General features: G+C 56.1%; 3 protein-coding genes across 3 annotated transcripts; all 3 read right to left on the bottom strand.

Annotated features, from left to right (window-relative positions):
• Positions 1-21,665: 21,665 nt before the first annotated feature.
• SOCS1 (suppressor of cytokine signaling 1) lies at positions 21,666-23,480 on the bottom strand. Its single transcript, XM_045993108.1, has 2 exons — positions 23,304-23,480; positions 21,666-22,793 (listed from the first exon to the last, which is right to left on the bottom strand). The coding sequence occupies exon 2, from the start codon at positions 22,741-22,743 to the stop codon at positions 22,087-22,089; it is 657 nt and encodes a 218-aa protein (XP_045849064.1). The 5' UTR covers positions 22,744-22,793; positions 23,304-23,480; the 3' UTR covers positions 21,666-22,086.
• Positions 23,481-32,948: 9,468 nt separating this feature from the next.
• On the bottom strand, positions 32,949-34,343 carry TNP2 (transition protein 2). The gene is made up of 2 exons (XM_045993111.1): positions 33,963-34,343; positions 32,949-33,076 (listed from the first exon to the last, which is right to left on the bottom strand). The coding sequence occupies exons 1-2, from the start codon at positions 34,321-34,323 to the stop codon at positions 33,060-33,062; spliced, it is 378 nt and encodes a 125-aa protein (XP_045849067.1). The 5' UTR covers positions 34,324-34,343; the 3' UTR covers positions 32,949-33,059.
• Positions 34,344-37,146: 2,803 nt separating this feature from the next.
• On the bottom strand, positions 37,147-37,431 carry PRM3 (protamine 3). The gene has a single exon (XM_045993113.1). The coding sequence runs from the start codon at positions 37,429-37,431 to the stop codon at positions 37,147-37,149; it is 285 nt and encodes a 94-aa protein (XP_045849069.1).
• Between the last annotated feature and the right edge of the window lie 15,933 nt (positions 37,432-53,364).

Here is a 53,364-nt window from a genome sequence, read left to right as displayed (position 1 = left end):
AGGTGCCAGTGCTGTCCGTGGGGACTGCAGCCAAGCACCCACATCAGATGTGAGGATGCTGGGGGGGAGGGGTCGGCTTGGCAGCCACGGCCCTTTACGGACCCCCTGCCTTTCAGCTGGGTGTCCCGGACAAGGCTCTGCTTTTTTTTTTTTTTAAAGATTTTATTTATTTATTTGACAGAGATCACAAGCAGGCAGAGAGAGAGAGAGAGGAGGAAGCAGGCTCCCTGCTGAGCAGAGAGCCCGACGCGGGGCTCGATCCCAGAACCCTGGGATCATGACCTGAGCCGAAGGCAGAGGCTTTACCCCACGGAGCCAGCCAGGCGCCCCAAGGCTCTGCTTTCTGAAGCCTGCCTGTGCGCGCGTGTGCATGCGGTGCTTGTGCATGCGCGAGTGCATATATGTCTGAGCATCTCCGGTGTATGGAGATGTGTGTTGGGGTGAGTGGGGTGCTGCCAGGTGAGGGTCTGGTGCTCCATCCTCCAGAAATCAAGCTTGATGAGCCTTTCACGATACCCCCAAACCCTGGCCCCCTGGGTCCTCACCTCAGGGCAGGGTAGGGAGGCCCCAGGCTTGGAGGCGTGGGTGCGGGGGACTGGGGCTCCTCTCCTTGAGACCAAGCTGCCTCTTGCTGGCTCTGCGACCTCTGCAGCCCACAGACCCTCTTCTGTGCCTCAGTTTCCCCCTCCGTAAGATGGGAATAAGAACCAGAACTCACAGGACGGTGGTCAGGACTCCGGGGATTAGCGCTGAGAAATTGCTCGGCCCAGGGCCTGGGCTGTGGGAACCGCTCTAAGGTGTCATCGGCTCCTACCATCAGGTTTAAAGCTGAAATCAAGAGTCAGATGCTTAATGCACTGCATCCCCCCTAGGTGCCCCCCAATTCACCGTTTTACAGTGAGCTGGTTAGTGGAACATAGCACATTCACAGAGCCCTGCGATCCTCACCTCTACTAGTTCTAGAACATTTTTATCTCCTCCAAATAAAATCCCGGGCCCATTAGCAGTCAGCCCCCGTTCTCCGCACCCCCCGGCTCTCTGTCTCTATGACTTTGCCCCTTCTGGACGCTGCCGACGGATGGAATCGTACAGTCTTCCGTCTCCGACGTCTTTCCCTTAGCAGGACCATTTCCACATCCCTCCGTGTTGTAGCATGAGAATTTCGTTCCTGTGAGTCCCACAATCAATCCGCTAATACTTTTAGAAAATGAGGGGTGCCTGAGTAGCTCAGTGGGTTAAAGCCTCTGCCTTCGGCTCGGGTCGTGATTCCCAGGGTCTTGGGATTGAACCCCGCATTGGGCTCTCTGCTCAGCGGGGAGCCTGCTTCCCTTCCTCTCTCTCTGCCTGCCTCTCTGCCTACTTCTGATCTCTCTCTGTCAAATAAATAAATAAATCTTTAAAAAAAAAAGAAAGAAAGAAAGAAAATGATTTTTACAAGTATCAAGGGCAGTGGGAGCACCTGGGTGGCTCCGTCAGTTGAGTGACCGACTCTTGGTTTCGGCCCAGGTCAGGGTCTCGGGGTCACAGGATCGAGCCCTGCGTCAGGCTCCCATGCTCAGTGTGGGAGTCAGCTGGTGCTTCCCCTTCCCCCCATCCCTCCCCCCTCAAATACATAAATAGATCTTTAGAAAAATAAGATGGTGAATTTTATGTTATGTGTCTTTACTACAGCATTTTAAGAAGGTAATTGACCGTATAACGATCCTGCCCGTGGCCCTGTTTTCTTCATTTTGCAGGTGAGAAAGCTGAGGGCCAGAGAGGTGAGCAGCCCGTCCGAGGCCACGCAGCCCTCCTAGACCTTGGCTGTGAGCCACAGCCCGCCACCGTTGCAGGAAGCGTTCCTGGAAAGCAAGCCGACCCTGGGTTCCTTGTAGAGATCAGAGGAGCCACAAGAGCCCCAGGCCAGGGCAGAGGTCCCCACCCTGGACGCTGGTGACACTTCCCCTGGGAGGGCGGGGCTGGGACGTGACGATCTCAGCCCTGAACACCGAGTTCTCCTGCTACAGGGTTCTCAGTAGACTGGGGACAGCCTGTCCTGACTGGCTTCCTGTCACCTCCCCCACCCTCCCCACCATCTCCTGGCCTGTCTCTGGGGCTCCCAGCGGGGGAGAGGGGATCTTGGGGCACTCCTGAGCTAAAAGGCCGGCATAGCTTACAAGACACTGCCCCTCTTGGCTCCTCATGGAAAGACTTGTTTTTTCCCCCAATTAATCCAAGTGATGCAGGGCAATGTGATAGAACATCAAATCTGGGGGCGACTCGGGGGGCACAGTCGGTTGAGCGTCGGACTCTTAATTTCTGCTCAGGTCATGGTCTCAGGGTCCTGGGATGGAGCCCCGCATCGGGCTCCACGCTCACTGGGGAGTCTGCTTGAGGAATCTCTCTCCCTCTCCAGCTGCCCCTCTCCCCACGCTCTCTCTCTCTCTCATATAAATAAATCTTTTTAAAGAGGCATAAAATACAGAGAAACAGAGTGAATATCCCATGCCTGGAAATATATAGGTAACACTTCCTCTCCCCTCCCTCCCTCCCACTCTTTCTTCCTTCCTTCTTTCCGTCCTTCCTTCCCACCCGCCCTCCTTTCCTCCTTCCTTCCTTCTTCCCACCAACATTTATTGAGCACCAGCTGGATGCCAGGCGTTGGAAACATCAGGGAACAAAACCAAGTCTCTGTGGTTGCTCCGCTGTTGTCGCGGGACTTCCCACGCGTGTGAGGCTGTTGATGTCCCTGAGGCAGAAGGCAAGCAAGGGTGTTTGTCCAACACTGTCTCCGCGCTGTTCCCTATGCTCTCCATATGCTCACTCAGCTCAGCCTCAGCACAGCCCCCTGAAGTGTTTACGACACAAAGGCCCAGAGAGGGACGGTGACTCGCCCAAGGTCACACAGCAGCCAGGGGCAGAGGCGGGAGTGAGTCCTGCTCCCTCTCCAGGGACATGGCAGCCCATGACGAGGGCGGTAGGACACAGGTTTCTCTCCGTGGCCCGAGCCCTTGTTTCACAGGCAGCCGCGCCGGGCTGCATCAGCAGCAGACCCTCTAAGCCCCCCGGAGCAGAAGTCCGCAAAGCCCGCGGTGAAGTTCTCACCTCCCGCAGACCGCCCCTTCACTCCACCTCCATTCCTGGGCATCCACCCGGGCCCGCCCAGCCAGGTAAGACACCCACCCCGCCCCCGGCTCCCTGGGCCCAGGGTCACCTCCCCAGGGAGTGGATGCCACTCCCAGCCCGAGACCCTGCCTGGTTTCTCTTTCTGGCGGCATCTGCCGTCCCCGCTTCTGTCACCCACAGCTATTCTGGGCCTCTGGCCCCTTTCACTTTCTGCTCTGCCTCTTCCTGCCTCGGTGGTTCCCCGACACCCCGTGCTCCCCCTTACCCGCCCCAGCTTTCTCTCCATACCCCTGTCTCCCCAGGGCTCAGCCCCGACGCCATAGAGGCCAGAGGCAAGGCGTATGCAGGTCCGGGCGTGAGTCCTCGCTCTGTGTTTCCCTGGCTAGGCGACCGTGGCCAGCCTCTTCCCTCTGCACCCGTCGTCTCCATCTGGAAAGTGGGATGCTACTCGTGCTTGCCTTGCAGCGCCCCTGGCGGACCGCAGCTCCTAGGAGAACCTCCCAGCAACCTCATCCCAGCGGGGGATCCCCACAGAGTGGGAGCACAGGTCTCCTTCCGCACCAGCCCCCCATCACCCCCGGCTGGGCCGCCAAGGTTCCATCGCCCGCAGGCTGGGTGCTGAGAATGCGGCAGGGGTGAGGGAGCAGCCAAGGCAGCCCTGGGTTGAGCTCCAGCTCTGCTCTGCTGTGGCCAAGTCCCTGCCCCTTTGTGGACCTCAGTTTCCCCGTCTGTGAAGTGAGGCGTCCGGACACAGGCAGAGTGCTGGACGCAGAGGTGGAGGAGCCCACGGGATGGCGGGAGCCCCAAGCCTCTCGACTTGGGCGGAAAGCAGTTCTAGGAAGGCTCTTGGAGAGGAGATCCATGAGCAGAGTTTCTAAGGACAATGGTATTCATAAGTCCTGGAAGGTGGGCCCAAGTCCAGAGGGAGAAATTGGCAGGTGCAAAGGCCCAGGGGCAAGGGGTCTGGAGGAGGGAGAAGGAACGAGGCTAGTCTTCTGGAGCAGATCTCACAGCCCGCTACCCCTTGGTCAGACCCTGCCTACCCAGGGCGTGGGAAGCAACCGGAGGGCTGTGAGCTCCAGTCCGGAGGCAGAAACCAAACCTTATCCATCTGTGATTTTCTTGCATCCAGCCCATGGCATCGTGGGCAGGAAGATGGAGTCAATGAACAGATGACCTTTCCTGGTCCTCTAAAAGGCCTCCTGTCTGACGAGCAGGCACCCACTGAAGCTGTCCGTCCCCTGTGTCACTGGCTGTTGCTGCATAAACCAGCCCCCCGGAACGAGTGATGGCAAACGGAACACACTACCACTCACCAGTCTGTGGCTGGGCTGGGTGAGGCTTCTGGTCCGGGCAGGGCTGGGCCGATCTGGGCTGGCGCACCCAGCGGGGGCTGGTCTGGGCTGCTAGGACGGTCCCTCTCTGCTCCGTGTGACCTCTCGTCATCCAGCAGGAATGTTGGCCCAGGGATGCTCTGTCACCTTGGTTGCTTCCTGTGGGCTAAAGCAGCCTGGGTTCTGAGGATGGGGGTGTAGACTTGGTGAGGAGAGGCACAGCCAAGGCACGGACACATGGAAGGATGGAGAATTGGGGCTATTTCGTTCCATCGATGGGACACACCTTCCAAGGCTTCCTGCTGCTTGGACCACAGCACCGTCCACAACTCTCCGGGACCTCTTGGTCTCTGTGAACATGAACCTGCCTGAACGGGCCAGGTCAGAGCTCTGGGGCTCAGGCTTTCTTCTCTTCAGTGATGCTCGAGGCTCCTGCACGCAGCCCCCAAGCTTCTGCCTTCCGTGTCATGCCGGGGCCGCTGCCTGCCCGCAGCAGGCAAGACTCAGCCCCCGTGGTTGAACCAACAGCCATCCTTCCGGGCCCAGAAGCCCTGGGTTCTGGCGAGCTGGGCGCTGCCCTTTCCTCCCTGTGCAGCACCAGGAGAGTCTCCTAACCTCTCTGAACCTGAGGTTCCAGAAAATGAAGAAATGAAACCTACCTTCTGCATGGCTCACACTTAACGAGAGAAGTTGGAGATGTTGTAAAAGCTCCATCAAGCACTGAAAATTTGCATCCTTGCTTCCTAGTACCAAAACAATAATAATGACAATGGTCATAGAAAGATCCAGCAGTCACACAGCCCCCATGATGGGCCATTTTACTGAGCATTTTACACGCACCTCATTTGATTGTCCCAGGAGCTCCTCTGCTCAGAATCCTCCCGTGCTCCCATCTCACTCTGAGTAAAAGCCAAATTCCCTCCACAAGTCCCTATGTGATCTAATACCCCCTAACCTCTGGCCTCACCTCTTCTTCACTCCCTTACACTGCACCAGACACCCTTGCCTCTTTCCTTGAACATGCTGCCTCAGGGCCTTTGCACCCGCTCTTGCTTCTGCCTGGAATGCTCTTACCATATACAGATAGATAGCTCATTCACCCCTTTTAGCTCTCTGCTTCTCAGAAAGGCTTCCCCCTGACCATCCAAGTAATATAGCAACCCACACCTGGCACTTTCTAGCCCCCCTGCCAGTGTTATGTTATTCCACAACACTCAGCCACATCTGACGTCCTCCTTAACATCGTTAATAATTGTGGCCTGTGTCTCCTCCTGCTAGACTGTGAGATCCTGAAGGGGAGGAGAGACTTGATCTGGTTTTGTCACTGCTAAGACTTTGGAGCCAGGAAGAATGCATGGCATGTAGTAGGGGCTCGACCCATGTTTGTTGAGAATGAAGGCATCCAGGCCCCTATGAGGTAAATGCCAGAGTAGCTCCCGTTTCCCAGCTGAGATCTCTGAGCTCAGGGACAGAAACTTGCTCCTGGCCATACACCAGGAGCCCTGATGGGACTCTAACTCAAAGTTCACGGATTCCTGGCTTTGAACTTCAGGACCACGACTCATGTCCCAGCCCTGGCCTCAGAGTGTCCTGGTCCTCTAGCCCGTCTCTGCTCCTGAATCTGCCAGATGGGGCAGACTCAGGGTGGGCTTCTTCCTGGCGTCTCCGCTGGTGGCCCATGACCGGGAGAACCTCAGAGACCTGGAGTGGAGCCACAGGACACCTGGGGTCCCCCAAGTGGACAAAGGTCTTTCTGAGCAGCAAGCCAATGGCGACAGGGAGCCCAAGGGACCGGACCATCCCCAGGAGGATGGCATTCCTCACACCCTCCAGGGTCAGACCCTTCCACCTGGATTCAGGCTCCAGACCCCCCCCCCCGACCCCCTGCTCTGGGCCCCTCTTATTCGAGCCTAGGGTCCCAGGGGTGATTTGGATGTGGCTATGTGGGTGGGAGCTGGGGGACAAGAAAAGATTCTTCACCCTGTTCAAGGGTGCCGTTTGCATTCCGATTCCTTCCTATCTTGTTGGTGGGAGAAGGTGTTTCTCCATTTCTGCTCCCAAGCTCGTTCTGGATTTTGGCGAAATTCAGTCCCCATGGGGACGGAAGTCCCCATTTCCTTGCAGAATATCAGCGGGGGGGGGGGGGGGGCGGGCTGCTCTAAGCTCTAGAGGGGACCTCCACACGTCGACTCTTCGTCAGACGGCAAACCTCCGATCTCCTGTCTTTTGGCAGCAGATTAAGTCAGGCCGTTCTATAGTCCTCCCTTTGATAGAGTCAGCTGTGCCTTACAGCATAGCCTAATCACAGGAGCTGAATCTGTCCCACGGGTGTCCTGGGGTCCTCGGGATGGGGCAGGTCGTGGGAAATGACAGCGCTGTCTTGGGATTCTTCCTGTCGTCATGCAAGGGGTTCGGATGCTTTGCTCTGCGGAAGTAAAACACGGATGCCTTGGTCGCAGAGTTATTCCGACTCGGAAGCTCGTGTCCTTCTGTTTTAAGAACTTCCTTCCCTCCATGTTCTCTGTTCCCACTCCGAGGAGCTGGATGTGACCGCTTGTGGAATAATCCTCTGGTTTTGTCTCCTCTCCCGTATTTTCAATCTCTTCGCCTTTCTGGGAGATTTCCGGAAACTTCTGCTCCGGCGCTCATGTCCGAACGTTCCTTTTTAAAGCCCCGTGTTCTTTTCTTAGACACATGCAACGTCTTGTATTTCTCTGAGGGTCGCTTGCCGTCTTGACTGTCCCAACCCCTAGCACTGCGTGTTACCTAGGGAATTCTCTTCCTCTGCCAAGTTGGGTCTCTTTTCGTTTCACAGGCCTGCCTTGCATGTCCAGTGATCCTTGGTGATGAGTTCCTATTACAGCACAGAAAGCTGAGAACAGGTTATGGAAGCCACGTGCCCGGGGGCAGGGCGTGTGGGCCGGTGAGTCTCACCCGGGAGACGGGGCAGGGGCTGGATCCCAGAGTCGGCGAACAAACTGTCTTCTCCGGTTTCTCTGAAGGGGACTCCCAGCCTCCTGCAGGGGGTGGGGTGGGGAGCAGGGCTGCCGGCTTCCAAGGACCAAACAGGGGCACGGGGAAGGGGGTGCCTTGCTGTTAAGCATGTGGCCTTTCCCTTTGCCCGCTGTGTCAGGCCTGACCCCGCCCTCAATTCAACATGTCGTCCTCAAGTTCAAGTCTTCGGCAGAGTTTTTATTTAGATGGTATGTTTATTAAGGGTGTGGGGTGAGAGGCTGCTAGAGACTGGAGGGCTAAGGGCTCCCCAGGTTATCCCTTGGCATCTCCATGATGCCAGGTGCTGGGGTATAAAAATGAACCAGACAGGCTCTGCTGCCAAGGTTGAAGACCCGCAAATTTCTCAGGACCTTTTGCGCGCTGGGTCTAGAATCTGGATCAGGGTTCTGTCCCTCAGGGAACAGCTGGCCGCATCTGGAGACTTCTTTGGTGTCACAGTGGGGTCGGGGGGGCGGTCGTTGTGGGTAGTACTGGTGTCTAGTGCGGACAGGTCTGCTACGACACACACGACCGCCCCCCGAGCAAAGGGTGACCCAGCCCCGAATACCAGCAGTGCTGAAGTGGCGTCTCTGCTCGGCCATGATCAAAGACACCTTCTTGCCTTCAAGGGCAGGGAGGGGAGAATTTCTAGATTCCTCCTCAACACCTGCTGTGTGCTCTCACGGCAACCCTATGGCTTAGAGAGCCTCAGCCCATTTGCTGGATGGAGAATCAAAGGCTGAACCAGCCACAGGAGGATGTTGGGGGGGGTGGGGAGGGGGAGGGGGAGGAGACCAGCCAGGGGTCGGGGGTATGGAGTAATACCCCTGCTCTCGGCCTGGGTCAGGTGCGTGTGTTGTGGGGGGCCATGGTGCCTGCCTTCCTGCCCAGCCCCCGTCCCGCTCCCTCAGCCTCTGGGGCAGTGCAGAGGATTGGCGGCAGCAGCTGCCAGCGTGCGAGCCAGCCCAGACCCGCGGCCCTGCCTGACGTTGGTCCCCACCAAGCCATGTGACGCGACCAGGCCACAAGAAAGAGGTTTCAACAAGCGTTATCGGTTCCTGGAACTCCGACCCGGCGGCTTCCCCGAAGAAGACCGGCTGTGTGCGAAGGTCCCTGCTGCCCCTTTCCTCCTCCGCTGTCCCCGCAACCGCCCCCCCCCCCCGCCTGTCTCAGTCTGACTACCTGGAAACACCCCCACCCCGCGCCCCACTCGGGTCCGCACCCCTCTGGCCGGCCCGCCGCTCAGCGACATCCCCAGGAGCCCCAGGTGCGGCCCCTCTGGAGCACGGCTCCGACAGCCCCTGGGAAGCTCGGGCTGGGCTGGACAAGCCTGCGACCCCCCGGGATCCAGAAACCCACCCCTCCTCCCTGCCCCGGCCCCTCTGACTCCAGCTCCTGGCAGCAAGGCTGGGCACAGATCCGCCTCAGTGTTCCTGGCAGTAAATGGACACAAACCTCCCTCCTTCCCATTTCCTCTGCCCACCGGACAGTGGCCCCTCAGCAGGCAGGCACCCATTGCAGGTTTTTTTTTTTTTTTGTTTTTCTGGCTTTGGAGATGGGGGGGACAATCCCATTCTGGCAGGGGCAAGGGGGCCAGTCAGAAACCCCAGGGGTCATGGAGGCCGTTATCTCTGGGTGGCTGTGATGACTCTCGCGTAAGTCACTTCCTCAGTTCACAGAAACCCCCCGCTGTAAATATAGACCCTGCCGCAATGGGGCGGGGTGGTGGGGGCCAGAATGACAAGGTGGGGGAGGGGGCGGGGCTAAGGACAGAATCCGAATCCTCTGAACTTGGGCAGGAGCCTCCAGGCCCTGCAGGGAGGGGCTGATTTAACAGCAAAATGATGCTATGAGTTTGAACCGGATGAAATGGCCAGGACTCTAGTCTCTTGGCATGCAAAAACGGCGATTTCACGTGATTCAGCCTAACGGGCACCACCCGGGAGATTGTTTTAAGAATTGGGCGAGATACCGTGAAATGCTTAGCACAGTGCCTGCATGGGAGGGGCTCTGTGGGTCAGGCATCCGACTCTTGATTTCGGCTCAGGTCGTGATCTCAGGGTCGCGAGATCAAGCCCCTCAACGGGATGTGCAGTGGGCATGGAGCCTGCTTGGGATTTTCTCCTCTCTCTCTACCCCTCCCCCGCTTCTCTCTGTTAAAAAAAAAAAAAGAAGAAGAAATAAAAAGAAAAAAAGGAAATGCTCAGTAAAGAAGAGCCCTTAGCTTATACTACCGTACCCACTTGATGTCTCCTAGCTGAAAACATACGGCCAGGGCTGTGAACATACAGGGCAACAATGTTTTGCTCCCATTCTCCCCCTCAAACCCAGTAGCAACGTCTGTGTCTCGAGCATGCGGTGTGCGCCCAGGGTGGGCGTCCCCGTTCTGCATTGTCACCCATGCTCAGTGCCCCCCACGATTCCCGGGTAAGTGCCGTGTGAGGGCAGGGGGAGAGGGCGAAGCGTCCGTGCGCACTCTAGGCAGGCTGCACTGTGCTCACGGTTCATCTCCAGCTTGGACTCATCTGGGGCAACTGGTTCTTTCCACCCCATCGCAGGACTTCCCGTGAATATCTTCCTTCTCACCTTCTCACCTCCTTCACATCTTCACCCAGGACGTGCTGAGGATCCCGACTGTTGCCGGATGGGCTCACCGTCTTTGCAATAAGCAGGCTGTTTGGAATTCTAGGAAGGAATCCAGGGAGATGGAAAGAAGGACCTCTGCGACTCACCACTCAGCAAGACCAGTCAGCCAGTTGGCATGTGTATGCGCACGTGTGTGTGTGTGTGTGTGTGTTGTGTGCAGTTAACAGTTTACAAAGTCACTGACCCAGCCTGGACGTGGATGCTTTGGTCTGGACTCAGTCGGAACTCACTAATATCAAATTTTGGTTTTGCCGCAGGTTAGCTGTGTGACCCTGGGCAAGTCATTTCGCTCTCCCAGGGCCTCAGCTCCCTCACCTGAGAAAGGGGGATAAGAGCAGCCCTGCCCCCTAGGGCGGCGAGAAGGAGGAACTAAGAGGGCATGGGTGCAGCTGCCAGCAGCCCCTGGCCTGCCGCAGGCCCTTAGCATGCGCTCGGGTGTGAGCCTGAGCCGGAGTCCCAGAGCGTTTCTGCCTCAGTGGGATCCTGGGAGGTTTGGCAGCATGGTGCCCCCAGGAGCAGCAGGGAGACTGAGGCAGAGGTGAGACGAGCCTGTCCCTTGGGAACTGGAGCACCCCTTTCACCTCTGCAACTCCTGAGAGGAGGGCCAACCTCCCCACCTGTCACAACAAAGCTCCCAGAGTCTTGGAGGTGCCTACATTCACGGCTGTGGACCAGCGGCCCCTCCTGACCCTGCCCAGGACTTCCCCCCGCCCCGCCGGAGTCACGTTCCCTCTCTGAACAGCAGCGTGCCCAGCCATGAACATGGAACACAACCTCAGCTGAGAGCAGCCGATAAAATGGGCTTAACGAGGTCCATACTGGGCCCCTTAGCCAATCCCTGCTGCCTCAGTGTCCAGGTGGGACACCTCAGTGTCCAGGTGGGTACCAGGTGGGTACATCCCTCCCTTGTCAGCCTGTGAGCTGGAAGGTTCCTCCTGAAATGCTAAAGTGGAAACAGTGGTTTACAATATGGGTCACAAAGAATGCATTCCTTTTCTTAAGAAAAAAAAAAATGTAATCTGTAAAATCAGGGGAAAAAATATATATATAATGTACTTAATACCAATATGTTATTGGTAGATTCTTTTACTAAATTTAGAAACATGTGGAAGTTAAGAAAGAATGTGGACTGGTGTGGGATGTTGCACTGGGACAGGCTTGGAGGGGGGGCAGGGGGTATATGGAAACTCTGTGCTTTCCACTCAATTTCTATGTGAACCTCAACCTGCTCTAAAAATAGTCTGTTCAAAAAAAAAAAATGGGAAGGAAATTTTTTTTTTAATGTGGGATTTTTTTTTTTCTCCGAAGTGAAAAAAAGGTGAGTTTTTCCCAGCAACTGTGGACCGGGAGGTGTGGAAGGGTCTGCAGCCCACCTTTCCTGGAGGGCAGACGCCAGTGAGGGGGCAGGGATCACTCCGGGCCCCAGATCCTGGCAAAACTAGTCTTGGCTCTAATAGACAAGAACATTGTCCGGTCTCTTCTTAGGATTCCGGGCTCCATTTCACCTGCTTTCTTTTCACGCCAGCCAGACCCGATCCCGGACTCTGGCTAATCTTCTGATCACACAGGACTCTTTGGGTGGCAAGTGCCAGAAACCTAAGTCAGACAAGAATAGGCCAAAATGGAAACTTGTGGTTTGTGACGCAGGTAAGCCCAGAGGTGGAGCTCAGGTACGGCTGGAGGCAGGACTCACACGGTACATCAGCACTCCGTCTCCTCTCCTTCTCTTCATCTCTGTTGACTTAATGGGCACAGTGGCTGCCAGGGGGTGCCAGGTTAGAGGAAAGAATTCCTGTTTGTTCCGGCAGAAGAGTCCCAGAAGGATCTCAGATTGGTCCGGCCTGGGTCCGGTGCTTACTAACTGAGGCATGGGGAGCTCTGATGGGCCAGGTCTGGTCCCATCCACCTGTGGCCAGTGCCGTGACTGACAGCCCCTTCAGGACCCCAGAGAACCAGCAGGGCGGTTCCCGGAGCAAAGCTCGGGCTCACAGTGCACCACAGGCGGACCCTATGTTCCAGCCTCCGAGACTATTACTTGCTGTCCCTTCCACCTCCTGATGCCTCACAGAGAAGAAGGAGGAGGCACTGTGAAGCCCCACAAACCTGGCCTTGAACCCTAACTCTGACCCAGCAGTCAGGCTGTGTGACCTAGGCGGGCCACTTCCCCTCCATGGGCCTCAGTTTCCCTCCCACAGAGTGTGTCGAAGATTTCCATGAAGTGTGTGGGAGCCAGGGGGCCTGGGACAGAGGGAGGGTTCCAGGGGGAGACGGGCAGGGCGAGGACCTGGGTACCTCTGGAGTCCCACTCAGGAGAGGCTGGGCACATGGGCTGCATTTGGACCTCCACTCTAGCCGGGCCGATAAATCGCTACACTTCTTCGGGTCTTAGTTCCTGCACCTGCCGAAGATGGAGACATCTGCGTACTTTGGGGGCCGTTCTGTGAGTTGTGGGAAGTCACATAGGTCAGTCTGTGTATTCTGTTCCCTCTGCTTCAGATGACTTTCCCCACCGAGGCCCCCCAGGTGAACCCCTTCCCACTCAGGCTTGAAGACTCTGATGGCACCGCCTCCAGGAAGCCTCCCCTGTGTGTCTCCCATCCTCCTTCCCATGATTGCTGGGCCCCAGGCGCAGCTGTTCTCTGAGGGTCCTCTCCCTGCCCTGCAGCCTCCTTTCTGTTAGGGCCTGAATCAGGAGACACTGAAACCCTCCCTAAGTCCTCCTCCTAAGTCCAGACCCCTTGCGCTCAGGAGGCGTGAATTAAACGTTTGTGGGGTGAATGCCTGACCCCCACACTTCCTGGGGGTCCCCCCGCTCTGGCACAGGCGTCCAGCCCTGTCTCCGAGGTAGCGCAGCACCCACGAGGGTGAAGGAGCTCTTCGGGGAGGGATGAAGTCCAGGAGGCAGCTGGACGCCCAGGCAGCTGATTTCTAAGAAACCAGCAGAGGAACAGGAAGGCTGGGGCAAAGCTCGGGAGGCTTTTACTTTCAGTTTTCAGGGCTGGAGTGCAGAAGGTGCCCGAGGTTCTTGGTTGGGAGGGGAGGGTGTGGCAGGCTGGGCTTCCCAGGGCCAAAGGTCAAAGACAGCCACCGCTTGGCAGCCTGGAGACGTCCCGTGAAGGGACCGCTGCCACCTTGCAGGGTCACCAACGCCTTCCCTTCACTTGTTCGCCCTCTGTGTAGTACATGCCTTGAATTAGTGATTTCTTTACCCACTCATGCACTCATTCACCCATCCATCGGAGGGTCCTGCCTTTGATTCTTAGGCGCTTTCTGTTTTCTTTCCTTCTTCCTTTTTTCCCTTTCCCCTCTCCCTTCCTTTCTCTCCCTTCCCTTTGTGGCTCTCTCATTCTCTGGGCCTGTCTCTCCATCCCATTCCTCCTCTTTCTAGCCCCGCCCCCAGATTCTAGCCCCGCCCCATCTCCCTGGCCCCTCCCCGTCTCTGTCTCTCTCATTTCCTTTTTTTTGTCTCGAATTCCCCAAACTCCACCGTTCACCTAAGACAATGCTCACCACATTTTCTAAACAAACGCCCCATCACCAGACTTCTTAAAAATCTAAATACCTACTTTAGTGTTGTGTCGGGTGAAAACAGTCATCACATCTCATGTTTGATGTGATACATTTTTCTCCCCTAATGCCCATTGAAATAGACAGGTAAGAGAATTTTTGCCAGTCTTGTGCCCAACATATCCCGTGGGGGACCAGGGGCGCCAGGGCGGGCCCCCCCCAACCACCTGGAGCAACCTTCACCTGCATACCCTGATGCACGCTTCTCTCTCCATTGCTCCTCAGTTTAACCTGCCACAGGTATGCACCATGGGACTGTTAGTACGTTTCTAGAGAACTTCGTTTCTACTAGGCATGCTCCTAAACACTTTACAGATATTAATGCATTTATTCCCCTAACAGTCCTGAGAGATAGCCATGATGATGATGGGGAAACCAAGGCACAGAGAAGCTAAGCAACTTGCTTGTATCACACAGCTAACCAGTACCCACCTTCCTGGCCTCACAGTCTAGAAGACAGATCATATGTCTGGGCACTCTGATGTGGGCTTTAATGGAGGCAGGAATAAAAGCCATGATGGCCCAGCAGAATCAAGGAGGAATTGCGGGAGGAGGTGAGGACTGAGCTGGGCTTTGAAGGTTGAATAGGAGTTTCCCAAGTGAAAAGGAAGCAAGGGAAACATCAGAACCTTCTCAGGTGGCTCAAACGGCCTAAGAAATGCTGGGAAATTGGGGAGGATGAAGCAGATGGGGGATGTGAAGGGCACCATGTGGGACGAGAAATGTACTTTGGGGCCAGGTGGTGAGGGACCTCAAATCCCCTGGGAAAGGGGTCCTGTTTTAAGATCTAGCAGTTGGGAGCCAGTGGGGTTCTGTGAAATCATGTTACTTGGTTCACTTCCTGCCTGTATCACTTTGACCATCTGGCAGGTTGTGGACAAGGAGATTAACCTCTTCTGGCCTCAGTTGCCTTGTCTGGTAAATGAGACAGTAATGGCACCTGCTAGTTACGGGAGAGCTCAGAGGAACACTCACGGGCACTGGGAGCTCAGGGAGCTTGTGACCAAGGGTGGAAGGTGATCCCATCCGCTGTGTGGGCAATCACGGCCACCTCCCTCCTGCAGAGGGAGCTGGTGCCCACATCTGTGGCCTCAGTTTCCCCATCTCGAATCCAAGACAGGGGAAGCCCGCTTGAAGGCTCAAGTATGCCTTCCTCCCCCTGCCCCCACACCCCTGCCCACCTGGCTGGACCCAAGGGAGGGAGTTTCACTCTGACTCACCTTCCAGGAACTGCGGCCCTTCCTGTCACCGGGCTAGCCCAGAGGACAGAGATGAGACAGATGGCACCGAGGAGCCGGAGCTGGGCAGGCCGGGGTTTCACTTTCAGTGTCCTCTGACATGGGGCCATCCTGCCCGGCCAGCTCCCACTCTTACTGATCTCGAGCTCTGTGCCCAATCATTTATGGCCATGGCTTTCATGCCTCTGGACCCTTTGAGGTCCCAACGTTTACCCCATTTCACTAAGACGCAGAGTTAGGGAAAGCACTGCTTACCCTGGACCACACACCGGCAGCCACGCAGGGCCCTGTTTCCCCGGTGCGGGATGCGGGTCCCCGAGGCTCTCCGGGAATGATGATCTCCCGTGGGATGCAGGGACATTTTTATATAACTTGGAACCTTTCCCCACCCTGCCATGAAAACAGTGAGTTCCTCTTTGCATCCTCTCAGGGATCTTTCCGCTAAAGTCCAGAGCGTCTGAGACAGGTGCTCGTGTGCGAAAAGCACCCCTCTGAACCTCTCTGATGCTTGTCGCTCCCCGTCCTCCTTCACCTCCTCCCTTCCAACCCAACACAAAGGCAGAGTGAGGCCCCAATATACACCAGGAGCATAAACGTTGCTGGGATTGCACTACTTTTTTCCGGGGTAACCGCTTGCTGGCTTTCCTCTTGTGGTAATGATATACATCTCCTTAAACTAAAGCTCACTTAAGGCAACCAAGTGACTCGACTTGAAGGAGATACTAATGGAATCACAGAACAGCTGGCACCTGGTTAGGTCTGGCCAAGATCCCAGCACTCCGGTGTTGAACAGCTTGGCCACCTCCGCCTGGAGCCTCAGATGAGGAAACGGTTGTAAACTTTGGCTGCCCGTGCTCGGTCACCCTGGCCTCCACTACCTGCCTGCTGTGGGACCCTGGGCTCTCCGTGGGACCCTGGGCTCTCCGTGTAACCTCTCTGCGCTCAACTGCCACATCCGCAAAATGGGGATGCTAATAATTGCACCTGTTTCCAAGCGTCCTTGCAAGGGTTGCATGAGGTACTGTGCATGGATTACATGCAACGGGGCCCTAGCCCCCAGCGTGCAGTGAGCACCGATGTGAGTGCCCTGGGAGCCACTGCCGTTCTTCCTGAAAGGCAAGCTGAGAATAAAAGCAGATTTGCCTGACTTAATGCCTAGGCTGATTCAAATATGCCCGGGCAGCCTCTGTGATCCAAAACAATAAGAAATTCTTGCGATTCTTCTATGTGTGTGGTGATGCATTTTGTTTCCATTTATACTGAGTCATGGACCCTCAAGACCCTGTGAAGCAGGGCGGAGGGGCTCTTAGGCCAATTTTCCTTGTATCGGTGAGGCTGCTCCAGTCACACAGTTGGCAGAGACATGGATCGAGCCCAGCTCCTGGGGCCTGACCCTCCCGGTCCCTCCAAGCTGCCTCCCAGAGCAAAATGTGGGTGGGGAGGGGCCCTCCAAGACTGACTGACACAGGCCATGAGCCCTCCTCTGCCTCATCATACTTCTTGGCTGGGCTTGCCGGAGGCACCGAGGGGTGGTAGGGAGTACACGTCTCACCATGCGGATCCCTGCAGGCCCCCAGGTGGGGCCAGCTCTGAGGGTCACCTTCCCAGCCCTGCTCTTGCGAAGGATCCGGCTATCTGGGTCATAGCATCCCTGACCTTGCTCATCCTGGTTTGCATCCACGGCCCCCCACCAGGTGCCAGGGCTGCCCCGGAGCTGCTTGCCAGGGTCGCCAACGACCAGGTGGTCCTGGCCATTCTCCGAGGCTGAATCCTGATACAGCCTTGCACGGACGGATGTTAACCGCCCACCTCCTGTCTTGCCTCCCCAGCCCGTGCTGCGGGGAAGGGGCAGGCCAGTGCGATGCTCCGATCCTCGCTGCTTCCTCCAGGGTGGTCCTCAGCGGCAGAAACGAGGCACAGACATATGGAACTGTTGAGCATTGCAGTGCGTAAGATCATGGGCTTGGGCGTCAAGGACCTGTAGTCAGACTGCCTGGACTATTTGCACACCCACGGGGGCAATCCCTTCGACTTTCTGAGCCTGTGTCTTTGCAAGGCAGCCTGGGTGAAGTATTAATACCCACGAGGTGCTTAGTAAATGGCATTATTTGAAAACGGTAGAAATCCAAGAATCAAGAAGCAGAGAGAGCCAGTCCTAATTAGTGGATACTATCGTGTGTTAAGCCCTTTATAGGTACCCCTTTACTTAATTTCACTCGCGGGGTGGATACAGGTAGTCCTATATTTCCAAGTGAGAAAGATAGGGTTCCCAGCCTAAGGGCTGGGTGACTTGGGGCGGTCAAGGGTCGGTGTGGACTGGGATCGGGTGGAAAGCGCTTTCTCCTCCCCCAGTTCCCTAGGACATGTACCCTCTGGGTCTCTGAGATATTGCCAGGGCCCTGGGAGCTCCAAGATGGCCAGGGTGCAGCACGCGCAGGGCGGCGTTAGGACCAAGCGGAAGTGAAGAACCCGCTTGGTCTATTGCCTGCAGGTGAGAGCGAGGGCAGTGACGTCAAGGGCGCACGCAGCACGCAGCACGCAGCACGCACCGGCCTGAGTGTGGGAGCCCTTCGGAGCCCTTGGGCCTTGGGCTTGGGCGACATTGCTCAGGTTGGGAAACACCACTCATGGTGCACGAGGAGCTGCCTGCCGTGTGCAAAGGCCCAGTGGCAGGAGCGAGTGGTGAGTGCTGAAGCCAGACACGCGGGCGGCGTCGGGGGGGGGGGGGGTATCTATAGGCCTCCTGAGTCCTTGGCGTGGGGGTGGGGGCGTCCTCCTGAGCACGGCGGGAGCACTGGAGGACTGGGGCTTGGCGCTGCCAACCGCACATGGGGTACCTGTGTGTTGGGGGGTCACGTTAGTAATGGGGAGAAGCCGCCAGTGCAGACCGTGGAACCCAAATTCGCCATGAAGGTTGTCTGCCAACCAGGTCCCAGGGCCAACAGCGCAGTTGGGAAGGGCAGTTTGAGCGCCCACCGCCGGCACCATTGTTCTTGTGGGAATTCGCTTCCTGGAAAACTGCGCTTTCTGTGGGACCTTGAGGCCCTCCAGAATCAGGCCACCTCCGTGTTGAGCCCCGGGGAGTCTCTGGATGTTGGTGGTGGAGACTCCAAGCCACCTCTTTCGGGGCGCCGCATGGCCTTCCCCAGAGTTGAGGCCGCCTGTGCCCAGCGCAGGTGGCCCCAGGCCACTGCTCCAGGAAGCCATGCCCTGCGTCACTGATGGATCCAGGCTTGGGTTTTCTGGCTGACGCTTGCCCAGGGCGAGCTGCTCCAGACCTCTGTCCCACTTGGGAGTCCACGCTCCGTCCCAGCGCTGGGGGAGGCGGGTCCTGTGGCTGTCCCTGCCTTGCCTCGCCAAGCCACGTCCCATCCCACCCCTTCCCCAGGGGTGCCCAGAAGGCGAGAAGCCTAAGGCCATCTTCCTGGGCTTCCCTGCCTTAGCCAAAGGATCTGAATGGATCGGGTCACCCCAGGCCTCCCATCACACTGCCATTGCCCCTGTGGTGACGTGCAGGGTCACCTCCGGCCGGCTGCCCTCCGGCCCTGGCCACCCATCCCTCCAGTCGCCCTGCACTTGCTTCCACTCCGTCCTTGTCCCCTCCAGTGCACCAGCCTTTGCTCTGCAGTGGGCTCAGCTGGTCCCCGACCCAAGATGGCCTTGGCGCTTGCGGTTCCCTCAGCCTGGAATATGGTGTCTGGACCGGCTCCTCCTGTCATTCCGGGCACGATTTCCGTGTCACCTGGGAGGAGCCTTTCCTGACCTTTCTTTCTAACAGGGTCCCACCCCACCGTCCAATCGCCTTGTTGAGCTCTAATCCAAGCGCCGTCACTGCTTGGAATGTTCTCGTTCTTTTATTTCCCGCTGTGTTACTTACTGACCAAAGCCCTGGGCGTCTGGGTGTGAATGCCACGAGAGCAGGGACCCTGTTCATTCCTGGATCCTTTGGGCCCAGAGCAATTCTTGGAAGCTAGTAGTCGCTCGGGGAACGTGTGTTATACGGAGCTCAGCGATCACTTACTGAGCCCTGATGACTTGCCAGCTTCTGTGCACCCCCCCAGCCAGATGTTCAGCTCTCCTCCTGCCCTGGGGGCGGGGGGGGGGGCAGTGACAGTTCTGCTCATACGCTTGGGACGATGCATCGATGGATGCATCGATCCAGCAGGTGGGGAGGTGAGACCTATGAATATGCATTTTCTCAGGGTTCCTCCTCCACTCCAAGAAACCAATTGTCTCTAGAATGCCACGGACCTGGGGACGAGTCTCGGCTGTCCCTTTTGAGCTGTGTGACTCTGACTGAGTGGTTCTACCTCTCTGAGCTTCCATTTCCGCATCTGTCCTGGCACCTGTGCCCCTGACCCCCGCAGGTCCCTGAGCTGCCGCTTTCCCCGCTCTCTGCCTGCCCGCCGTGCCCAGCTCACCCACTTAGAGGGGAGGATCCCTCAGTCGCACCTGGGTCCCCCCCAACCCTGCCCCCCCGCTGCGCACCAACCCTCCTCTCACTTTTCATTCTTGTAAATTGACGTCAGTGCTGCTGAATCATGAAGCTGAGGTTTGAGACAGCATCCCCACCACCAGCAAAGCCGCATGGCACACACGGCACCTCGGCTGCACCTCTTCCCCCCGACCCCCCCGCTTTTCCTCTGCGGCTGGGGTGTGTGTACAAGATCGCAGTCACACTGGGCGGAGCACGGCGGGGTGGGGGGGGGTTAGGTCACTTTAGGTCATTGTACATGTGTTAGTAAAGATTTAAAAAAAAAAGAAAAGACGGACAAAGAAAAGGGGCCACAGCTCTGGGGAGTGTGATCGGAGGGGCCTTTATTCCTAGCCGTCCTGTTCCAGGTTTTTAAGGGGAATGGGTTTGTGCAGTGAGGATGTTAATTTTTAAAACTTTTCTAAGAAGGATGAAAGAGGCCTGAAAAGATTGCGGACAAATTTGTTTCTCTTTAGACAAGGACCTGTTTCCTCATCTGTGAAATGGGGATATTAGCAGTACCCGGATCCTAAGGCTTGGGGGAGGGAAGGTTGAGTGTTTTCGTATAGGTACTAGGGGCCTGAATGGCTTCTGCAGAATAATGCGGTTTATCAACCCGGGGTGGGGGGGTGCCTGCTACGCTTTAGGCCCTCGCTGGGAGGCTGTGTTGCCCAGTGGTACCCAGCCTCCGGACCAGTACCAAATTTCGAAAATCTGGTTTCACCACTTATCGTGTGCCCTGCTTTGGCTCTCGTGAGTGTCAGCTGTCCTGTCTGCAAAATGGGAGAGAGGTTCCTAACTCACAGGCGGGCTGGGAAGATTCAACAAGGTGGCCCAGGACCCCCACATACAGTAAGTGCTCAATAAGGGTCTTCTGGGTGCCCAAGCAGTGCCTTCTTGGACTTCTCCCTGTTTCTCTCGGCACTACCCAAGCTGAGGGGGTTGGGGAGGGTGAGACAGGGAAAGTCAGCAGAAGGACGGGGCTTGATCCACACAGCAGTGAACAAAGGGCCAGGAGGTGGTCAAGAGAAAAGCAGCCGTTCCTTAGAGGCCGGGAGAGAAGACGTCACCTCCTTCTTAAAAGATGCAATTGCCAAAGCTCTCTGAGATCCTAAATCTCTCCCAGCCGTCCTTAACCTTGAGGCCTGGAACCTATTTAATCCCCCAGACAGGCCCGGGCTGTTCCAGTTCTCGATAACGTTAATTTTATGTTGTACTTTCAAGCCTGAAAGGGTATTATTAAATATTAGGACACTCCATCATCCGCATGTCCAAGGCTGCCTAGGGCCAGTCCAACTCGAAAAATGAACTGCAGCTTGTCCGTGAGGCTGTTTCACCCCAAACCCAAAAGTGAGTCCATTCACCTGGGGTGCCGCCCAGCCCCCCGGGTCACCAGCATGGCTGACCTGTCAGGCCACGGACCGGGGAGTAGCCATAGAGCCCGTGTCATGGGCACTTTCTGGCGATGTGGGCCAGCCCCACTGTGCCCTGCAGCCTGTCTCCCCTCCCGAGAGCTTCCCCTCGTCCCTGTTGCCCGGCAAGCACCTCCTCCAGCAAACCCATTTTAGAGGTAGACACTGAGGCCCTGAGAAGCAAAGGGAATTGCCCACAGCCGCTTGCAGGGCCCTCCTGCCACCACAGACTGCAAAGCGCTTTTTGGGCTCCAAGTGTCGTGTTCACCAAAAAGTACACCGAGAGAAGGGGACAGGAAGGATGAAGTCAGGCTCGGCCCTCGATCCCTATCCCACCATCTGAAATCTGTCTCTCTCCACGCCAGTTTCAGAATGCGCCACTCCTCCTTCCAAAAACTCATCAAGCCCCCCCCCCCCCACCTTCTTCCTGGAAGGTGCTGTGGTCACAGAATGAAAGAAGTTTCCTCTCTGTCATCCATTTCAAACACATTCTGGGTGGATGGCCAAAAAAGGTCCCAGTGTCGTCTCTGACACAGGCAAATGGACCCTTGCCTTGGTTTTTCTCTTCTGTAAAAAATGAGGTTAGGAGCCTTGCTTCACAGGCTTGTCTGATTTAAGCCCGCGGAAGGCAGAAGCAGCTTTGGCACATTTTAAGTGCTCAAAACACCAGCTGCCATTTTACCCCACACGAAATACCCAAACCGGCTGCTCCTCTCTCCCTGAGAGCCGGCAGTGGAACCAGGCAGGTTCCCCGGCCCCAGGACCTGGGTCCCACTCCCTTCAAGCCACACAGGTCCGTCGTAGGACCCCTCCGCTCTGGACCCACTCACAACCAAGGGAATCCCCTGAACCAAGCACATGCTCTGGAAACTTTTTTTTTTCTTTAAAAAAAAAAACTTTCATAACAAAGTTTATTACCTAAACTGGCTGTAAAAAATATAAAATAGGATTCTGCACAGCAGAAAAATAAAGCCAGAGACCCTCCCCCAACCCCTGGTTTGTGCAAAAATACTGGGTATATGTAAACATGAAGAGGTAGGAGGTACAAATTCAGGTCCTGGCCCCAGATACAGTTAAGCTGCTACAACAACCAGGGGGGACCCAGAGGGAGCACCAGGAGGAGGGGCACCCCCCCAAGAGATGGGGAGGGGTCTGCGGCCTCGTCTCCGGGGGGAGGGGGAGGCGCCTCGCCCCCACGCCCCCACGCCCCGGCTCCCTCCAACCTGGGTGGGGAGGGCACCCATGTGGTTCCAGGGAAATAATAATAATACAAAATAAGGACAAGGTGCCCGAGTTAATGCTGCGTGCGCGGCCGGTCAGATCTGGAAAGGGAAGGAGCTCAGATAGTCGCGCAGGACGGGGTTGAGGGGGATGCGCGCCAGGTTCTCACGGCCCACGGTGGCCACGATGCGCTGGCGACACAGCTCCTGCAGCGGCCGCACGCGGCGCTGGCGCAGCGGGGCCCCGAGCATGCTGCGCGGCGCCGCCACGTAGTGCTCCAGCAGCTCGAAGAGGCAGTCGAAGCTCTCGCGGCTGCCGTCCAGGTGGAAGCGGCCGGCCTGGAAGTGCACGCGGATGCTCGTGGGGCCCGAGGCCATCTTCACGCTGAGGGCGAAGAAGCAGTTCCGCTGGCGGCTGTCGCGCACCAGGAAGGTGCCCACCGGCTCGGCGCGCAGCCGCTCGTGCGCCCCGTGCACGCTCAGAGGCCCCCAGTAGAAGCCGCAGGCGTCGAGCAGCGCGCTGGCCCGGGTGATGCGCCGGTAGTCGGCGTGCGAGCGGAACGTGCGGAAGTGCGTGTCGCCGGGGGCCGGGGCCGGGACCGCCGGGCAGGGCCGCGGGCGCGCGGGGGCCGCGGGCGCCGCCGAGGACGGGGACGAGGACGAGGATGAAGACGAGGAAGGCTCTGGCCGCCGTCGGGACTCTGCTGCCGTGGAGATTGCATTGTCGGCTGCCACCTGGTTGTGTGCTACCATCCTACACGCGGGGCCAGCCGGAGGGGTGGGCCATAGCGTCCGGGGGTGCGCTGGGGGGAGACACGGGCGGTGAGCCGAGAGGCGGGGCGGGCCCGGGGCCGGCGGGGGAGCCGACCCGAGTCGGCGCGACCGCCGGGAGCCTCGGCGGGCTCACCCAGAAAACGGGCCTCCCGGTCCGCGGAGCCCGGCCGGGGCGGAGTCCTCCGCCGACTCGCTCGGAGTTTGGGTAAGAGGGGGGCGTGGAGAGAGGTGCGGGGAGAAACGTGCCCCGACTCCGGCCACCCAGCCCTCGGCTCGCCGCCCCGCGGCCGCCGCCTGCTGGCCAGGCCGGGGACTGGCGCCTCGTCCGAGCGATTGGGCAAAGGCAGAGAAGCAGCGCTGCGGGAACCCCGCGCGCTGGGGGCTGCCAGGGTGGGGCCGCCGGGGGCCAGGGGCGTGGCGGCCGCGACCCCATCACGCAGTCCCCGAGGCCCGCTCGACCCCCGGCCGTTCTTTCTTGTGTCCTGGGCTTTCTGGTCCTCCCCTCTCCCTCCCGCTTCTTTGCCTAGTGCCCGGCTCACCTGGCGGCGGGGCGCGGGGCGCCGCGGGCGGGGCGGCGGGGGGCTCCGGGGCGGCTCTCGCGCATGCTCCGGGGCCGGGAGCCGTGCAGCTGCCACGGCCGCAGCTCGCTCTGCTCCGCGCCCGCCCCTGCACCAGTCTTTTAAACTGGGTGGAGGTGCGGCCCGCCGGCGCTGGCGGTCCCGCCCCCTTTAGGCCCCGCCCCCCTCAGGCCCCGCCCTTCCGCGCCACTTTCGGTTTCTTTTTCCGCGGTGGCGCGGCGCTCGCGCTGCACGGGCTGGACGTTTTGCATACACTTGGGGACCCTTTCCGGGGGACCCTTCCTCCCCTGATCCAGCCTCACAGTCGTCCTAGGACCCTCTCCTTCAAGGGCTCTGGTCCCGCCCCTGGACCCGCTCTCTCTCTCCGATGCCCCCGGCGCACCTGGAGCCTCCCACCTGTGCCCCGACTACGATCCTGGGTCGGAGACTTCTGCAGCCAAGCTGACACCCCCTCTCCTCCGCCCTCCAGGTGCCTCAGCACCCGTCTCCCCGTAGCTCCTCTGGCCTCTGTTCTCCTCGAGTCAGGCCCCTCCCCACCCGATTCTGGGGTCCTGCCTGCGGGTCCGGCGTCGGGCGGGACCCCTCGGGGCTGCTCACACAGCCGCCTGCGCCGCACCCCCGCAGCCCTGAACGCTCAGGCGGCTGCCCCCGCACCCCTTCTAGCCTGTCGCTCGCTGTCCCTGGTCTTGGCTTGGGCTTCCCAGGAAGCGGTGGCCTGACCACAGGCTTCGGAGGAACCCTTCGGCGGCACGAGAAGGGCGCCTCGACTGCGGATCCGAGTTCCTCGGAAACCGGGCGGGGCCGTGAAGGTCCCCAGCGGTCTTGGCTCGCACTCCCTGCTGGAGAGCAGCTGGAGAAACTGAGGTCCTAGGGAGGGGCTGTGGTCTGCAGCGACTGGCAGATGGGGAGCTCTGGACGGCCGTGCCCTCCTCTCTTATTTTGGGGAGAGGAATGGCTGGGCTCCACCAAGCGCACTTTGGAGCCCAGTGAAAAGACGGTTCATTGATGCAATGATTCCACAAACCTACTTTGACTTTTCCTGGCCTGCCCTCCTTTCCCCCAACCCCCACCTTGTAGAGTCCCCTTCCGCTGCCAGGTTAAGTGTCTGTCCCCACCTGGCATTCATACCTGTGGCTTGGGACCCGGGAGGCTTGAAGGTGCTGGCAATAATTCGTACATTTGAGCGTGTGATCCCGTGACCCTGTCTGCCGTGGCAAGGCATGCCTTAGGTGCCTGGCTGGTATGTGTATTTTTGAAGGACAGCAAGGACAAATGAGGGCTGGGGCTAGTAGTCTCGGAATCACCCAGGGTTACACAGAAGACCGGCCCGGCTGGGGGCTTGGCCGGCAGCTTCTCCCCGACACACACTGCCCTCTAGGGGCTGCTCTCAGGCTGCAGCCCAGGCCTCTTGGAAGTCCTGATGGGTGCCAGGCCCTCCAGCCTGCCTTCTTGGCGCTTTCCTTCCCTGGCCCCAGACTGCCTGTGTTTCCTCCTGAACGTCAGGGGGTGACCCAGAGCCAGCCTTCCTTAGGACCCCATCAGCTCCCTGAGTGCGTGTTGGCAGCTGGCGTCGGTCATTGATGTCATTGTCCGGGTTGAGAGTATGTATGTGTGTGTGTGTGTGTGCGCGCGTGTGTGGGCGTGCCTGCTCTGGTTTGCAGGGCGGTGGGAGAGGGGATGGACAGGCGTGCGTGTGCCGGTGGTCAGGTGCTCTGGGCCCTCCAGAGCTCTTGCTGGTGTTGTACCCTGTGGTGGGTGATGAATAAAATGGAAGGTAGTGGTGAAAACCCAGATCTTGGACCCAGGCTACCTGGACTCCAAGTCAGGCATACAACTCTCTAGCCCTGTGACTCTGAGCAGGTGATGAACCCCCCTGCCTTGGTTTCTTCCTCTGTGATACAAGGGAAAAACCTCCTTCCTGGGAGCAGGGATTAAAGTGAGCAATTCTGGACCAAGTGCTGAGATTGGCCACTAGTTAAAGTAAGTCTTTGGCAGGGGTCTGCTCTGGCCGTTGTGCCTCCAAGGGTGTGAGTGAGCATGGCAGTGTGCTGGAGGTCTTACGCATGTGGCTTCATATCTCGGGCCCATTCTAGAAGCCCTGTCCCCAGGAGCACAGGCCAGAGAAGGCATGGGTGGAGTTTCGTGGGGGTAAACCAGGCCCCTGGATGCTGGCAGTGGGGAAGGGTAGCCCCTCCCCCTCACTGGAGCTGGGGGCAGTGGTCCAGGCCCAGAGGAGGCCAGCAGGCTGGGCTGGCTCCTGCAAGACTTGTCTTCCTGCCAGCCCGTCTCCTCGGCAGGCCTCTGGGCGGAGGGCAATCCGTAATAGCTGACGGTCCGTATGCCCCCCTAACCCCCCTAATCCCCCTAATCCCCATTGACAGTGTCCACAGCTACACGGGAGAGTCACCACTTCTCATGGGGACGGGGCCCCCTTCTCACAGCCCCCCTCTTGCTGCCACACTCCCACCTCCCTCCTTCATTGCCTTTACTGTGTGCTAAATGCTGACTGTGTGCCAAATGCTGTACAGTCCTTAGATCGCTGGATTGGCACAATGATCCGCTCTGTCCGTTTTACAGATAGAGAAACTGAGGCTCCAAAGGGGAGTCCCTTGCTTGGGCGCACACAGCTCAGAAGGGACAGAGCTGAGATTCCTATCTAGGATGTCAGAAAGCTCTAAAGCTTTCGCCTTTGTCTCCCGTGCTGTAAACTCCCTCCCCCCAAGTCCTGGTAATCGCAAATCCTGGTCTGTCTGCTAGAAAAAACCGTAGATGCCAAAAAAAATTAGAGATTAATTTGCATCCGGAGCCTGCCTTGGGAGGGGGAGTGGGGAAGGCTCTGCTGGGTTCCCTTTTTGTTTATGAGCTTGAGGAGGGCCCAGGTCTCGGGCATCCGAGCCTCCACCTCACCCTTTGTGGCTCTGAGTTCATCTCCGAGTATCCGTGACCTTGCCTGTCCGTGACTTTGCCTGTACAGTGTCCCCCCCGCCCCCCAAGCTGACCAGCTCCTGCTTGTGAAAGCCATGGTGAGTCAGGTGCATGTCGCCGAACACACGTGGGTTCTCCTCACCACCAACAGTGACAGTTACTCTGGCTTTGGTTTCATTTTCTGAAGCGCTGAGTTCAGAATGAAACCGCATCCAGACGCCAAAAAGAAAAAGGAAATATGCTGATTGAGGACCAGCTGCCACTCCCCGGACGGGTACTAGGCTTGCAAGAGTGGGCTGCATTTAGACTCGATGCCCACTGCTTCTCAGCTGCGGGGCCTTAGGGAAATAGCTTGCCCTCTCTGGGCCCCGTTTGCCCCATCTGCGGAACAGTCCCTGGAACTTGTGTACCTCACCAAGCAGCAAAGCACACAGAGCCCAAAGCAGCGTGCCAGGCACAGAGCAAGGGCTCAGCACAGGCGACTTGTCACAGGGCAGTTGGAACCACCCGCCGTCTGCAGCCTGACATGGGGGGTGGTCCTCCTCCCCACTGGGCAGCCTAGAAGTGAAGGGCCCAGACAGCTGCTGTGGGGAATCCAGATCCTGGCGCACACAGCTTGGTTTTTTGGTTTCTCTTTCCTGCTTTGGCAGTTCTGCTGGGAAAAGCCAGTCCTGGCCGGGACACGCAATCCTGAAATTGTCCTCTGTCCCCTGCTTCTCTGTCCTGGCTGCCTCTAATGTGTGGGGGCCGCTGAGCTTCCCAGGGGAATCTGTGCCCCTGGGGAACCCTGAGCATCAGGGCTGGGTTTAAATCTGCCCCTTAACAAGCATGCAGCCGGAGGCAAGCTTCTTAGTTTCTCTGTGCCTCAGTTTTCTCCTCTGCAAGATGGGGGTAAGAATGCTCCTATTTCCCTCCTTTAGTATTGATTCCATAGGGATTTGTTGACTGCCTCCTGTCTGCCAGGCGCTGGGATCTCAGGGGTCTTCAAGCATAGAGAAGGCTATGAACTCACAGGATCGTTTTGGATTGTGGTCAGTACTGTGGGGGAAATAACCACGGAGAAAAGGGTTTGTGAGCTTGGTGCAGGAGTGAGATCAGGCAGTCAGGAAACGTCTTTTGGATGGCGACAGAGTTGAGGTTTTTCTAAAAGCAGGCTGAAGAAGACTGCAGGCAGAGAAAGCAGCTTGTGCAAAGGGCCTGTGGTAGGAACGACAGGCATGCCTGAGGACCAGAGAGAGGCATATGACCCTGGTGTAGAGAGCAAGGGGGTGAGTGCAGGGGTGAGGCATAGAGGTTGGCAGGGGTCCAGTCCCATCAGCAGGGCCTTGCTGAGAGGTGACAAGAGCTGGAGACTGTCCTTGAGGCCTGGGAAACGCTATAGGATTAGGTGTGGAAAGAGCCCCCTGGCTACTGACCTTCCAGACAGCTGGGTCTTGAGCCACAGTGACTCATGGTAGAGGCCTTGGGCACACCTCACAACTGTCCCCGACCCGCCGTGATGTCCCCACACCATCTCCCGATCTCCCGAGATGGGTGTGACGCCCGGTTCCAAGGAACAGCTGGGACAACTGTAGGAGAGAGCGTGGCTTGGGTGGAACTTGGGTGGAACCAGGTGTTTGGGGGAGGCCGAGTCCCTCTCAGAGGCCTCTGGCTGAAGAGCCTGCCCTGTTGTCTGGGGTAGAACCTGGGCCCAGCATGACCCATCAGCAGGAGTGACCGTGCATCGGTGGGGGGGAAGGTGTGTGCCGCCTTGAGTCAGAGGAGAAAGTTCTTCCTTCAGGCAGAGGAGGCCAAATGGCCAGGAGTGTTGACTCCAAAGTGATGATAGATAGGATGGCTCCTCCTGGTCCTGGGGAGACTGGATGGGAACCTTCCAGCATGTCACCGGTGAAGAAAGAGATGGGTCAGAGGTCACGTGCCGTCAGGATGAAGCAGCTTTGCGAGAGCAGCGGAGGGGCCGGAGAGGGGATTTCTGGCTGTGAAGTCCAGACGGATCTGCTTGCAGGCCCAAGTGGACTTAATCGGGCGGCCCTAAAAGCAGCCCCACACTCTCCAAGCATGGCAGGCCCAGCGCCTTTTCCATCAGTAAATCCCTCGGAGCCCACTCCTGTTTAACCCACCATTCTAGTAAGCTGATCCCATACCGCATCAGTGGCCCTCTCATACCCCGTAAGTGCGAGCCGCTGGCAGCAAGAAGCAATGGCAGTTGACAGAGGGCAGAAAAACTAGGAAACTAGACACATGACATCCAACCCTGTTCTTGGGTTGAGGAGGCACCTCGCTTCCGGGCACCCAGGGAACCAGCAGGGGGCTCGTCTGCGGGCTCCGCAGAGGTCCCCGGCCAGGCCGGCAGGACCCTGAGCGGGCTCTGGGAGGAGGTGATCCTTGGCTCTGAATTTTAAAGAACAAGTGGGTCTCGGCCAAGGGGCCAGAAAGAGTGTGTTCCTGGCTGAGCACAGCACAAGCAAAGGCCCGGAGACACCCACTGGAGGGCCTGAGTGGCTGGTGGCTAGAGAGGAGGCCAGGATGGAGGCCAGGGTGCGGCAGAGGCTGGGCCTTTGGGGGAAGGCCATGAGCTGGCCTTGGCCTTTCCCTACCCTGCAGTGATGAGCCCCTCTGGGGAGCACCTCCTGGGCCCCCTTGTCTGGGCCAGCAAGCCCTGCAGTAGCAGAGTTGATCAACAACATGACTCTCGCTGTTCTGTTTTCAGAGTCAGCAAAGCTTTGCTGAGCACCTACTGAATACCTCACGGAAGCTCATTTCTTTTTTCCCTCCTTGTTTTACTTTTTCATTTCCTTGTAGGAAATAAGGAAAGCACTTCCCCTCCCCCGACTAACCGCAGGCACCAGCCTGGCCTCAGCTTCCCGATCCCCGCCCCCCTTCCGGACCCCCCCCCTCCCCCCACTCACGGAGCTGCTCTGTGGACTTGTATGTGAATGATACATCTTTCTCCACCGCTGGTGATCTGGACGGAGAGATCAACCCCCATCGTTTTAAAAAAACGGGGCGGTGTTCCTCCCCAACCCCCTGTGTGTTCACACAGCTGTCCCCTGTGGATGGACACTTTTGGGCTCTTTGGCACCCGGATGTGAGAAACACTTGTACCCTTTTTTTTTTTTAAGAGAAAGCGAGTGCAGGTGTGAGCATGGGGGTGCAGGGAGACAGAGGGAGAGGGAGACGGAGAACCCCAAGCAGGCTCCCTACTCAGTGTGGAACCTTCCACAGGGCTCGATCCTACAACCCCGAGATCGTGACCTGAGCGGAAATCAAGAGTTGACCGGTGCAGTCACCCCGGCGCCCCGACACTCTGCACACTTTAAATGTCAATAGACCCCTCGGTTGCCCGCCACCATGCCTGTGCACACTGCCCCCCTCAGCAGCCCCATGACAGTATCTGCTCCCCTTGCTTTAATCCAGCCTCTGGGTTACAGATCCCACGGCGGGCCTCTCCTTCTTGTTTTCATGCCTGCTCATTCTTTGAGTTCACGGAGCTCCTCCCACGTACCAGGCACCCTACTGAGTGCTGGGAATGGAGCAGTCAGGGCCAAGGGGCCCCCTAGACCTCTTCACAGAGCGTGAGATGCAAATAAGGCTCAGAGAGGTTTTGAGAGGCCTGGGGTCACCCAGCGAGGGAGGGAGCCGGGAATGGAATCTGGCTTTGTAGGGCGGAAGAGAGGGAACTGTTTTTCCTCCAGAATTGTTCCTGAGATGGGCTTATAACCCAGGATCCACAGCCTCTCCAGATCTGCTCCCATCTGCCCCGGGGCAGTGAGGCAGACAACGGTCCCACAGGCGAGGCCGGGCCATGCTCCCTGCCCCCCCCCCCCCCCACGCCTCTCCCCCAATGATAGACTCTACACAGACTCTCGGTGGCTACATTTAGCCTCTGTTTCTGTTTCCTGAATTTGGGTTTCCAGCAGACTTGCCCCCAAACTCTTGCCTCCCCACCCGAAACCAAGCAAGTGAAAGAATAAATCTGTGGTTTGATGTTTTTCCTCTTGTCATCGGGTGACTGACTGCGAGAGGGGGTTGTGTGTCTGTGAGCGCCGGCTGGCGTGTGTTTCAGTGTGGGAGGGGAGGCATGGGAGAGGGGGGTGTGTGTGTGTGCGCGCGCGCATGTGTGTGTTTAGGAGTCCGAACGTAAACCCAGCTCTCGGTGTCTGAGTGGGCTGGAAGGGCCATTTCTTTGTCTATGTGTCTTTGTCTGTGTGGTTTTCTGTGTGTGTGTGTGCAACTTTTTGCTGAGTGTTGGTTTCAGGGAGCTGTGGGGTTAAGGATGTCTCGCTTTCCAGTTGACTTCCTCTATTACAGAGATCCTATCCACAGTAGAGGATCTCCTGCCTTCAGTGATCATATCATCGAAGGACACTCTCCAGGGAATAGGGAGGTCCTTTGATGAGCAGGGTTTAAAGTCCCTGACCTTATCTTCTGACCCTTTGTTTCCACCCGCTCCCTTAAATTGTGCTCCCCAGAAGGGCTTCCCAAACTCTTTTTCTTGAAGTGTCAGTGACGATCATGGCATAATCTGGACTTGCATTCATTCATTCATTCGTTATTTTTCATAAGTAGGCTCTCTGCTGGGCATGGGGCCTACGTGGGGCTTGAACTCATGACCCTGAGATTGAGCTGAAGTAGGGGTCAGAGGCTTTTAACTGACTGAGCCACTCAGGTGCCCCATTGGCCTCACATCTTTATTAGGAAACAGGGTGGTTTGGGGCAACGCATGAATGTCTGACCTCAGACCTGCCCTCCAGCTGACCTTAGCAAACTGTTTGACCTCTGAATCTCAGCTGCTTCTAAAGCGGGAGCAGCGCTGCTTTCTGAGGTGTGTGGATGCAGTGGAAACACTGATGTCAAAGCATCTGGCGCCTGATAGGTGCTCCGAGCGTGGTAATTTCCCCAGCCTGCTTGGGCCCGTCCCCACATCCTCCCATCGGTATGTGATGCCCACCTGGAATGTTTCCCTGCTATGAGGGGAGGAGCGAGACCCGGGAACCCCAGACTGTGTGCCAGGCCCCGGGCATCATCTCAGGGAATCCCCGCCCCCCACCCCACAGTGACACCTTGGGAGACGAGAGAGGGGCACAGAGAGGGAAAATGCCTTGCGGAGGTCACACAGCAGAGTTCTCGGGAGACCCTGCCCTTCCTGCTGCCACCTGGGGCACAGGCATGGGGCTTGGGTCCCACTCCCTGTAACTGACCTCTGGCAGGAGAGTAGTTTCGGGTTGATAAGTATTGGAAGGACCGCCTCCCCCCGAGGCTCCCTCCACTGCAAACACCATTTCCACACACGCCCACATCCCCATGTCCCACCCCATTCTATTAGCCCAAATGCCACATGAAACACAGAAGGGGGTACCAAGGATCCCTGTGTCCGGCTCAGTGCTAGGTTACCCCATTAAGACATGAGGGGCGTCTCGGGGGATTTGAGTTCCCTCAGCTGGGAACTTGGGTCTGACTCCAAGAGGTTTCTGGGTTGGAAGGTGATTTACAGGAGACCCTAACCGTTCCCACTATCTGGTACTCGAGGCCAATTAACCACACGCAGAACCCCCAGCCTTGTACCCCTCACTCACAACCACCACCTCTTTGACCCCTCCCCGCCATCCAAAAAGAGTACCCATTTTACAGACGGGAAGACTGATGTTTTCTCCTGATTTCAGGGCTCCGGGCCAGGCCACCGTTCCTGCTCCTGGCCCCACCCTGCCAACGGCTCCTCTTTCCCATGTCCCTTCTGTGCCCTGTACTCCAGTCCCCACACGGCAGCTAACACCATCTCTAAAAGTACAGGGAACCCTTTTCTTGCCCCATTTTAGGACCCTCCTGGGGCTTCTCGCACCAAACGTAATGGCCAAGCTCCCCGGGCAAATCCCTGCGTGGCCTGGCCCCCTGCCTGGCACTCCCCCGCCTCCCGTTCCGCCACCTACAGGGCCCATGCAGGGCACCCGGAGCCCTCCCTCTCCCTCCTCTGCACAGGCCCTTGCTTTGGGCCCAGAAATTTCTTCCCTCACGTCCACAGTGGTTCTGCATGGCATGGCCTCCCCCTTCCTCTTGATACAACTTGACTGTGTTTAGCAGATCTTGGGTTTCCGCATCTGTATGTCTTTCTGTGGACTGGGCCTTGTGCGCCCTCTGGGTTCCCAGAGCCTAGCACGGCGCCCACCATACTTGTTCCCTTAGTATAAGATCGTTGGAACCAGGGGGGTTCATCCGCTGCCTAGCGTCATGGCAGGGAGACAGGAGCCAGGATTCAAACTCGGGGTGGTCTGGACTTCAAAATGCACATTCCTAACCCCCCTCCCCACCTGTCTCCTGCTTGTGGGTCGCAGGAACAGGGTGGGGGGTGAACACCCCGTGTGTGGGTGTGTGCGCACACTCGTGTGCCCAGGTGGGAGCGTATAGGACCAAGGCGGGCTCTGCCCAAGCCCAGGGCTGCCTGTTTGGCTTCGAAGCCTTCTTGAAAATCTCCAGCCCGCGTTCATCTCTGCTCCGGGACTGGCATCGGCTCCTTACGCTCTCACAAGCCTCACCCCTGCTCCTTACCCAGCCTCTCCCCTGCTTCCAGCTTCCACGCCAGGCCCCAAAACACGTGACCCCTTTAGTGAAATCAAAATGCCCACGCAAGGAATAGTCTCCAGTGTACACGCTTTAATCAGTGTTGCATAGAAATTCCTGTAGGGGCACGTTCCTGCATGAAGGTAGGCTTCCTTCTAGCATTCCGCGCGGGATGGCATTTCTTATTTGGGTGAAACCCACACAGGAACAAGCCACGGGTGGGGGGGGAGGGCCGTCTCAGTTGTATTTCCGCCCTGAGGGATGGGAACGGGAAAGGGACCTTTAATATAGTGGAACACGCTGCGCATTCACTTCCTCCTCTGGGTTTTGGACTGCTCGTCGGTGACCAAATACCGGGTGTGTGGCTGGAGCGTAGACCGTCAGGATCCAAATGAGCGTCTGTGACCCCATCCATCTCTCCCATTCATCACCCTCCCATTCACCATCTCCCCCAGCCCATGCGTTTGTCCAACACGACTTCACTACTTAACTGTCCGGACACCCGGGCTTCCATCCGCCGGCGTACTCCTGCGCGCAACCCTCCGGTCCTTTCGGTCATTTCGTCTACCGGTTAACCCATCCTCTAATCCCATCATCCACCCGCCTAGCTGCTTAGCCAACTCCTCCGTCCTCCCGTCAGTACTCCTCACATCAGCCCTCAACGTCCAACCAGTCCAGCGTCTTACCGTATCCAGCCAGTCCGATGGCAGCCATGGCTTCAGCGGACTCCGTTAGCCTGTGATCTTGTCCGACGGTTGAGGCAACGCAACATCCATTCCGCCTTCCAGTCATTCAATGGATACTTTTCGTCCCTCCCTCCCTCCCTCCCCTCAAGCAACCACTGAACCCTCCATCACCCCTCCCTCTACCAACCAACCTTCACCAATGACTTCCCCATCCCGCTGCTTCTCTACCCATCCACGCGTCCCTTAGCTGATCTGCCATCTGGCCCTCCTCCCTGGCAACCCATCCCATCAAGAACTAGTCCCTCGGTGTGTGTCCTCGTACAACGTCTCCCTCGTCACCCTCCCTCCCTCCTACTTGCTCTGGGCTCACGCAGCCTTCGCCTCACTACCCTCCTGCTGGGCGGCTCCCCCTTGCCTGGGGGTGGGGAGGGCCCCCCTCCTGCTTGCCAGGTACCTGAGCTCCGTCTCTTTGTTTTATACACCGGCTGGCTCCTCTTGGCCACCTTCCTCTTGTTCACCTTTCCCCCCAAACGCTTTCTGTTCTCGGAGTAGCGGCAGGAATGGGCGGTGGGCCGCGGGGGACAGCGGTGGGAGTGCATGGTGTGTTTCTGGCGCCTCGGGGGCGGGCTGGGGTGCAGGCTCTGGCTCTGGTGGCCCGTGGGGCTCTGGCTGGAGCTCCGGCTCCGGCCGCAGCTCTGGCCGCAGGCTTGGCAGTGGGAGCCGCAGGTGCACGGGCCGCAGGTGTGGCCCTGGGGCCGAGAGTTGCTATGGGGCTGGGTGTGCGTGTTGGGAAGGCTCTGCGTCTTGGTGTCCATGGGAGGCTACGCTGGGAGGGGCAGAGGCCGCCTCCCCCTCCTCTTGCAGCACACCCAGCTTGGCCAAGGCCCCAGCGGCCCCTGGTTATATAGTCGGGGCTGATTGTGATGGCACAGGCCAGGGGGGTGTAACAGACGTGACTGGGCTGGGACAAACCCCAGGGTGGGGCTGCTTACAGGGGCGCTCTGGGGGCGTCCCACCTGCCGGTTAAAAGTAGGGACCCTCGGGCCAGATGGCGCTGGCCCCGTCCCAGATCTGCTTCCTTTCCTCCGGTCGCTCACCTGGGCGTTCGCCTCTCCACGTCCCCGTTCCCCTGTCTCTGTAGAACGGGGACAATAAGAATGCCTGCCTCCTGGCCCATGGGACGATTTAAATGAGAGAAGCGACGTCCAGCGGTTGGCTCGGGGCCAGCCCCCAGAAAGAGCCCGATACCCTTTGTCTAAGCATCCCCGGTGCGTCTCCTTTCTCCCCCCACGCGGCATGGAAGCCGTGGGTCAGCCAGGGGGCTGGGTCGGTGGACCTTGCGTGGGTTGGCCAGGAGTCACTGGCACTCTGATGGGTGGTCCCAGGCTCTGCCTGGTGAACTCGCCTCCCCAGCAAGATGTCAAGCCAGAGGATTTCGCCCTGAGTTCAAACCCCAGCTTGCACTGATGTGCCATTATGGGTAGAGTATTTCGGTTTTCGAGGCTCGGTTTTCTTATCCAACAAAAGGACGGCATTCCTTCCTTCACGGTGTCCTTCCAAGCCTGAGGTGCCCGGCGAGCCCCAGGACCCCGCCGCAAGCCTGCCTTTCTCCTGATTCCCGCCGCCCCACCCTGCTCCCCTCCTTGCTGGTGGAGCCCTGCCGTACAGCTGGAACCACCCTGGCCCCGCTCAGACCTCCCAGCTTCTGGAGCAGAAAGCCCACACCTGCATTTGCACATGGCCCCATCGGAGTTGCCAGTGTTCCGTCTGCGGCCGCCTACCTCACCCCACTCCTTGGCCAAAGCCCTTACAAGGGCTCAGCTCGTGGCCACTCGGCTAGTCCCTCCCACTTCTCCCCTGCCGTGGGACTCCCTCTCGCCTCCCCCCAGCCAGCCTCTACTTCCCTCGTTCACGCACAACTTTGCCTCTCGTTGTGAGGCTTTGCTACGATCTGCTTTTGTTGTCGGTCAGTACGAAGTACGCCCCATCGGTCATGGTGACCACTGGTCTCACCGACGGAGCACTTCCTGTGAGGCTGGCACCGGGCCCCACCCTGTCTCGGCAGCTCTGGCCTCAGGCCTCCTAGGAGCTCTGTGTGGGCGGCTGCGTGGGGGGGCCCCCAAAGATACATCTGTGTCCCTGCCCCTGGAGCCTCACAGGGAGAGTATTTGGAAGAAGGATCTTTGCAGATGCAATTCAAGATCAATTCACTGATTATCCAGGTGGACCCGAAATCCGGTGACAAGTGTCCTTATGAGAGACAAGACACGGGGAGAAAGCCCACGTGGGGGCAGAGGCAGAGATTAGAGTGACGTGGCCATACACCAAGGTAGGCCTGGGGCCACCGTGAGGGGGACAAGGCAGGAAGGATTCTCCCCCAGGACCTCCAGAGGAAGTGGGGACCTGCCTTGATTTCCCACTTCTGGCCTCCAAGGCTGGGTCAGAATACATTCCCCTTGCCTTAAGCTACCAGAATTGGGATCGTTTGTTCTAGCAGCCCCAAGAGATGAGCGCACCCTGGGAGGCAGGTGTGACTATTAGATCTTACGGAGGGGAAGCAGGCGCAGAGAAGGGGAGTGACCGGCTCGTCAGGGGGCAGAGCCAGGATTCTAATCCAGGTCTGGTCCGTTCCATTCCCTCCTTTCCGTTACAAAGGGACCCGTGGGGATTACGGAAGGTGCGTGTGGCTCTGTTCCAATGGCTTGGCCTTGTGTGGCCTCCACGGGGGCGGTTGGACCCAGGTTTTTGGACCATCGCCCCACCCTCCCCCACTCTCCCTCCCCCCATCCTCCCCCTACCCTCTGCTCCCCACGGTCAAGGTAGCTGGAGAAGGGTGGGCCACAGACAGTCTGAGGCTTCTCGAAGGCCAGAGCGAGCAGACGCAGGGCCCTGTCGTGTCTCTGGGTTCCTGTGGCCCGTTGCTGTGATGAGGGCAGTGCCAGCTAGACCCCTTGGTAAAGGCAGGCGTGAGCCTCTGGCGGGGGGGCGGGCTGCGGCCCAGGCTGTCCCCTCGACTGAGGTTGGTAGCAGAGCACTTGAGTCCCCTCCCTGCGCTCTGACCCCAGACCAGGGCCCCGAGGGGCACCAGCAGCACTTGTGGTGTGCGGGGCCTGATCCCCCCACCCCGTGGTTACTTCTCCCAAATGACGAACCTGCAAGGCAGTGCTCAATCTCAGCCCTCAGCAGGGTGGGCAGGCTGAGGCTCAGAGATGGACAGTGGCTTGCTCAAGGTCACACAGCTAGCAGAAAGAAATTGGAGCCTGGGTCTGGGGCGTTCCCAAGCTCACTGGGCCCCTGGGTGCTCCCCGCCTGCATCTGCCCAGACTCAGGACTCTTCGTCCTCCCCCCCTCCCCCAGACAAAACCGGTGGGCTCCCAGCTGGGGCTGCCACATTCCCCAGCCCCTGAAGCAGGGGAGGGTGGCTGACGAGTCATGGGGGTGGGCTGTGCGAGAACTTGTGGCTGAAACTCAGGAACAGGCTTCACGGCCTCCTGCCCCCCGGGCCCCCCTGCAGACACACACAAATGCACGGCACCACAGGAGAGCTGAAGCCCTCGGAGACTCTTTATTGACTCTTTTCTGAAAGTTCTTCTCCCTGGAGCAGTAGCAAGCCCCTCTCCCTGGGCCACCGTCGTGGGTCAGGCGCGCGTCTGCTCAGGCTTGGGGCTCTGCTGGGCCACAGGATCTTCTTCAGCGCTCTCCTCCTCCTGCCGCTCAGATTCCATCAGCAGCACCTTGCCCTGTACCGGGAGCTCTTCTTCTTCCTCCTCCTCCTCCTCCTCCTCCTCCTCTCCCTCCTCCTCTTCCTCACCCTCGGACGACAAGGAGAAGTTATCCTGACTCACGCAGGCCACGAGCTTCTTCATGGACGATTCGTGGCCCCGGCTGTGGCCTGTGCCGAGCTTGGCACAACGGGAACCCATTGCCCGCTCTGGCTGCCTCTCCAGACTGGGCAGGAAGGCCACTGCGGGGTGAGTGGAGGGGCTGTAAGGACAGCAGGCAGGGCGATGACCTCACAAAGGGGCCCCTGGAGTCCCCCACCCCCATCCTTGGATACCTGAGTCTGGGGCCAACACCTGCCTCAAACCCCGACCACCAGCAGCCCCCCTGAGCTCCCACGACCTACAGGCTGGGAAAGAGGATTCCAGGCCTGCTGCCTTGTCTGGCCACGTTCCCTCCTCTGCCAGGCCTCATGTGTGATGGCAAAAGTTCCCCTTTTAGCTGGGATAACAGTTGGGGTAGAACTTCCAGAAGCAGGAGAGCCCACAGACTCCTTCCCACATTCCAGAAATACCCAGCCCAAGGGAGCTGTTTACAGCGCGTGCAGATGGGTCAGGAGAGTGACTATTTTTGGGGGAGTTGGCACAAGGAAGGGGAGGGGCTGGAAAGGTCTGGTTTCTTGACGGGGGGGGCCGGTGGGGGGGGGCTACGCAGGTGTGCTGAAAACTCCTCCTCTATATATAAGTTACGCTTATAAAGAAAACTAAAGAAACCCCTAGTAACTCTTTCCTGTTTGGGGATCGCAGGTCTCCTGACACACGCCCGTACCACACAATTTCAGCGTGGGAGGGATGCTTTGTCAACAATTAGGTTTCCTGCAAATTTTCTGCCCCAAACCCTTGGTGGCCATGGTCAGCTGAATAATGACTCTTGAGGTGGGGAGACCAGCCTGGCTTATCTAAATGGGCTCTTAATGCACTCACAGCAGAGGGATTCGGGAAGTGATTCGGGATTTCACACAGGAGGGCAGTGTGCTCACAGAAGCAGAGATTAGAACACGAAGAAAATCTAGAGGAGCTTCACCGCAGAGGCAAAAACAGGTTCTGTCCTGGAGCCTCCAGAGAGAGCATGGCCTGCTGATAGGGCCTTAAAATTTGTGTGTGGTAATGCAGGACCTTGGATAGTGCACCAGGCCCATTCCGTCCAGCAAGGGGCTTTGCTTCCCTCCATGCTGCTGGAGCACGCCAGACCTGCTGTCCATCTCGGTACAATTCATACTTTCCCCAGCTACCCAGCACCCCCGAATAGTCGTGAAGGTGGAATAGCGAGGCCCAGCAGGAAACTCTGGCTCTGGGTGATGGAGGGCACCCACAGTGTCACGGGGTGACCTGCCAGCATGGTACTTGGGCGACCTGCCAGCATGGTACTTGATTTATAGTCGACGAATTTATAGTCGACGAAGAGGAGACTCGACGAAGAGGAGATTCTGACAGCCAAGTTTATTATCTCAAGCTTTATTTGGCAGATGGCTTTTGCTCATTTTAGTCCAGAGGTGGGCTCTGGCATCCGGCGTCCGGGGAATGGCTGTGGCCTCACGAGGTGGTGCTTTGGTGGGTGACTTTTCCCGAAATCCCACCCGGGGCTTCAATGGCCCCAGGAAGGCTTAGTGCCGCCTTCTGTGTCTCCTCCTCCCAACCCTCCTGGGGCCTTTTGGGAAAGAGTTCAGGTTACCAGGCCGCCGGGATGGGGCTCGGCGGTGGCGGTGGCGGCGGGGAGAGGGTGTCCCCAGGGGCAGGGTGCACCCGGGGCGGGGACCCGCCAGACTTCTGTGGTGTCTCCTGCGCCTGCAAGCCCATCTCTGGCGCCTCCTGCAGCAGGAGCGCCGCCGCCGCCTGTGGACCCTGTACCGCCGTCTCCGGGAGCAGTGCCTGTGCCTGTAGTGATAGTGGTCCCTGCGGGTCCTTCCTTCCACCGGGACGTCCTCCTGGTTCACTGTCTGCTCCTCTGCCTGCGCCTGCGCTTGCTCCTGGCCCTGTTGCTGCTGCCCCTGGCCCTGCCCCTGCTGTGGATGCTCACTGGGGTTTGGCGCACGGCAGCGGACCATCGTGCTGGTGGGGCGGGGGGCTTAGTCTGAGGCTGCGGCTGGCCGTGGGGGTGGGGGAGGAGGGCTGGGGCCTGCCCACCGGCTCCTGTTGTTAACGTTGGTCTGGTTTGCCGGGCAGCTCTTTGGGGCCTCGTATATAAAGGGGGCCCCCCACTATGACTCGGGGGCCCCACCCCACCATTGTCCTTACCCTGGCCTGACCAGTCCCCTCACACATCACTGTAGGGCCAGGCGCGGGGTCATGGACTTTCCATACATGCGCTCCTTCTACAATTCTTTTCCAGAAGACAGGCTTGGGGGAGGTCGTGTGACTTACTCAAGGTCACTCTGCAAATAAGGGGCCACCTTCTTGTTGCCTGGGCCTTGCGGTCCTTCGATGAGCCCATTAAAATTCAGAATCAGAATCAGGGTGATGGAATGAGGCGTCTCCCCCCCCCGGAGGTTCCATTGCGTGTGATGGGCGGGTCCCGTGGGATCACTCGGGGGCTGCGAACCAGAGAACACAGCAGGTCTCCAGGATCCAGGCAAGGAAACCGATTATACTTCCTCAGAGAAACACAGCCCTGGCCACACCTTGATTTCAAACCATTTTGGAATCCTGACCTGCAAAACCGAGAATAAACTTGTGTTTTCAGCCGTGAAGTGTGTGGTAACTTGTTTCGCCCTAGTATTGATCCACGGCTACTAGTGCCCCTGAGGTTGGCGCCCGTTAGTATGAAGGGATCACCCCCGTCTCCGTGGCTGGAGCTTGATCTAGTCTGCTCTGCTGGGTAGAAGGGGGGCTTGTGCCCAGCCGTCCTGGAAGCCATCTAGTGATTGGGGTCATGCAAGCGGGTTCTCTGTCATCTGTTCCTGTCTTGCAAGGTCAATGTGAGACCCCAGTGTGATGAACCCGTGATGTTCGATAAACAGGAAGTCACGTCCAGGGACGTTTCTGAGGTGCTAAGGAGCCCTGTCACTTTAGGACACAGTCCCTGAGCTCTTGGTCCCTGAGAAGTTGCCCTGCGGGCTGGGCTCTGCCACCATGTAAGGATTGTAATCGACAGGCTCAATCGACAGGCCCTTTGAGGTCCACTTGGCTCAAGTGTCCACAAGTCTCGTGAAGCATGTCCACGGCTCACGTGCAGCCCGTGGAAGGAGCAGACAGGTGGGCAGGCGAGGTGGGACAGTCACCTAGTTTCCTCCCCTTGGGAGGTATTTTCAGCGCAGGAAAGAAACCGAGGGGGGCATGTGGGGGAAGTTGTGGGATATGGACAAGAACCAGAGTTTGCGCTGGTAAACGTTTCCTTGGTTCTCTGGGAGCGGGGAGCCAGCCCTGAGCCCATCTCTCTGGCCCACATCAAGCTGTCCCCAGGAAGTCATGGAGCACCGCGGGGGAAGAGAACCCAGTACCTGTGCTTCCCCCCACCCCGGGGTTAGGGCTCCCAAAGGGGTGGTTACGGAGGGGACATGGGGGCAGGGGAGGGGTAAGATGCAGTGACCAGAATAGAGGGCAGAGTTTGGACCAAGAGCCACCGTGTCCCCTCTTCCCCCAGCCCTCCCTCTCCCCAGCCCCCTCAAGGCAAAGAGGCGGGAATGATTTTTCATCGTTTATTGACAGGCGGCATTGTTCGTTAGCAGGCTCCTGTTCATGTCATTGGGCCGGTGGCATGTTCACGAGGCGGCAGAAGGGTCTTGGCGGCTGGTGGCATGGCAGGCAGGGGTGCGGCGGACCGGTTTCTTCTGTGCGTTCATCTTCTCTGACATCTCAGCATGGTGTAGCGACGGCAGCACACTGGGGGGGACAGGCCCGGGGGCAGACAGGGAGGTTCAGCACGGCAGGGACCCCCCCCAGGGCTCCCCCGCAGCTCCCCAACCCCAGGGAGCAGCCCGTTCACCTCTCCTTCTCCGCCTCCGACAGCAACGCCTCCTCCGTCTGCGGCATCTGCGTCTCCGGCGGCGGCATCTGCTCCGGCTGTGGCTACGGCAGCAAATGTATCTGACCATGGTGCTGGATGGAACCGGCCCGGATGCTCAGAGCAGAGGGACCTCCTTGGTTGAGCCAGCCAACCTGTGAGCAGGTGGAACTTCGTGGGCTGTGAGCCAGGGGGCCGACGCCTCGGCCTCTTATAGACACGGGGGGCAGCCCAGGGCATTGTGAGGTCGCAGAGGCCTGGACCTCACAGACCCCCGCCCCCAGGCCGCGGGGGTCCTGATTGTGTCCATATATGGGCATGTGGGAGGCCCCTGGTGGGGATCGGGTGGGGCCGTGTGGCTTAAGGTGGGGACCTCGGGGCCCCCAACCAGGTCACCAACCCAGAGGAGACAAGAAGGGCCTCTCTGCAAAGGGCTCTCGGTCTGTCCCTCGGTCCGTCCCTCAGCTACTCAGTGAACACAAAATTGTTGCGCACCTCCCTACTAGGTGCCCGATTCTGGGCTAGGCCCTGGCATCCGGGGACAAATAAGGCTGACATGTTCTTGCCTGGTCAGCTTTGTAACAACTCTAGGAAGTAGGAATGAAATAACCACGCAGAGAAATGGAAATTGTGAAAAACGCTAAGGGCCACTTGGGGGGAGGGCCAGGTTTCTGAGGGTGTGAGAGTTTGGGGAGGGCCTGACCTCCAGGAGGCCCCAGGAAGGCTGCCTAAGGAAGCTCTGGTGAAGGGAATTCCTAAGGGATGAGTCAAGGGCGGAGGAGGAACAGCAGCTGCAAAGTTCTGAGGCAGCAGATAGCATGGTTCCCATTTATACAAGTGTCCAGAAGACAGAAATCCGTAGACACGCCAGTCCATGGCGGTGGGGGCGGAGGGCTGCTCGGGAGTGCGGACATGAGGAATGACTGCCGAGTGGGCACAGGGCTTCTTTCTGGGGCGGTGAAAGTGTGAGCTTATTAAATGTCCCTGAACTCTTCATTTTAAAATGGTACGTTTGGGGGGCACCTGGGTGGCTCAGTCGTTCAGCATCTGACTTTGGCTGTGGTCACGATCCCAGGGTCCTGGGATGGAGCCCCACATCAGGCTCTCTGCTCAGCGGCGAGTCTGCTTCTCCCTTTCCTTCTACTGCTCCCCCTGCTTGTGGTCTCTGTCCGCAAAATGAACAAATAAAATGGTGTATTTTGTTATGTGAATTTCACCACAGTTGGGGGAAAAAAAGTCCTGATGCTGAGAGCTAGTTGGCACATGTGTGGAATCGGAGAGGGACCCTGTGGTCGGGGCAGGGAGCACGGGCCAGCTTGGGCAAGACAGTCAGCCCAGCTCTGTGTGATCTTTCCCGCGCCCTGTGCGAGTCTTAGGGATAAAGAGAGTAGCAGTTAGAATTAGAGGTGATTAGTTACAACCGAGAACTGAACTGACTTCTGGATGGGAGTTTGAGGTTTTACTGAAGAAGGCAGAGGTGCTTTGGCAGTCCTGTCCTTGTGCTGGGAACACGCATGCCAGAGTATTTAGGCATGGTAAGAGTGATTTTGCCAGCTGCTGTCAAGCGATTCAGAAAGAAACAGTAGCAATAAGTGTGTATCTACTTAGGGAAAGAGGGGGAGGGAGGGCAGAAGGGGAGGGAGGGTAACACTAGACCAGTCTGGATGAGGGGGAGTTCTATGTATAGTTTTTGCAACTTTTTTGTAACTTTGAAGTGATTTCCAAATAAATTATTAAAACTACTTAAAAAAAAAAAAGGAAAAGAAGTTAGGAGGAAGGTCTTCCAAGGTTGGTACAGGGACTCCATCCTTCTGAAGGGCCTGGCTTCAGCAAGCACTTTCCATTCTTAAGGTTGCCTCCTAGTCCAAAATCAGGGCTGCCGTGGACAGTTGTGTAGTTCGTGTACTGCTCAAAGCTCCCAGCCAGGGGACTGAATGGGAACTAAAACCCAGCCTGTGCTTTGCTTGCCAAGTCAGGCCCAGCACCCACAGGCAGGCTTCTGCCCACAGGAGCTGTTTTCTAATTGACTACTCACAGTGGAAGTCTTTTTCTAATTACAACAAAGGCACACTAGGGCTAGCCTCAGCCCTACTGGAAATTCAACCCTGTGCCCTGTGCAAGCAGGTTAGAAGAAGAGGAGGGGGTGGGACGCAAAAGGGCTCGTTATCCTATAAAGAGCTCCCCAGACACCCTAACCCCCAGCAACTTCCCTTCTGCTCTTTTGTCTTACTTCAGGAGCCCCCTGCCCCTTGGGATAAAGCTGGGCTCTCCAGAGGAAGAAAGGGGCCCGTGGATAGTTAGTGCTTTTTGCCTCAGACGGGATGCGGCTGGAAGCTTCCAGATCCCTACTCCCCAAGCCACATTAAGGTGGGAAAACCATGACCTTGAAGCTGAAGTCCACAGAGTTACTCAGAGTTACGCACCTGGCACACGGTAAGTCCGAAGTGCCTCTTCATTTATCGGTGCGCGCTCAGATCCAGTTTCGTAACTTACTACTTTGTAAAGCTAACCTGCGCCGTCCCGGAGGAGCCCCCGTGAGATGGCGGGTTGGTATGGGCTCTGATAAGGGATGAGAAGTTTGAGCCAACCATAGAGGCCGGATGACTCATTCATTGGGGTTTTTAATGACCACCTACTGTGTGCCAGGCACGATTCTGGGCAGTGGGACTGTAGCAGGAGTGAGAGAGATGGGAATTCTTGCCCCCAAGAAGCTTACATTCTCGTTGGGGCAGACAGCATGCAAGTGAATCATTCACTGAACCCCAGACTCTGACACTGGGTGCAAATACACATGGAAATGGCAGAAGAGTGGCTGGCAGGAAACTCGGGCACCGGGACGTCTGAGTAGGGCCGCTCTGAGGAGGCCCTTGACTTGACAGGTGGGGGTGGTCGCTGGTGTGAAGGCTTGGCAGGGGGACCGGAAAAGCTTGGAACCCAAAGAGGACCTTCTGGTTTTGTGGGCGAGACGTGTGTTAAATCTAATCGCTATAGAAATAAGCCCTGGGAAGGAGAGGGGCCCCTGGCCCTAGTCTGGAGTCTGAAATGTTGGAGCTCGTTAGTGCAGCTAGCTGTTACCCTGAAGGAAGTCGCACTTGCCGCCACCCGATGCTTACAGTGCTCTGGTCTCCAAGTGGAATTAAGTTCATGAGCTCGGGAGGGGATTCTCAGTTACCGTAGCAAGTCCTCCTACGGACAGTAACCAGTAATCAGTAACCCAGAAACCCTACTATTTTTCAAATGAAGAAATGAATGGTACACGGATGCTTTTACGATCACACGCTTTTATTGTCAATTTCCAACCACGGAGTCATGGTCCCGTAGTATGACTTTGGAAACGTCAGGCACCCGTTCCCCGCCCGCTTGCCCCAATTCTGCCGGGTACGGACCCAGGCCAAGACACACAGTACCGACTGCCAAGACGCCTGCCATCTCAAACACATGCTGAATCCAGAGGGACATCCTGTACTGTCCCCTGAGGTGGTGTCCCCTCCTACCCCCACACCTGTGATGTCACAATGGCCTCCCACAGCTGCCTTGATCAAGGGCAGACGTCACCAAAGAGACAAAGGCAGGCGTGGGGTGCTCTGGTAACCCAGCTACCTTTGAGCATTGTAGAGACGGGGTTCTTTTTTTTTTAAGATTTTATTAATTTTTTGGGCGCCTGGGTGGCTCAGTGGGTTAAGCCGCTGCCTTCAGCTCAGGTCATGACCTCAGGATCCTGGGATCGAGTCCCACATCGGGCTCTCTGCTCGGCGGGGAGCCTGCTTCCCTTCCTCTCTCTCTGCCTGCCTCTTGTGATTTCTCTCTGTCAAATAAATAAATAAAATCTTTAAAAAAAAATTAAAAAAAAAAGATTTTATTAATTTTTTGACAGAGAGCACAAGAAGGGGGAACTGTAGAGGCAGAGGGACAAGCAGACTCCCCGCGGTGCAGGGAGCCCAATGCGGGACTCGAGCTCAGGATCCCAAGGCAGACACTTAACCAACCGAGCCCCCCAGGTGCCCCAAGCCAGGCAATTCTGAGGATAGGCAGGGCAATTTGGCAGTACGGTGCTGTGGTACGCACAGATCTGTGGCCGGACATCTGTCCTACAGAAATTCTCACATGTGCTCATAACGGTGTGGATGGTGGGGAGAAAACTAGCAATGACTTCAGGTCCATCTTAAGGGAATGATCACTGAGTCGCTCCGTCCGTCTTGCAGAGCAGGCTCCCCAGCCATCCCAAAGAGCACCGTGCAGGGGTGACCTTGACGCAGAAAGAAGTCCACAGTGTATCCACAGTGACCATGTTACTGAAATGTAGGGCCTCGTCTCTTGTCCATATAAAAGGTAAATATAGGGGTGTCTGGGTGGCTCAGTGGGTTAAGCCTCTGCCTTTGTCTCAGGTCATGATCTCAGGTTCCTGGGATCAAGTCCCACATCAGGCTCTCTGCTCGGCAGGGAGCCTGCTTCCTCCTCTCTCTCTGCCTGCCTCTCTGCCTGCTTGTGATCTCCGTCTGTCAAATAAAATCTTTTAAAAAAAAAGTAAATATAAGTGATTGCACAGGCTTAGGGGAAAGTCCAGAATTTAATACATTGACTTAGCAGTGGGGAGTGGCATTATTATGGCTAAGCTTCTCTTTCTCTTTGATTCGTTTTCGTATGGTTCGGTATTCTTAAACCTCAGGGCCAAGGCACTGCTGAAGGTCAAATGAGTTATTTCCATGATCAGAAAAAGAAAAACAATGGGAAAGAATTACCCATTACCGTCGGAGCCGAGCAATTGCCGTGTGCCGGGATCCCATTTATCTGTAAGCTGGTTGTTGTAACTGGCTTTCCAGAATTTCCCCAGAAGAAAAAATGTGTTCGTCAATTACCTCTCCCATATGCCTCTCACCCGGTTTCCCCCGCTTGATTGATACTGATGTGATCTGTCATTTGGCACGTTGGTCACAACTCTAAGAGCAACCCTGTATTTAACCCACTCCAGGCGCTTTCTGGGATTTCACCAATAATCCCACTAATGCAAGTTTTCCTTCCACAATCCAATTCAGGGGGTCATGTCCGATTTCGCTTCTTAACATCTTCTATCTGGACGGTGTGTTTGTTACAACTGATGAACTAACTTTGATGCATGATTAACTAAAGCTCATACTTTAGGATTCACATTCCCTTAGTTTTCCCGTCTTGTCCTTTTTTCTGTCCCAGGAGTCCCTTGGGGATCCCACACCTCCTTGGGCTCCTCTGGGCTGTGAGCATTTCTCAGACTTTTCCTTGTCTTTGAGGATCGTCTTGGTTTGGAGGAGAACCGGTCCTATATTCTGTAGCCTGTCCCTCGGTGAGGATTGGTCTGATGTTTTTCTGATGAGACTGGGGGCTGTGTGTTTGAGGAGAAAGACCATGAAAGGAAAGGGCCCTTGTCCAGCTATCAAGGGCATGTGCTCTGGAGAGGACTCGTCACTGTTGCTGGCATTGACCTTGATTGCCTGGCTGAGACGTATTCAGCAGTTTTCTCCACTAGAGTGTTATTCTCCCCGCCCCACCCCCCACCAACCCCGTCTGAGACAATACTGTCCAGAAGGAGGTCACTCTACCCAGTCCACACTCAAGGGACGGGAGGGTATGTCCCACCTCCCGGGGGCAGAGGATACACATGGCTGGAATGAAGGCTGTGTTCTTACCTGTCCTCACACAGCAGAAACAGTGAGGGAGCTCTCTGATGGCAGTGGGGGGTGGGGGGGGGGCTCTTCTTATAAGGGCGCTGATCCATTCTATTACAAATAAACCTGCTTTGGACATTTACACTGAAGGCTTTATGTGGACATATGTTTCATTTTGTTTTATACCTGGGAATCTGCACCCATCCCCCCCTCCCCCATCCCCGCCACCCATCTGTTCTCTGTATCTCTATGCTTGCCTTTTTGGTTTTTTCCAGATTTCACAAATTAGTGGGTTCCTATGGCATTTGTCTTTTTCAGACTAATTTTACTTAGCGTAATGCGCTCAGGGTCCACCCGTGTTGATTTCACAAATAAGTGGGTTCCTACGGCTCTTGTCTTTTTCAGACTAATTTTACTTAGCACAATGCGCTCAGGGCCCATCCGTGTGTCACAAACGGCCAGATTTATTCTCCTTTCCCAGCCGACTAGCGGCCTGTTGTAAATGTATACACCCCCGTCCTCTTCACCCGTTTACTGACTGGCACTTACAATGCTTCCTGTCTCGGCCACTGTCAACCACGCTGCAGTGGACAGGAGGACACAGATTATCTTTTCAAATGAGCGTTTTCCTGTTCCCCAGCTCGGTATCCAGGACTGGGGAAGCTGGATTCTGTGGTCGTTCTGGTTTTCATCCTCCGAGGACCCGCCACACCGTTGTCTACAGTGGCCACGCCGGTTTGCATTCCCACCAGTGTCACACACGAGGGCTCCCTTCCCTCCACGTGCTCGCCGACGCTCGTCGTCTCTTGTCTGTCTGTAGCACTAGCCGTTCCGGCAGGTGCGAGGTGACCCCCCACTGGAGTTTTGAGCCGTGTTTTTCCCTGATGATGAGTGATGTGGAACATCTCTGTGAGTCTATGGACCACCTGAATGTCTTCTCTGGAGAAACGTCTGTTCCCATCGTCTTTGGGTGGGAAGATTTGATTAGATGGTTATCTATTCTTTTTAAAGATAACCAACTTCACCTCGGTCTCTGTGCGGGTGTGCATGCCTCTGTGTGTGCGCGTGCGTGCGTGTGTGTGTAAAGTTCTGGAAGGATCCAGCAGAGTGTTCGGCTGGCTCTCATGGAGCAGGGGCTGGTGAGAGTCTTAGTTCTTCTCGATAAGCTCGCCCGTGTTTATTAAGTGACAAAAATCATCTTCTTTGTACCTTTCAAGGTTCTTTGGCTGGTTTAAACGGACATGAGACAGAGTCACAGAAGAAAATCAAGTGTCATTATAGTCATGCTGGGCCTTAGAAGTACAGGAGGCCCACGGGCGTCAGGCAATGGAAGCTTCGAGGGTACGCAGAGATGAGAAGGGGGTAGGGCTCTGGGCCTTCCAAGGAAAGGAAGACAATTCACAGGAAGATGAAAAAGAGTGAATGTCTGGTCAGTAAATGTGGGCTGGGCCACTCAGAAGCAGTGGGACACCAAGAGGAATTTTAACCAGCAGACTTTGGGGGCACCTGAGAGGCTCAGTCCGCTAAGCCTCTGACTCTTCTCTCTTTTTTTTTTTTTTAAAGATTTTATTTATTTATTTTTGAGAGAGAGAGAGCGACCGAGCGAGTACAAGCAGAGGGAGTGCGAGGCAGAGGGAGAAGAAAGCTCCCTGCCGAGCAGGGAGCCCAACATGGGCCTTGATCCCAGGACCCTGGCTGTCTTCACTGACCGAGCCACCCCAGCGACCCTAGCCTCTGACTCTTGATTTCGGCTCGGGTCATGATCTTAGGGTCGTGACATGGAGTCCCACATTGGGGTCTGTGCGGGGTGTGTAGCCTGCTTGGGATTCTTTCTCCCTGTGCTCGCTCTCGGTCTCTCTCTCTCTCTCTCTCTCTAAAAACCAATCCATTCATCCATCTTTGTCTTCAACCAGCAGACTTGGCCAGCTTCCTGCTTGACTACGGCGCCTTGTCCATCTTATGTTGTAGTTATCTGTGGGGACAGCTTCTTCCTACAGCCTGTCCTCTCTCTAAATTGTTTCAGGCAGTTAGGGGGAAGGTCAGAATTTCTTCCTGAGCCTTCTGTCTCTTAAAAGTCACAAGCCTAGGAGCGCCTGGGTGGTTCAGTGGGTTAAAGCCTCTGCCTTCAGCTCAGGTCATGATCCCAGGGTCTTGGGATCGAGCCCCGCATTGGGCTCTCTGCTCAGCGGGGAGCCTGCTTCCTCCTCTCTCTCTCTGCCTGCCTCTCTGCCTACTTGTGATCGCTGTCTGTCAAATAAATAAATAAAGTCTTTAAAAAAAAAAGTCACAAGCCTAAACTATCCGTATGCCCAAGAGACACAGTTTGGGGCGTCAAAGATGGCTCCCCTACGGTCAGTCCCACCTCTCAAACTTCTCTAAGAAATTTAACCGTCCAGCCGTTGAGTTGGTGGGTAATTGTATCTCATCGAACCACTCTCAGGGCTCACATTCTGTCCACCCACACTCATCTCAGGAGGCGGTGTGCCAAAGTGAGGCCTGTGGTCCAAGTCACAGATGTGACATGAGAGGCAATTCCTATGGAAATGAAAAAAAAAAAGAAACTATGGTTCATGATGAGCACAAATTAGTTTCTGAGTTCTGAAGACAGCCGGCTGAGATGTTTAGATGTCCAGCTCAAAGTATCTTCAGACGGAGTGAAGCCAGGCAGTGGCAATCTGGTTAATCTTCCCGGTCGGCTGTTTGAATATGTCTGTTGATCTTTCTGAGGGATATTGGAATCGAATATCCACAATCACCCTCATTTCTACCAAAGACGGCTTAATTAACACTAACTTGTTTGCACAGTAAGTCCTTTCAATAAACACGGCGTGGTTATTTGCATCAGTGCGGCAAGAATAGCAATTGATCGTGTAGGATCTTTTAAATCTGCTTTGCTGGAACTTTCCATAAGGAATCTCGGGTTGAACTTTTACGAACCTTTTGGGCCCAGAAGCCAAGCCAAATACTTGCCATCCTACTTCACCTTCAGTACCTATAGATCTGGGTTAATTCCTTCATTGTGGAGGTCTCCGAAACATCCCAAGGTTCCCGCACCTGCCAGGAAGTGACATTCTTTCCTCACACCCTACGTCTGCTGGGAACTCTGTAAGCGCAGTCCCAGACTAATATCTCAAGGGGCTCGATTGGCTCCATAAAGTCAGCCTTTAGTTCCTTCAAGCTGTCTGGTCACATCCGAGTCTGTGCACATCCCTCTCAGTCCCCTGGATGGGATTCCAGTTAAAGCCTTAGAACTGATGTTTCCAGCGGTGTCCTGTTAAAAGGGAAGCAGATTCTTATCGAACTTATGCAGATAACTCTATGGCCACGAAAATATGAGAATCAACTCACCAAGAGTTCCCAAATTCTGGAAGGATCAAGTAGGGAGAGAAGGAAACTTTGTTTCAGTTCTGCGTCCGAAAGTGCAATCACTCATATTATCATACGCCCTCGTTAGCTGAAGAGGAAAGATCTCCTCGTATCCGGAAGAGAGATTAGAGAACCAGCAATATTTCAAACAAAAAGTCATAAAAATTATAATCCTCTTCCTGAGTTCATTCAGTCCCACGTAATTAATTCTCATGCTTGGAAACCAGTTGTCCTGGTCGTTCTGGGAATGTTTGCCATGTTTGGTTTTATGATCTTCAAGTTACCAGAAACCCACAGTCTAGCGCCCTTCTCACCAATCTCCTTGAAGACGAAGCACTCTTGCAGGAGCACTTTTGGGAAAGCATCTGAGCAAAAGAATGATTGTCCGTAAATGACGAAAGACTTAAAACAGCATGGTTGAAAGCCTGACCAGAGCTCATTACGGAGCAGATGACAAGGAGCGTGTTGTGACATGTGACCTTTTGAGATAACAGCTAGAACTGTGACGGACAGCGTTATAGCAGGCATATCGGAATTCTCAGGAATATTATACAATTCCCAGAACACTCACAGGGATAACGTGTACCCTCGCTACATAATCTAATACGGTCTATCATCACTCAGTTGACATTGTTTGCCATGTGCTTGAACACCTAGCAAGCTAGCCTAGTTAATGTAATGTCTTCATAAGAAGAGGGAATGAATCTCTTGCAGTTTTTCAGGGACACTCTGAAAAATCCCCAAGTGAATTTGAGGTCCGAGAAACTTCATTTAGGATATGATCTGGGAGAAGTATGTCCAGAATATCAAAACAGTTATAAACCACTTGTCACATAGGCTCCTGGGTCACTGTGAAATGATAGTTAATTATCCCCTTTGCCAGGGTGACCGAGACTTTGCAGGCAAAGAGTTAAATGGCTGTCTAAAGGAGAAGCCCGGGGGCTCCTGGGTGGCTCAGTGGGTTAAAGCCTTTGCCTTTGGCTCGGGTCATGATCCCAGGGTCCTGGGATCGAGCCCCACATCCGGCTCTCTGCTGTGCAGGGAGCCTGCTTCCTCCTCTCTCTGGCTGCCTCTCTGCCTGCTTATGATCTCTGTCTGTCAAATAAACAAATAAAATCTTTAAAAAAAAAAAAAAAGAACCCTGCCTCTTTTATCATTGGGAAGATTCCATTTTTCTTAAGTCATCGAATGTCTGTTTAAGACATCACATAGCACAGGACCTTACTTTGATAAAGCACACTTTTTATTTTTTAAACAGATTAAGGGCAAATAAAAATGCCTTCATAATCCCTTATTGTGAAGAGCAGACCACCATCCTGAGAAAATGGCATCCTTTGAACACAGAGAAAAACCAAATTTTACTTACGTGCCCACTTAATTTTGATATGAAAACCATTTACTTAATCACATTTATTCCAGTCTTAGCTAGTCTGGCCATATGTAAACGTTTTTCCCCCAAAGATTTATTTTCTATAAACCTTCTACAACTTCCCTTTTTACATTCAGGTTTGGTCATTTCCTCTTTCTCATAAATGGTTGTATGTTGGAACAAATTTTCTTTTTTAAGATTTTCTTTTGAAGCAATCTCTACGCCCAGCTTGGGACTTGAACCCACAACCCCGAGATCAAGAGCTGCAGGCTCTACTGACTGAGCCAGCCAGGCGCCCTGAATTTCTTTCCTTTTCCCTTCGCAAAAACATCTCCTTCACCTCATACCATTTCTTTCCCAAAACATGTCCCAATTTCCTTGTGTCCAGAGACATTTCCCTTATTATATCTAGTAGCTTCCATCACACACATCAGAATTCTTTTTTTTTTTTTTATTTTATTTATTCGACAGAGAGAAATCACAACTAGGCAGAGAGGCAGGCAGAGAGAGAGGAGGAAGAAGGCTCCCCGCGGAGCAGAGAGCCCGATGTGGGGCTCGATCCCAGGACCCTGGGATCATGACCTGAGCCGAAGGCAGAGGCTTTAACCCACTGAGCCACCCAGGCGCCCCACACACATCAGAATTCTTAACTCTTAGAAACTTTAGTGAAAATGAAGTAGTAAGCGTTTGTGAAACCTTACACCAGCATTCTTTAGATGGGCAAATTCATGAACACTTCAGAATTTCTAGAAACACACGTTTCTTTAGAATACAGTGTTTCAACAGGACACAGACATGTTTACCGACAGACCCAGATACATTTAGTTTTTCTAGAATTGTGTTTAAAAAAGAGAGAGAGAAACTAGAATTCAGCTGAGCAAAATTTGAAGATCTCATTGGCAGGATTCACAAACCAAGTAGCATCTCATCTAGCAAAAAGAAGAGAGTCTGCGGTGCTATTTAAAATGGAAGGTTTTGGGGCACCTGGGTGGCTCAGTGGGTTGGGCCTTTGCCTTTGGCTCAGGTCATGATCTCAGGGTCCTGGGATCGAGTCCCGCATCGGGCTCTCTGCTCAGTGGGGAGCCTGCTTCCCTCTCTCTGTCTGCCTCTCTGCCTACTTGTGATCTCTCTCTGTCCAATAAATAAATAACATCTTTTTTTAAAAAATAAAATGGGAGGTTTTTATAGGCAGAGAGGCAGTAATTAATGTTTCATTTTTTTAAAAGTTTACTGTTAAGTAATCTCTACACCCAACATGGGGCTCGAACCCACAACCCTGAGTTCAAGAGTTACAATGAGCCAGCCAGGCACCCCCTTAGCATTCCATTTTTAAAATCTTATTTGGAAGTGATCTAGGCATTAATAAATTTAACGTAACTCATCACTGAATTCAGCCTAGCAAAACTTTAAAACTGGAGGTTATCGAAAGATTTTGGAAGCTACTGGGGGATGGGGAACAGAGAAAATCTTAAGCAGGCTCCTCACCCAGCATGGAGCCTCACACATCAGGCTCAGTTCACAGCCCTGAGATCGCGCCCTAAGCCGAAATCGAGAGTCAGACGCTTAACCTACTGAGCCACCCGGGCACCCATGGAAGCCCTTTTTAAGTACACATCCCATAGAGCATAACTTTTGCTTAAAAATCTCACCTAAAATCTCTTAAACCACTTACATCTGTGTACATCAACTGCTCTGAACCATCGTGTTTAGATTACAGACGAAAACTTCCTGACACTTGAGACAAAATCAACCACCATCATCCT

Source organism: Meles meles, chromosome 21 (assembly GCF_922984935.1).
Source record: "Meles meles chromosome 21, mMelMel3.1 paternal haplotype, whole genome shotgun sequence".
Classification (NCBI taxonomy): domain Eukaryota; kingdom Metazoa; phylum Chordata; class Mammalia; order Carnivora; family Mustelidae; genus Meles; species Meles meles.
This window is presented reverse-complemented; position numbering and strand designations above follow the sequence as displayed.

Excerpts from the sequence above, each read along its gene's own strand:
- SOCS1 (XM_045993108.1), bottom strand. The coding sequence starts at position 22,743 with ATGGTAGCACACAACCAGGTGGCAGCCGACAATGCAATCTCCACGGCA.
- TNP2 (XM_045993111.1), bottom strand. The coding sequence starts at position 34,323 with ATGGACACCAAGACGCAGAGCCTTCCCAACACGCACACCCAGCCCCAT.
- PRM3 (XM_045993113.1), bottom strand. The coding sequence starts at position 37,431 with ATGGGTTCCCGTTGTGCCAAGCTCGGCACAGGCCACAGCCGGGGCCAC.